General features: G+C 46.8%; 3 protein-coding genes, 1 long non-coding RNA gene and 2 pseudogenes across 4 annotated transcripts; 2 read left to right on the top strand and 4 right to left on the bottom strand.

Moving 5' to 3' along the window:
• Window positions 1–22,992: 22,992 nt before the first annotated feature.
• Window positions 22,993–25,679, top strand: LOC122689430 (annotated as a pseudogene).
• Window positions 25,680–26,576: 897 nt separating this feature from the next.
• LOC122689429 lies at window positions 26,577–32,379 on the bottom strand (annotated as a pseudogene).
• A 1,275-nt stretch (window positions 32,380–33,654) lies between these two features.
• On the bottom strand, window positions 33,655–43,376 carry LOC122689428 (DNA topoisomerase 1-like). Its single transcript, XM_043895837.1, has 2 exons — window positions 43,360–43,376; window positions 33,655–37,034 (listed from the first exon to the last, which is right to left on the bottom strand). Exons 1-2 carry the CDS (start codon window positions 43,374–43,376, stop codon window positions 34,856–34,858), a joined length of 2,196 nt encoding a protein of 731 aa, XP_043751772.1. The 3' UTR covers window positions 33,655–34,855.
• A 17,834-nt stretch (window positions 43,377–61,210) lies between these two features.
• Window positions 61,211–64,078, bottom strand: LOC122689740 (probable histone-lysine N-methyltransferase PRDM7). Its single transcript, XM_043896441.1, has 3 exons — window positions 63,813–64,078; window positions 62,875–62,939; window positions 61,211–61,749 (listed from the first exon to the last, which is right to left on the bottom strand). Exons 1-3 carry the CDS (start codon window positions 63,813–63,815, stop codon window positions 61,485–61,487), a joined length of 333 nt encoding a protein of 110 aa, XP_043752376.1. The 5' UTR covers window positions 63,816–64,078; the 3' UTR covers window positions 61,211–61,484.
• A 236-nt stretch (window positions 64,079–64,314) lies between these two features.
• Window positions 64,315–67,325, bottom strand: LOC122689741. Its single transcript, XR_006339908.1, has 3 exons — window positions 67,274–67,325; window positions 65,230–65,386; window positions 64,315–64,402 (listed from the first exon to the last, which is right to left on the bottom strand). It is a non-coding gene; the product is annotated as an uncharacterized LOC122689741 (long non-coding RNA).
• A 1,502-nt stretch (window positions 67,326–68,827) lies between these two features.
• LOC122689739 (40S ribosomal protein S3) lies at window positions 68,828–69,683 on the top strand. Its single transcript, XM_043896440.1, has one exon. It carries the CDS (start codon window positions 68,862–68,864, stop codon window positions 69,591–69,593), a length of 732 nt encoding a protein of 243 aa, XP_043752375.1. The 5' UTR covers window positions 68,828–68,861; the 3' UTR covers window positions 69,594–69,683.
• The last annotated feature ends 1,334 nt before the right edge of the window (window positions 69,684–71,017 follow it).

The following is a 71,017-nucleotide window of genomic DNA, read 5'->3' as shown; positions in this document are numbered from 1 at the left end:
AGGATCTGTTTTCACTTAGGGATTTGTTTCCTGAGTAGATTGCTCTCTCCCCTTTTGACTCTCCCTTTTCTCCCCCTAGGCACCTCTATCTCCCTCTTCCCTTTTCTCTGCTCTATGTAACTCTGTGAATCCCTTTGACTGTTTCTGGATGAGGAGAGTTGTGTCACCATTAACCTAGGGATTTTAACTTCTGTATTGTGTGGGTGTGGATTTTTTATGTTACTGTAACTTGGGGACAGAAATCCAGAGGCCAGGACGTTGATTCCAGAACTTTAGATCACCATAGAACTCCTGACCTCAGGGAACATTAAAGAACAGGCACACACCCCAGAGTTTCCATACCTACATGGAAAGCAAGCTCCACGCTTGAGGCAGCAAGTCTGGTACAAGAGACCCCACACCTATTCTTCAGCAAAACAGAAACACGACAGTGAATATGATAAAAAGGGCTGCCTGAAGCCATGTCAAACCCACAAACACCCCAAAGCACAACCCTGGATAATTTATTGCACTCCAGAGAGAAGAGATCCAGATCCACCTGGCAGTGCACACACACAAATTCCCTGAAGCCTTAAACCTTGACAAGTCTCTGGTCCAATCCCACCCACAAAGGTCAGGTCCCACAGTGAAGTGGAACCATAACCCTCCAGCCTTCAGAAAGGGGACCCAAACCACAGCAATCTAAAGAAAATGAAAAGGGAGAGAAATATTCAGCTGGTGAAGGTACATGATAAAAACCCACCAAAACAAACAAAAGAAGAGGAGACAAGAAGTCTTCCTGAAATAAATTCAGAATAATGAGAATAAAGATGACCAAAATCTTCAAAGCTAAGAGTAGTCACCAGTAAATACACTGGAGGCCCAGACTGAGAAGAAATAAGCATGTTTCCAATGGATCTAGAAGAAATAAAGAAGAGTCAAGCAGTAATAATCAGTTCAATAACTGAGATTAACAACACTCTGGAGGGAACCAACAATACAGTAAAAGAGACAGAGAAAGAACTAATTAGCTGGAGGTAGAAAGGAGGAAATAAATGAAACACAGTGGGGTATGCAAAAAAAAATAAATAAAAGGAAAAGAAACACGGAAAGCTCTGAGACATCTGGGGCAATAATAAATGCCCCACAATGAGAAAACCAAAAAATAAAAAAGGGGGTGGCGGTACATGGAAAATTCTTGAGGAGGTAAAAGTTGAAATCACCCTTAAATGAGTCAAGATGCAAGAATTGGAACCAGACATGGAACGATTAACCATTTCATAACTGGAAAAGGAGAGTGACGAACTAGTTCATAACTCTGCTTATGTGAAACATATGCGGAGAACACTATGAAAATACCAGGTGAATGAATCACAAGCTGGCATCAAGGTTGTTGGGAGAAACATGATGTTGTTGAGTAAGGTATATAGCTTTTGATTGGTTATTACATCTCTTTATTGCTAATTCAGTAAGTACATAAAATACATCATTTGGCAGGCACTAAGTCTTAACTGATGTGCAAGATACATAAGGAAACTTGGGTAGACACAAAACATATAGAAGAATCTGATATCTATGGTTAACTTGGTAGGTAGGCAAACAGGTTCTTTCCAATCCCAAGGGGGAGTTTAGGAAAAGTTTTGAAACGTGGCTTAGCATGACTGAAAATATTTAGCCTGATTGTAGCTCTAGAAGTTCAGTGAAACAGATAGATAATGAAGCTACTAAGGGAAACAGATGTCATGTCTTCCAAGAACTGGTTAACCATGCTGAGATGCTGCATTCACCACAAGGATTTAAGTCTGTCTTTCAGGAACAGGAAAGCAACATCAAAATATACATTAGGAAATATAGGGTGGTGTCTTGGTTGGATGAAATAAAAGCATGATAAAAGGAGAGCAGAACAAAAAATGACCATTTATAATACCACCTGTAAAATACCTATGTTTTGCTGACTGTGGTGCAATTTTTGACTATGTCATGTTATTGTTGGTATTCCAGTGACAGTATGATGGTTATCATGGTTACTGAGTATGCTACATCTACATTTTCAAGTACAAAACAAATTTTTGTTTAATGAAGACAATCTGCTGTCTAACCTCTTAGCTTTCCTCCTGATAACTGACATAATGTAATAAAACTGAGAAAGCACTGAAGTACACGCTCTTCATTTGCTTTTTTCTAAATTTGATTTGTATCTGTTCCTTCTCCCATACCATCCTAACTTAGACACCCAGTCAATTCAGCCTGGATGGTTTCAAAATCATTTTGTTTACATTTCATCTTTTCACTTTGCTCTAATTTTCTATTTTTTCAAATAATTCATTAGGTGTAATTTACATAGGATGCATATTGAATGTTTCCTTGGACAGAAGAGTTTACATTAAAGCACAGTAAAAAAAATAATAATAATAAAGCACAGTAAAATAGCCAGGCACTGAAATAAAAACTCATTTTGCTCTCAATTATTTCAAAATAGAAATTGACACCATGAAGATGAGCATGTAAATTTATTCTTCAAATAAGAGAATTGCAGGAATTTCTTGATATCTCCCAACATTAATTCTAATCTTCATTATCCTGCATAATCTGACACCTGTTTGGTAGATCAGTTGTATTAGGATGATTTTCAAATAATGAAGATGGTTGATGAGTTGACCTTGAAAGAGAGGCAGCAGATGTATCAGGGATCTTTGGCACTGGGAAACCTGAATTGCCTGCCTGTTGTAGTTTAGGAAAAGGACCGTCATGGGCTGATGTATTACTGTACAAGCCTGGAAAGGTAGAAGTCTCCACCATCAGTCCAAAATACCTGTTCTGTAATGGAGATACAAAGCGGTACTGAGAAATAGAAGTAGACATAGCTGCAAAATTCTCATTCAGGCCATTTGATTTAGTGGAGCTGCTATGTGATATCCCATGAAAAATGCTCAGCCTAGAGTGTGGGATAGGGAGGGAGATGGGAGGGTGTTTCAAAAGGGAGGGAATATATTTATATTTATGGCTGATTCATTTTGAGGTCTGACAGAATACAGCAAAATTCTGTAAAGCAATTACCCTTCAATTAAAAACAACAACAACAGTTGCAGGTTGATGTATCACAATATGCTTCTGTGGTCTAACTGATATTGATGATGGAGAAGAGAAAACATTTTGAGTTGGAGCAATTGTATCAGCAACTGTCTGGATGGCAGAAGGCTTTGGTAGGAATGGCATACTTAAACTTGTGCAGCCTGAAAATGCGTTCGCTCCTCTAGTTTCAAGATGAAAGTCAGAGTTATGATCATCCACATTGCCCCTTGCTTAATATGCTTCTTATAATCTCGGACTAATGAAGATACTGTAGAGACACTTTTATTCCCAACTCTTCTTTTCATTCTTACCAAATTTGGGGATAACCTCATTCAAAATTTGGATTATGATAGAGCTGCAAGTGAAACCAAAGGAGAAAATTATTTAGTAACTTTTTAAACTCAGGTAAATCAGAAAAACAAAGCTATACTATAAAAATTGATTACTTTAATCATACAAAGTTAATAGCATCAAATAATTCCCATCCATTTGTAGTTTTAAAAACTTACATATTAGTAGAATTTATGCTCCTCAAGCATAATATGTTATAAATCTACAGTAAATATCAGTTTAAATGGCTTCAGGACTTGTATCTTGTTCCAACTTTTTTGTTTTTGTTTTTGTATTTTTTGTCAAAATATTATTTATAGCATCTTCATTAAAGTGGTCAAACAATTGGCACTCCCAATAGAGTAAATGAACTATTTGTGCAACCCAAGATTTGTTAATAACTTTCTGGCTGAACAGTTTAGGTCCTCTTGCTGAAAGGCTATGCCATAATCTGGCTCATCTTCTGCTATTCTTTCTGTAATAAGAGATGGGTTTCATACATCTGATGACACCTTGAGCCAATAAAATTGCAACTGTTAGGTGCTTAAAGATATTGTTATAAGAAAGTAGCTGCTATTCTTACATTGGATAAAATTTTAAAAATTCAAGTTCCAGTAACACAGGAACATATCTGAACAATATTCCCAGTGGTCAACTAGTTGCATTTGGGACCAGAGCTACCCCACTTACTAAAAATATATTTCCCTTTAATGGGTAAAACATATGCAGAGTTCATAGTGCATAGGTTATAATCAGGCTATTCTGAATAACCTAACGTTGAAATTAAATGATGTATAAATCAGAATCTCTTCCCCATATCTCAGTAGGTAAAATTTCCCTTCATCACTAACTTTTTGTTCCAAATATTACAATAGAAAGCATTGATGAGCCAAGCTTCTGTCCCTTCATGCCATGGTAGTTCAGCTGCCTGCCCCCTCTCCATATCATATGTTCTTGGTATTGTCATCCTTTGTATTTGCCTTTGTATTTGTTTCTTGCCTTTGTCATCCTTTGTATTTGTTTTCATATTAGGGGAAAACTAACTAGATGTCTTGAACAGGCTCAAGACATTATGTTAATGTGGAAATATTTTATAAGCTGGGTATTTTATCAACATTTCACCCAGTTGTCACAGAAGCATAGCACACATGCTTCCAGCAAGAAAATTAAAACCATCAGTATTACATAGCTATAGTATGAGTATATTATGAGTAGCTATAGTCTTAGAAAACACTTAGAGAATAGTTTATTATCCTAAACACTGAGGGAAAACAAAGTTACAAGAAAACAATAATTGTCACTGTTTATAGGGAAACATTTGCTAAACAGTACATTTGAATACTCAATATTACAAAAAGTAAGATCATAGCATCTGTTCCCACCAGTTCAAGGCAAATAGAAGGGGTAAATTCAGAAAGAGTGACAGGTTTCATTTTTTGTGGCTCTAAATTCACTGCAGATTGTGATGGCACCCTTAAAATTACAAGACAATTGCTTCTTGGCAGAAAAACTATGACAAATTTAGGAAGTGTTTTAAAAAACAAATACATTACTTGGCCAATAGAGGCCTATAGAGTCACATATTTCATCTTTCCAGTAGACATGTACAGATGTGAGACCATGGAAGAATTGATGATTTTGAACTGCTCTGCTGGGGAGGACTTGTGAGAGTCCCTTGGACTGCAAGAATATCAAACCAGTGAATTCTAAAGGAAATCGGTTCAGTTCAGTCACTCAGTCGTGCCCGACTCTTTGTGAACGCATGAAACGCAGCAAGCCAGGCCTCTCTGTCCATCACCAACTCCCAGAGGCCACCCAAACCCATGTCCATCGAGTTGGTGATGCCATCCAACCATCTCATCCTCTATCGTCCCCTTCTCCTCCTGCCCTCAATCTTTCCCAGCATCAGGGTCTTTTCAAATGAGTCAGCTCTTCGCATCAGGTGGCCAAAGTATTGGAGTTTCAGCTTCAGCATCAGTCCTTCCAAAGGACACCTAGGACTGATCTCATTTAGGATGGACTGGTTGGATCTCCTTGCAGTCCAAGGGACTCTCAAGAGTCTTCTCCAACACCACAGTTCAAAAGCATCAATTCTACAGCACTCAGCTTTCCTTATAGCCCACTCTCACATCCATACATAACCACTGGAAAAACCATAGCCTTGACTAGACGGACATTTGTTGGCAAACTAATGTCTCTGCTTTTTAATATGCTGTCTAGGTTGGTCATAACTTTCCTTCCAAGGAGTTAGCATCTTTTGGTTTAATTTCTGCAGTCACCATCTGCAGTGATTTTGGAGCCCAGAAAAATAAAATCGGCCACTGTTTCCACTGTTTCCCCATCTATTTGCCATGAAGTGATGGGACCAGATGCCATAATCTTAGTTTTCTGAATGTTGAGCTTTAAGCCGACTTTTTCACTCTCCTCTTTCACTTTCATCAAGAGGCTCTTTAGTTCTTCTTCACCTTATGCCATAAAGGTGGTGTCATCTGCATATCTGAGGTTATTGATATTTCTCCCAGCAATCTTGATTCCAGCTTGTGCTTCCTCCAGCCCAGCGTTTCTCATGATGTACTCCTCATATAAGTTAAATAAGCAGGGTGACCATATACAGTCTTGACATACTTCTTTTCCTATTTGGAACCAGTCTGTTGTTCCATGTCCAGTTCTAACTGTTGCACCTTGACCTGCATATAGGTTTCTCAAGAGGCAGGTCAGGTGGTCTGGTATTCCCATCTCTTTCAGAATTTTCCGTAGTTTATTGTGATTCACACAGTCAACGGCTTTGGCATAGTCAATAAAGCAGAAATAGATGTTTTTCTGGAACTCTCTTGCTTTTTTGATGATCCAGCGGATTTTGGCAATTTGATCTCTGGTTCCTCTGCCTTTTCTAAAACCAGCTTGAACATCTGGATGTTCACGGTTCACGTCAATACTGAAGATTCATTGGAAGGACTGATTCTGAAAATAAAGCTCCAAAGCTTTGTTCAACAGAGGCAAAGAGCTGACTCATTAGAAAAGACAATGATCTTTAGGAAATCTTGAAAGCAGGAGGAGCAGAGAGTGAGAGAGGATGAAAATTTTGGATAGCATCAGTGATTCAAAGGATATGATCTCAGGGAGAGTATAGGAGGTGGTGAGGTTCAGAGAGGCCTGATGTCCTACAGTTCAAAGGGACACAAAGAGTCAAACATGGCTTAGTGGCTGAAGAACAACAACATTTCAGTTAATAAAATGGGTCTTGTAGGTTGATGGTTGGTCCCAAGATGTCAGAAGAATAGGAGGCAAAGACCACTCTCTCCCCCACAAATTCATCTAAGGATCGACTACACATAGAAGAACTTCCAGAAAACAAATTGTGAATACTGTTGACTGGCCCTAGATACACAGAAAGTCAAACAAGTCTCTTCAAAAGGAGTTAGGACAAAATAAAAGAGACATAAAGAGGGATAAAGTATTTAGGGGTTGAGACCCGTCTTGAAGAGGAAGTTGTAAAGGAGGAGATTACAGACAATAATAAACCCTCTCAGATCGGTGACAGTCGTGAACTCTGGGATCACATAGAGCAACATAACCAGGGGAAAGAAAAACAAAAACACATGTCCCTAACTGCAATTACCAGCAGAGAAGAAGCTCAGATGCTCCCAGCCACCATCAGTGATGTGAGCCTGGGAGGGTTGCTTGGGCTGTATCTTCTGCCCTATGGTAAGGATCCCAGCTTTAATGCTCTGAGGACAATCTGACAGAGCTAAGGTTATGCTAAACTTTGGGAATACCAAAGACAAAAATGCAAAAAAGGACCTTTCTTGAGAGAAGTCTCTAAGGCCACATAGTGAAAACTGGCACACTCACAGAACAAAAGATTGAACATTACAAAATATCAAAGGTGTACAAGCTAGTTGCCATTTCTGACCCTTTCCTCCATGAAGGCAGAGAGGAATCTTGGCATCATCCAGAGGCAGAAGGCAAGAAGCTGCTGTTATATCAGCCCCAGAGACGACATCTCCCACCAAGCTCTGAGCAGGCTGTCAGTTGCTAATCATGTCTTCCTGGGTTCATGCACAGTTCACATAGGCCAGGAAAGTCAAAGCCTGAGTTCAGCACCCCTCCAGAGACACACAGCACTCTTGCAAATTGCCCTTCTAGCAAAGCCAACAAACCAAGTGGCTGGGACCTGCCAGACACATAAGATCTACAGCCTGCCTGGGACAGTGCCTTGCCTACCACCTAGTTGCCTGAGCAGCTTGGACCTGGGAATGGACCAAAGCACACAGCCGACTGTGGTCAGTGCCCTTGCAGAACACCCAAGAGCCTGAGTGGTTTAGACTTCGGAAGTGCATGAAACACAGGACCCACTTTGGACAGTGCCCTCACAGATCAGCCAGGAACCTGGGCCGGGTGGACCAAGAAAGTACATGTCACCTATGGCAGTGGCAAGTTCACTGTGGTCCATCCACCTCCAGCACCCCCACATATCCCAGTGGTATTGGTTTTCAGTGTCCCCACCCTCACCACTGCACCCCTGAGCAAGTAAGGTTGAATAAAGGCCCACTGTCCACTCGTGTTAAGGTGCAAACTAGTCAGGTGTGAACTAGTCATGGAAGAAAATTGCAAACTGAGGAAGTAAAAATAAGCAAAGAAGGGCGAACTGGCCAAGAAGTGACAGGTACAACAAATCGAAACTCTGAAGTTAATGCAGAAACTTCAATTCGGGGACAGCAATAGCATTTGACAACAAGTAGCAGGTGCAGGAGGGCCAAGAGGAGCTACTCCATGTTCAAGGTCAGGAGGGACCGCCATGAGGAGATACCCCTCATCCAAGATAAGGAGCAGCGGCTGTGCCTTGCTGGAGGAGCTGTGAAGAGATACCACATGTCCAAGGTAAGAGAAACCCAAGTAAGATGGTAGGTGTTGCGAGAAGGCATCAGAGGGCAGACACACTGAAACCACAATCAGAGAAAACTAGCCAATCTGATCACATGGAATACAGCCTTGTCTAACTCAATGAAACTAAGTCATGCTGTGTGGGGCCACCCAAGAGGCACTAATCATGGTGGAGAGGCCTGACAGAATGTGGTCCACTGGGGAAGGGAATGGCAAACCACTTCAGTATTCTTGCCTTGAAATCCCCACGAACAGTATGAAAAGGCAAAAATGGTAGGATACTGAAAGAGGAACTCCCCAGGTCGGTAGGTGCCCAATATGCTACTGGAGATCATTGGAGAAATAACTCCAAAAATAATGAAGGGATGGAGCCAGAGCTAAAATAATACCCAGTTGTGGATGTGACTGGAGATAGATGCAAGGTCCGATGCTGTAAAGAACAATATTGCATAGGAACCTGGAATGTTAGGTCCATGAATCAAGGCAAATTGGAAGTGGTCAAACAGGAGATGGCAAGAGTTAATGTTGACATTCTAGGAATCAGCGAACTAAAATGGACTGGAAAGGGTGAATTTAACTCAGATATAATTATCTACAACTGTGGGGAGGAATCCTTTAGAACATATGGAGTAGCCATCATGGTCAACAAAAGGGTCCAAAATGCAGTACTTGGATGCAATCTCAAAAAAGACAGAATGATCACTGTTCGTTTCCAAGGCAAACCATTTAAAATCACGGTACTCAAAGTCTATGTCTCGACCAGTAATGTTGAAGAAGCTGAAGTTGAATGATTCTATGAAGACCTAGAAGACCTTCTAGAACTAACACCCAAAAAAGATGTCCTTTTCATTATAGGGGACTGGAATGCAAAAGTAGGAAGTCAACAAACACCTGGAGTAAAAGGAAAATTTGGCCTTGGAGTACAGAATGAAGCAGGGCAAAGGCTAATAGAGTTTTGCCAAGAAAATGCACTGGTTATAGGAAACACCCTCTTCCACCAACACAAGAGAAAACTCTACACATAGACATCACCACATGGTCAACACTAAAATCAGATTGATTATATTCTTTGCAGCCAATGATGGAGAAGCTCTATACAGTCAGCAAAATCAAGACTGGGAGCTGACTGTGGCTCAGATCATGAACTCCTTATTGCCAAATTCAGACTTAAATTGAAAAAAGCAGGGAAAACCACTAGACCATTCAGGTATGACCTAAATAAAATCCTTTATGACTATACAGTGAAAGTGAGAAATAGATTTAAGGCACTAGATCTGATAGACAGAGTGCCTGATGAACTATGGACAGAGGTCCATGACACTATACAGGAGATAAGGATCAAGACCATCCCCATGGAAAAGAAATCCAAAAAGGCAAAATGGTTGTCTGAGGAGGCCTTACATATAGCTGTCAAAAGCAAAGGAGAAAAGGAAAGATTCCCATTTGAATGCAGAGTTCCAAAGAATAACAAGGAGAGAAAAGAAAGCCTTCCTCAGTGATCAATGCAAAGAAATAGAGGACAACAACAGAATGGGAAAGACTAGAGATCTCTTCAAGAAAATTAGAGATACCAAGGGAATGTTTCATGCAAAGATGGGTTCGGTAAAAGAAGGAAATGGCATGGACCTAACAGAAGCAGAAGATATTAAGAAGAGATGGCAAGAATACACAGAAGAACTGTACAAAAAAGATTTTTACAACCCAGATAATCACAATGGTGTGATCACTCACCAAGAGCCAGACATCCTGGAATGTGAAGTCAAGTGGGCCTTAGAAAGCATCACTATGAACAAAGCTAGTGGAGGTGATGGAATTCTGGTTGAGCTATTTCAAATCCTGAAATTGATGCTGTGAAAGTGCTGCACTCAATATGTCAGCAAATTTGGAAAACTCAGCAATGGCCACAGGACTGGAAAAGGTCAGTTTTCATTACAATCCCAAAGAAAGGCAATCCCATAGAATGTTCAAACTACCGCACAATTGCACTCATCTCACATGCTAGTAAAGTAATGTTCAAAATTCTCCAAGCCAGGGTTCAGTCATACGTGAATCGTGAACTTCCAGATGTTCAAGCTGGTTTTAGAAAAGGCAGAGAAACCAGAGATCAAATTGCCAACATCCACTGGATCATCAAAAAAGCAAGAGAGTTCCAGAAAAACATCTATTCCTGTTTTATTGACTATGCCAAAGCCATTGACTGTGCAGATCACAGTAAACTACGGAAAATTCTGAAAGAGATGGGAATACCAGACCACCTGACCTGCCTCTTGAGAAACCTATATGCAGGTCAGGATACAACAGTTAGAACTGGATGTGGAACAACAGACTGGTTCCAAATAGGAAAAGGAATACATCAAGGCTGTATATTGTCACCCTGCTTATTTAACTTATATGCAGAGTACATCATGAGAAACGCTGGACTGGAAGAAGCACAAGCTGGAATCAAGATTGCTGGGAAAAATATCAATAACCTCAGATATGCAGATGATACCACCCTTATGACAGAAAGTGAAGAGGAACTAAAAAATTCTCTTGATGAAAGTGAAAGAGGAGAGTGAAAAAGTCGGCTTAAAGCTCAACATTCAGAAAACTAAAATCATGGCATCTGATCCCATCACTTCATGGCAAATAGATGGGGAAACAGTGGAAACAGTGTCAGACTTTATTGTTTGGGGCTCCAAAATCACTGAAGATGGTGATTGCAGCCATGAAATTAAAAGATGCTTACTCCTTGAAAGAAAAGTTATGACCAACCTAGATAGCATATTAAAAAGTAGAGACATTACTTTGCCTACAGTGGTCCGTCTAGTCAAGGCTACGGTTTTTCCAGTGGTCATGTATGGATTTGAGAGTTGGACTGTGAAGAAACCCAAGCACCGAAAAGTTGATGCTTTTGAACTGTGGTGTTGGAGAAGACTTGAGAGTCACTTGGACTGCAGGGAGATCCAAGCAGTCCATCCTAAAGGAGATCAGTCCTGGGTGTTCATTGAAAGGACTGATGTTGAAGTTGAAACTCCATACTTTGGCCTCCTGATGTGAGGAACTGACTCATTTGAAAAGACCCTGATGCTGGGAGGGATTGGGTGCAGGAGAAGGGGATGACAGAGGATTAGATAGCTGGATGGCATCACCGACTCGATGGACATGAGTTTGAGTCAACTCCGGGAGTTGGTGATGGACAGGGAAGCCTGGCGTGCTGTGATTCATTGGTTCGCAAACAGCCGGACTCGACTGAAGGACTGAACTAAACTGAACTGAGAAGCAGATAAAAGAGACTATCTGACACTGATCTGACACCACTAAACTCACAGCAACTCTATAGAAATTGTTAGATTATTCTTTATCATTTTCACATTTTTTAAAAAATTTAAACAGTTTTGTTCCTTATCAATTCCTTTACTTTCATTTCTGTATCTACATTATAAGTCTGAGAGCTATTTTGTCTTCTATCTTTTTTTCTAGTATTTATAGTAGTTTAAATTCTATTCTAGGTTCTTAATGTTTGCTTTTTGAAACTTATTTTTTTTATCAATGTATTTACCTTTAAAGATTCAATCTTTAGAATCTATTTTTACTTACAGATTTATTTCCTGAGTTAGCTGTGCTCTCCCCCTTTTGAATCTCCCTTTTTATTTCCCTCCTAGAAACGTCTATCTCCCTCCTCACATTTCTCTGCTCTGTATAATTCTGTGAATCCTTTGGCTGTTTCTGGCCACAGAGGATTGCTTCACCATTAACCTTAGGTTTTACCTTCTGTTCTGTGGATGCAGAATTCTTGATGCTACTGTCACTCAGGAGCCGAAACCCAGAGGCCACGAGGTCAATTCCAGATCTTTAGATCATTGTTGAACTCCTGGCACCAGTGAACATTAAAAGAGAAACACAAAAGTTTCCATGCCTACATGGAAATCAAGCCCCAAGCTGAAGCCAGCAATTTCAGTGCAAGACACCCACACCTATTCTCCAGCAAAGCAGGAACTCAGAAATGAATATTACAAAAGGCACTGCCCAAGGCCATACCAAACCCACAGACACCACAAAGTGCGTTACAGGACAATTCATTGCACTTCATAAGAGAAGTGATCCAGCTCCACCCAACAGAGCACAAGCACAAGATATCCCAAGCATTAAACCTTGACAGCTTACTGGTCCAGTCCCACACACAAAGATCAGGTTCCACAGCTGGTGGAGCCATAACCCTCCAGCCTGCAGAAAGCAGACCCAAACCACAGCAATCTAAACAAAATGAAAAGGGAGAAAAATATGCAGCTGGTGAAGGTACATGAAAAAACCCCACCAAAACAAACAATAGAAAAGGAGATAGGAAGTCTTCCTGAAAAAGAATTCAGAATAATGATAGTAAAGATGACCAAAATCTTGAAAGCTAAGTGGAATCACCTGTAAATACACTGCAGGCCCAGACTGAGAAGAAATAAACATGTTTACCATGGATCTAGAAGAAATAAAGAAGAGTCAAACAGTAATGATCAGTGCAATAACTGAGATTAACAACACTCTGGAAGGAACCAATAGTAGAATAACAGACAGAGAAAGAACTAATTAGGTGGAGGTGGAAAGGAGGAAATAAATGAAACACAGTGGGGTGTGCAAAAAAAAAAAAAAGGAAAACAGGAAAAGCTCTGAGAATTCTGGGACAATATTAAATGCCCTACCATGAGAATCATAGGTGTCCAAATGGAGAAGACTGAAAAAGAAAAAAAGGGCGGGCCTTGAGAAAATTCTTGAAGAGATAAAAGTTGAGAACCTCCATTAAATGGGGAAGGAAATAGCTACCTGAATCCCAACACACTGGAGAGTCCCAAACAGGATGAATCCAACATGAAATACCCCCAAAACACATATTAATCAAACACTGAAAATTTAAGCACAAAAAGCAAACATTAAGTTTGGCAAGAGGAAAGACAAATAATATACAGTTGGATCCCCATAAGAAAAGCAGCTGGTCTTTCAATAGAAACTCTTCAGGCCAGTAGAGATGGTAGCACATTCACAAAATGATGAATGAGCCAGACCTAAAACCACCAAGGATCTCATTCAGATATGAAGGAGAAAGCAAATGTTTTAAGCAACAACTGTGAGCATTCATTAACATGAAACTGCTAAATTGTTAGTGATGCTGTTAAACTCAGGCAGTGTGTTCACATGTCATCAAATTTGGAAAACTCATCAGCGGCTATGAGATTGGAAAAGGTCAGTTTTCATTCCAACACCAAAGGAGGGTAATGCCAAAGAACGTACAAACAAGCATGCACTTTGGCTCCTTTCACATGCTAGTTAGGAAATACTCAAAATTCTTCAGCAGTACATAAACCAAGAATTTCCAGATGTGAAAACTAGACTTGGAAACAACAGAGGAACCAGAGAACAATTTGGAAACATTCATTGGATCCTAGAGAAAACAAGGGAATTCCAGAAAAGAATTTACTTCTGCTTCAGTGACTCCACTAAAGACATTGGCTGTGTGTATCACAGTAAACCATGGACAGCTTGAAAGAGACAGGAGTAACAGACCTTCTTACCTGTCACCTGAGAAATGTGTATGCAGGTCAAGATGCATGAGTTGGAACAAGACATGGAACAACTGACCAGTTCAAAACTGGGAAAGGAGAGTGACAAGACTGCAGATTATCACTCTACTTATGTGAAATATATGCAGAGTATACTATTCAAAATGCCTCATTGGGTGTAATAAGCTGGAACAAAGGTTTCTGGGAGAAACTTCAACAACCTTAGATGTGCAGCTGGTAACACTGTAAAAAGAGAAAGTGAAGAGGAACTCAAGAGTGTCTTGATGAGGATGAATGAGGAGAGTGAAAAACCTTGCTGAGAACTCAACATTCAAAAAACCAAGACCAGGGCATCTTGTCCCATCACTACTTGTCAGATAGAAGGGGAAAGCGTGGAATCAGTGACATACTTCATTTTCTTGGGCTCAAAAATTACTGTGAATGGTGACTGCAGTCATCATATTAAAAGACACTTGCTTTTTGGAGGAAAAGCTAAGACAAACCTAGACCTTGTATTAAAAAGAAGACATCAGCTTATTAACAAAGGTCCCCTCAGTCACAAACCCATATGGTTTATCCAGTAGTCACATATAGATGTGAAAATTGGAACATAAATAAGGCTGAGAGCTTAAGAACTGGTGTCTTCAAACTGTGATGCTGGGGAAAACTCTTAAGGGTCCCTTGGACTGCAAGGAGATCAAGCCAATCAATCCTCAAGGAAATCAACCCTGAATATATTTTTGAAGTATTAATGCTGAAGCTGAAATTCCAGGATTTTGCCAACCTGATGCAAAGAGCCAACTCTTTGGAAAACACCATGATGTTGGGAAAGATTGAGGATAGGAGGGGAAGGGGGTGACAGAAGATGAGATGGTTGGATGGCATCACCAATTCAATGGACATGTGTTTGAGCAAACTATGGGAGACAATGAAAGAGAGGGACGCCTGTTGTGCTGCAGTCCAGGGAGTCACAAAAGAGTTGGACGTGACTAAATGAGTGAACAACAGTAATCAAAATATCAAAATGTCAACAGCAATCAAAATATTTTAAGAGCTACTTCCTAAAATCACTCTAAAATCTATTTAGTAAAAGAAATAACAAAAAACCCCAACACAATAAGGTGGTATACTAGAAGATGGGATAAAGGATTTTTTTTAATATGGAAACTATAGACTGTCAAAGGGACAAATCTTACACTTGAATAGATTTTCAACATTTCATTGTAAGGAAAATTTTATGCAATAATAAGCAATAAAGAGCCATAGTTACTATACTAATAGTAGAGAAAACAGACTTTAAATAAAAAATGATATGAAACAAATGACATTAAATATATTCAGTTCAGTCACACAGTCATATCTGATTCTTTGCCACCCCATGGACTATAGCACACCAGCCCTCCCTGTCCATCACAAACTCCCAGAGTTTACTCAAACTCTTGTCCATTCAGTCGGTGATGCCATTCAACCATTTATCCTCTGTTGTCCCCTTCTCCTCTTGCCTTCAATTTTTCACTGCAACAGAGTCATCCCAAATGAGTCAGTTCTTCACATCAAGGGGCCAAAATATTGGAGTTGCAGTTTCAGCATCGGTCATTCTAATGATTATATTAATTATATATTTTGTCATATTTTATATTAATGATATATGTGTTTATCACACACACACACACACAAGTTCACATCATCAAAGAGTTAGAGTTACCTAATATTTGAATTGTTTCTCTACCTTTAGGCTAACACGACATGTAAAAACTGCAAAACATGAGCAAGAAGCATAGTTCAACAATAAATATCCAAATAATTTAAGGAGAACATAAGACCACTGAGGAAAGAGAAAACCTAAATGACAATACAAACCCATGGACCAAACACAGATGTGCAGAACATTCCACCCAAAAAGAATGGAAGAATACACATCTGTCTCAACTGCACTTGGAATATTCTCCAGAATATTCTCGAGAATTGGGTTTATATTAAGCCATGAGACAACCATTAATAATTTAACTTATACCAAATATGGTCTCTGGCATGTAAAATATGTAAATTGAAATCAACAATGGAGGAAAATTTGAAAAATGCAATGTGTGGAAAATTAAACAATACATTCCAAAGGGCCTGATGAGGCAAAGAATAACTCACAGGGGAAATGAAAACATATTCTGAGGTGAATCAAAATGAAAACACAATGTAGCAGGTCATCAGATACAGCAAAAGAAGAACCCATATAAATTTAAGCTTACAAAAAAGAAAGCTCTCCAATCCTGTGAAGAAGCTAATGTCTTCCTCAGAAGCTTAAAAAAAATCTAAATTCACAGCAAGGAGAAAGAGGAAATCAACAAATATTTGTATGGGTATATAATAATATATATAATAAAAGAATAGAGAAGATTGAACAAAAATACAAAATTAGTAAAAAGAATATTAGGTAAATTAAACAAACAAAAAGAAGATTTAGTTACTGAAATGAGAATAAATAAGATGCCATTGCTATTAGACATACTAAATAAAGAGGAATTGTAGGTATTTAGGACAGATATTTCTGTCAACAAAAGTCTCAAGCTATGTGAAGCAGTCAAATTGCTAGAATAATAGAGAGACTAAAACAATTTTAAAAACTGGATAAAATGAATAGACTCATAAAAAAAGGTTGAATTGGTAATCACATTGTCCATAAATAAGCACATAGAACTGGATATGTTTTTATGCTGTAGTGTATCAACTGTTTTGCTGAGCATGTTAATGGCAGTATATGAAAGTGACAGGTGTACTATACATATTAGCAATCTGTTAAAGTGATATTTCATGTGTTAAGTCATTACACTCCTGCCTGACACTCTGCATCACACAGACTGTGGCCCGTCATGTATTCTCGACCCATGGGTTTCTCAAGGTGAAGAAACAGGAACGGGTTGCCATGCCTAGTTCCAGGAGATCTTCCTGACTGATGGATCGAACCTGCATCTCTTATGACTTCTGCATTAGAAGTCAGGTTCCTTACTATTATTACCACCTGGGAAACCATTAGTTATATATACACACAGAAAAAGAGGGGGATACTCGCCCTACTCATGAACTGGAGAATCTTCTCACCTCTGGTGGCGCCTCATGGGCGGCCTCTGCTCCTGACTCCTCACACCATCTCTGTGCTTGGCCAAGTTACCACGGTGGGCACACAAGTTCTCACAGGGTAGCCGGACGGGGCTCCTGCCCAGTACATGAGAGTCCACTCACTGAAGTCCTCTCACTGAGAGGGTAACAGGCAGGAAGGCCAGGGGTCTCCAAACAGAGGAAATAGGCTGCAAGTGCCAGACATTTTTATCTCTCTTAAGCGGCAGGAGGAAACAAACCAGCGATATGTTTTTCCTTCTCTATACAAATTTAAAAGGAGGTTTCTCTTAAAATGCTGTGTTGCCATGACACCGGGTTTCATCTGAAGCTAACTATTCTCAAACCTTGAGTTAACCAATGCATTTTTTTATGGAAATGTTTATCATAAAGCTATGTTAATTTACCCCAGACTCTGTAAGTTCCGCCAAATGGCCCAACCTACTTACTCAGATATTGTTCCCTAATCTATGTAAACAAAACTATTTGTTTGGTAATCTGCCCTTCTACAAGATTCAGGTAGATCATTTTATGGCCAGGGATGAATTATCTGGTGCCATTCTAAATTCTAAGACATTCCTTTCTTTTCATTAACAGACTGTGAGTGACTATATAACTTACAGCTAAAGACTGGGGGGGGGGTATTCTTTCTGCCCCCTTCTGACGCCTATGTCAGAAGCTTTCTCGATCTCCTTTATACTTTAATAAAACTTTATTACACAAAAGCTCTGAGCGATCCAGCCTCGTCTCTGGCCTCGGATTGAATTCGTCTCCTCCGGAGGCCAAGAATCCCGGTGTCTTATCGTTCAACAACAACCTTTCATCACCATGAGTATGGGATGGCAATGCACACTCCAGTCCACCCTCCCTGCTCCTCATTCTCGCAAACTAAACAGCTGGATCCATTTTGTGGGCTGCAGCCTGGTGTCCAGAAGACACCTCCAGTCCTGGGGGTTGTGGCACCTGGGTTGTGGCCAACCTGCCGAGATGGAGGACAGTGAAGGGCATGTAGACCCCAGAGCTTCGGAGTGATGGACACGTGGAAACCAGCATCTCCCACTCCCTGGTCAGAGGTGATATAAAGGCCTGTGATGTGAAAGCGAGCAGGGCACCATCAGAGGCTCACAGAAGATCTCCCAGTCCCCCTGGGTGGTGCCCCATCCCTTGGGCAGTCAGCACCCTGAGGAGTGGCAGCAGAATGGCCACCCATGTCCGCAGGTCCCATGTGTGCCACGTCCTCTGGAAGAATTGCAGCAGAGCTGAGATGAAATCAGAATCACATCCAGCTCTCAGGCTGGACCCTCCATCTGGGCCATATGGAGAGGGGTGCGGTCAACAGGAGCTGCCCTGGGGACAGAGGAGAAGTAGGTCTGGCTGACATCCCAGAGCTACATGGCTGCCCCTGGGCTTGTCCTGCATGTGGGGTCTAAGGCCCAGAACCAAAGCTAGGCAGGTACCGAGGGACCGACATGGATGTAAAGGAGCCCTCTCTCACGGGCGGAGTGTTGGACACCAGGGCAGCGTCTCCTCAGGGACTGCTCACCCCAGGTGCCAAGCCTGGGGTTGGACGGTGGCCCCCAGTGGGAGGGCCTGACAGACACAGGCTGACCTGTGGGGTACTTATGGCTCCGAGACACCAGGTAAATACTGAGTCCATAGCTAGCTTGCAAGGAGAAGATGACGAATCTGCAATACAAACATCAGGGCAGGATGAGCACCCAGACCCCACAAGAAGTGCCCACAACTCGGCACAGAAAGGACACACAGCTCAGCGGAGAGATGGGAAACAGGCATTTCAGAGAGGAAACCACATTGCCCAAGGAGTACACGAGGGAAACCGAGAACCTGGGTTGAGCCTGTCCCAGGTCAGTGCTGCCTGCAAACGTACAGCAGGAACAAAGTGCATCAAGCTTCAGAGACCCAGGTGGGGTGGGAGGCAGCACTCTCCATGGCTCAGTCCTCACATCTTGGCATGTGAGGAGAGCTGGGGTCAGCAGCAGGGAAGGGACAGGTGCAGAGAAATGCCACGGAGCAGGGCCTCACAGCTGCCCCCATCAGTAGCCACACTTCATAGGTGTCCAGTTCACTAGGCAAGGTCTAGTTCAAAACCAGGATGCGGGAGGAACAGCAGCAGCCCACCCACTGTTCATAGGGCCCTTCCTCATGATCTGAAACCATTACTGGTTTCAGATGTGCCTGGTGTGTCTGGAGGCAGCTGGTAACCAGTCTTCAGGAAAGGAGTGGGGCGCCAGCATGAGTGAGTTGGGTGTGGTTATCACTTGGGTCCCCGCAGTGCTGAGGCCTCCAATTCAGGTGGCAGCCCCTGACCCTCAACTTGTGGCTGGGAGGCTTCTGCAAGGAGACAGCAGGCTGCCTGCTGGAAGGGAAAGCACTGCCCCATCTCAACATTCCCGCAGCAGCAGTTGTGTGGGTACCCAGCTAACAGGAACGAGGGAGACACTGACCTTGCCTTCCTGGGTCTTGGCGACCCTCTGGGGGTCCAGACTTGTGCACAGCAGCCACAGTCTGGGAGGAAGAGGGGGGCAAAGGCTGGCAGCAGGAAGATGTAGGGAGCCCCAGAACTCCCAGATGAGAATGCCTGACACTCAGGCAGATGGAGAAAGGGGTGTTACAGTTGTGCCTGGAAGGAGGACAGTAGGTGGTCAGGACAAGAGGAGCCAGAGGTCCAGGGGCAGGGCAAGAGGAATGAGCAGTCCAGGGGAAGAACTGCATGAGAAAGTGTGGGGTCCTGGATGAGCTCTGCACAGAGCGCAGGACCAGCACAGCCCCCAGAGTGCTGGGCGACAAGGAAGGAGACCTGGGACCACTGGAAGCCCCCCAGGGTACCACGGATGGGTTGGGGTTTAAATAGGAGAGGGCTCCGCTGTGCTTTCCATCTGGAGTTGAGGACAGATGTGCTTGCGGTGTGACACAGAATCAATGGTGTGTGCAATAGTGGCTGGAGGAGGAGAGACAAGAGGGGTCCAGACCAGTAGGGGGCCGTAGGCTGACAGCACCAGCCCCAGGCCATGGGGCCTGAGCTCAGCTAGTAGCAGTGGGGACAGGAAAAGGAGCATTTACTCTGATCAGGCACTTGGGAGGCAGGGACACAGCAGGCAGGGCGGCATTCAGGAGCAGAGTCAGGTGGCTGCTCTGGGTGGGCTGAGCCCCCAGAAGAGAGGAAGAGGACAGGAAACGGTTTTGAAGGTGAAACTGCCTTTCTCTGAGACATCTCAGGTCCCAGGGGCAGCAGGAAACACAGTGAGGATTTTCTTTCACACCTGCAAAAACAAAACAAAACAAAATAAAAACAGATAGACTGTTGCTCAGCACTGGGCCGGCAGTCCCAGGGTGCCTTGGAGGGGAGCCAGCATGGGCTTTCAGCCCAGAGATGGGAAACTGCGCCCAGAGGCTGCGCCTCTAACCTGCTTCACTGGCCCCTGGGTTCCACTCTGAAGCTCAGATGCAGTTGCTGAAGACCCTGGGTCGTGGTTACTTTGACTCTCGCCATCTCACGGACTGGACGCCTATGGCAAAGACTCAAAAGGGCACAGTCTGGCCTCCGCCATGAAGCTGGACAGGCCCACTCTCCATGGGTTCCCTGGGCCCACAACTTCAATCCTGTCAGCCCCACCCCACCTCCAGTGGCTCCACCCGCCCCAGCCCCGCCCCACCCTGCCTCCTTCTTCAGAAGCTCCTCCTCATCCAGGTCTTTCCCACACTTCAGCCCCAGACTCCTTGCCCTGTTCCTCCTGCCTCTGCCCCTCTCTTCTGCCCGGCCGCTCATTTCCTGGTCCTCCTCTGGGTCCTGCTCCCGGCCGCCAGGCTGGAGGCTCCTCCTGGCCTGACCTTCCAGGTGCCTCAGAGTGTGGCGGATCCTGTTTTGTCTCCTAGCATACAGGGCCAGTGAGGGAATGCACCTTTGTTCATACGTGCGTGTCTGCGTACGTACGTGACTATGAAAATGCGTGTATGCATACCTGTATGTGTACGGGCAGCCGTGCACACCGGAAATGACAGGTGTCAGTGTTTGTGGGCACGATACAACTGAGGCCAGCCGACGCTGTCAGCAGTCTCGGTCCCAGTGGTGGACCACTGTCCTGCCTAGTCGCCGCAGCCCAGCCATCCTAAAGCACCTGCGACTCGCTGTGTTTGCAGGAAGGGGGGACCTGCTTCATGCACGGAGGGTACCTCCAGGCAGGGGTTTCCAGGCTCTGGGACCAGGAGCGACTGCCAGGTGGCCAAGCAGCACCTCCAGGTCCCCTCTATGGCCACAGTCCCCACCTGCTTTCTTTCCTCCTGTGTGTCCTGGTAATGCCCTGGGACACATGTGAAGGTGTCCTCGACCTCCTTCCAGGCTCCTACTCCACCCCTGGACTGTGACCTCATGCGAGCCCCACCCACCCCCTACGAGCCACCCCCGCCCAGGCCTGACCCTGCAGGGCTCAGCTGCTTGCTCACGGTTCCCCTCCTGGTGGGGCCCAACCAGGAGTCCATGGAGGGCAGCTGACTGACTACGGCGACCCCTGGATCCTTCCAGAGTGGCAGTGACAGGAGAGGAGTCATTTTCTCTGGTTCCTTGTGGGGGTCTCCTGGGCTGTAAATCACCATCACTCCTGGGGGATGGGTTTCTGTGCTGTGGGCTGAGGCATCATGGGGTCCCTGCCCAGCCATGTGAGGACAGGCCAGATGCTGTGATGAGCAGAACCAACCCTGAGGGAACCTGCATGTGTGTTTCACATCAGTTGGGCCCTCCTGTGTCCCTATGGTATGAGTCCTCTGCTGAGGAGAAGACCGTGGTGGCTTGTCCAAGATTGGTGTTTTGTCACGTAATTTTCTTCTTGTTCCTCTGGTCCTTGTGCAGGTGAAGGTGCCCAGTCAAGCAGGCGGAAGTGTGTTTTCTCCTCTGGCCACCAAGCAGTAACCCTCTGCTTCGAGTGGTAGAAGCACTTGAGCCCCTTCTTGCTCAGGGATTCCACCCACACTGGTGAGATTTGGAGGCACCCAGGAGGGGATGGGTTGGTTGAGAAACTGAATGGTGGAAACTGGGCAAGCCTGGGATCCAGTCACATACCCCAGTAGAAGACATAGCACTGGTCAAGCCCCAGGGGCCAGCCAGGCTCCCTGGGAACCAAGTCAGACCCAGTGAAAAGTGTGACCCTTTGTCACCCAGCAGGTGGGCAAAGGTTCAACCAAATGATGCCCAGGGCCAGCCATGGCATGAGGACATGACACCCTTGCCTGTGGTTGGTGGAGTGGAAACGGGATGCCTTTGCAGAAGGCCATTTGCTGGTGTGTGTCAGCACCTCGGGTGTGTGTCCTTTGCCCTGGGCCTCCTCCTGCATGGCTCTTCAGTGAGTGTGTGGTCATGATGAGTGGCTGTATTGGCACAATGAGTTTTCACTTCCCTTCCATCAGGGGGAAGCATCAGTAACTTGTTGGATCCCTGAAACTGTGAGATGAAAACAGACACCGTGTAAGGTGAAAACATACACATGAAGTTGTACAGACAAAGAGGAATGTGCCCAAGGTCCTGGGAGTGAAGAAGACATCCCCCCACTCCCCCCTTGCCCCAGCGGAGAGATGTCCAGACAGGACTGACCTTCTGTATTCATTTGCCAGCAGTCACATCAGGATTGCACCCGGTGGCTCAAACTATGAACCTTGTTGGTTCAGGAGGCCGGCAGCCGAGGTCGAGGCTGATGTTGGCTGTCATGAGGGCTGTGGAGAGCGTCTGTCCCATCTCTTCCCCTCTCTCTTCCCGGGCGTGGCTGGCCATGGTGAGAGTGTCTGGGCTTGGAGAGCTCCGCCTTCCTCTTCACCCCAGTTCTCCTGTGTGCCTGTCTGTCTCTAAATGTGTCCTTTGTATGAAGACAGCTGTCCTATTAGGGGAGGGTCCCTCCTATTGAGCTCACTTGACCCCCCTCAGCTCTGTGAAGAACTTTCCTTTGTCTGTAAGGTCACACTGAGGTACTTGGGATTGAGACTCCAGCACCTGAATTTTAGGGGACATGATGTGACTCCTCACACCCCACAAAGGCTCAGAGGTAGGAACAGACTGGAATGTTCCAAGGATGGAAGGACGGCCTTCATGGCTGCCAGGGGTGAATCCAGGGGCAAGGAGAGCAGCCTGCCAGGGCAGGAGTGAGACTACGTGGGGCCTCGTGGGCCTGTGAGAACCGTGGCTTTGCTGTGCTCAGAGAAGGAAAGGCTTGGGAGGCTCTGGGCTGGGTGCCTCTGGGACCGTGTCCCCATCCTCACAGCCACGTGGAAACAGAGGCTTCCAGCCAGGTGCTGAGACCCTGATGAGGTTCAGGCCTACGGCTCTGCTCCTCTGCCTCCAGCCCCCTCCAGTGAACAGGGACCCCCCTCCAGGTACAAGGAAAGAAGTGAGGATGGAGGTGTGTGTGGTCAGCTCCCCTACAGTCATGGGGTATCTCTCTATCCCTTGGTGCCTCCTCAGGTATCAAACGAGGTGACAGTAACCTAGTGGGTTATTTGAGGTTTGAATTCTGGGATCCCTGCGTGGTCCTGTCCCAGGGCCTGGCACAAGGAGCGCACCCATCCCAGAGGTTCCTTCTCTTCTTTGTTCTTTCTCTAGGCTCTGGGCAAGGGGCCAGGACAACTGATGACAGTGGAGGCCATGGTGTGGGAAGGGCTGGGAGGAAGGTGGCTCCCAAAGGCATGGGAAAGATACCTGGCAGGGCCGTCTGAGGTCCAGGGCAGCCCCAGGACCGAGGCCAGGTTGGTTAGCACAGATCTGCCCTCATCAGCCCTGGTCTAAGATGGGGTATATGCAGAGCATGGGCAGGGATGGGCCCGGGAGCTGACGGATGGGGTAGGGCCTTGGGGTGGGTGAAGCCAAGGCCAGGACAGTGCCTGTCTGTGCTGGGAGTGGACCAGAACCTGGTCACTGCACTGTGAAGCCAGGGAACCCACCCTCCCTCCTCAGTGCTCCCAGGGTTTTGGTGCCCTCTGTCTTGAAACTCACCATGTGCCTCTCTCCCGCTGTCCTGCCCTCCTTGCTGACCTCCCCACAGATTGCGTGTGATGGATGGGTCCTCTGGGTCGCCACTCCCCTATTAGTGGACTGCATGGAGACAGATAGAAAGAGTCAGACCTTTCTGACCACCCCCCACATTCTGTGTCAGCGGGTTTGGAGGATGCTCAGGCACATGGGGCTGAGGTCTGGCCCAGGGCTGTGAGCTTGGAAGCTGCTGTGTCAGGCTCCTGACCTTTGTGGTTCTGTGTATCTGCAGCCACGTGAGGCCCTGGAAGCCCTGGGAGGTGAAGTTCAGCTGTCTGTTCTTCTGACAGCCTTATGCAGGTTTCATCTTAAATGGTGTCAAGCCCCTGGAGAGGCAGTGGTGGCCTGTGCTATGTGACCACTGGCACTGAACCCTGGCCGTCCACACGCACACTGGGACTGGGTGGATGTGGCCTGAAAGGAGCTGCTGGAGCAGAGGCTGGGGATTAGCCCCACCCAGATCCAGGCCTTGCTGCAGGACAGGGACAAGTTCGGCCTTAGAGTGATCACAGGCAAGTGAGGCCCTGCCCCACGCTGCCTGCATGCCCCCCGGTGCTGCCCTGGATCTCAGCTTGCTTTCCCAAACGATCGTTTGTTTTCTGTTGAACCAGTTGGTGGGGGAGGGGCTGAGATTTCTTCAGAGGGACAGTGAGGGTCCCTTGGCTGGGAGACAATGGCATGAGGTGCCTAACCACCTCCCTGGCCTCAGTCCCCGTTTATGCTTTGAGCAGAGGCGGATCCAGGTCTGCACATGGCACTTTGTGTGTGTGTGTGTGTGTTTGTGTGTGTGTGTATGTGTCCCCACGTGTGTCTGTGTGCCCGGCAGAGACCATGAGAGTCAGTAAAGCACCCAGCCTGGGTTTAATACCCACACTGCCAGCAGCCAGGCCTGAGCAAGCCCCCTGACTCCCCAGGGGTAAGGCCCCAAAGCAGCACTTCTCTGCTGGTAAATCCCTTGGGGACCTGATGTCTGCTGGTTCCCACCAGAGCCCTCCTGCTCTGTCCCTGTGGCCTGCAGTGGTCAGACTGAGAGTTGCCCGTGGCCTGGTGGGTTTGTGGAGCACCAGGCCTCTCCCTTTTGTTTCGCTCCCTCACTAGCTTGGCTTCACACCTAATTCCCTTCACCAAGGTGAGCCCATCTGAAAATGCTCATCCAGAAGACCCAGTTCACCTCGGGCTTCCTCCATGATATGGTCTTAGTCTCCAGCAGGCATGACTTTGAATCACCTTGTCCTCCTTCTGTGTCCTGTCTTTGCACATAGGTCTTGTGGAAATTGGGGACACTTTGCTGTGCCCAGAAAATCTAGATCCCGATGCAGTAGAGGAGCTGGAGGATCAAGCCCTGCTACCCAACCTTCTCCAGAAATACCTGACTGTGTTTGCCAAGCCCCACCGGCTGCAGCAGCCCGTCCCTGGGAGGGGCGGGAAGGACATCTTTCAGGTGGACATCACCTAGCACTTGATCCCCTTTGGGCAGGAGACCTGTCCAGGCTGGTCTCTTGAGAGGAAGGTGACCAAGAGACCTGCACATGGTGACACTGTCCAGTCACCACTGCGCCCTGGACGTGCCCGTCTAGTTCCATCTGAATTGGCCCCACTCTTGGGTGTGCTGCCAACTTGGTGCAGGTTGGGGGTCTGGGACACTCCTCGTGCGGTGCTGCTCGGAACTCAGCATGAGTCTCCAGGACGTTGACCTTCACGATAAGATGGCATCGCCACTCGTTTTGGCCCTGCTGTGTCTGGATGGTTGAGAGAAATGTGTTGTTAGGAAACCGCTTAGTGTTTTTCCCTTTCTGTTCTGGTCCAAACTCCCCGATGTTGGAACAGTGACCAGAGGGTGATGGGGAAGGCTGGGGGATTGGCTGAGTGTTGACAGGCAGAGATGCCCGCAGGCCCAGAAACAGGCTGTGGTTTGTCCTTGCAGGTGACCCTTGCCCTTTTCTAATGTGTCCCTTGGCTCACAAAGCATGTGTGTTGGATGCGGTGCCTGGCTACCTCACATCCAAAGACAGGCTCCTAAATATACCTGTGAGGGCAGAGCAACAAGGGCTGGTGATCACCTTGTGGAAACCTTGTACTTGTCTTTGGGTTTGGGGTCATGTGTTTGCAAGGCCCTTGGCAGGTTGGGTGACCCTGCTTTCTGGTCAGCCTATTTGGGGGAGGCCCCTGGATCAACAGCTGGAGATGCTCAGCTGCTGAGCAGAAACTTGTGGCATCTTTGGGGACCCAGGAAGAGTCCCTTCTGCTTCAGGGTGCATGACTCATGAAAGGTGACACCCCCAAGGTCAGGAGCCCAGCTGAGCCATCTGCTGAGCAGCAGGCAAGGCCCAGTGACCAGCCCATCCTGGGCTGGCCTCAGCACTCGGCTAGTGAGCCAAACCCTTGGTCGAGCATATGAAATGCTGCTACTTCTGTTGAGAAGGGACCACGTGGACCAGACTGAAGCCCACATCGGGCATGGGCTTCCAGCCTCATCTGGCTCACCCTGTGCCGTTTGAATAGCGTGAACAGACAGAAAGAACACAGGCTGGTCATTCTCATTCGATTCTTTATTTACTCCTGTGTAGTTTTGCACCTCTTTATTAGAGCCAAAAATCAATTTTTGATTACAAGAGAGTACTTTGGAGTGTCCCTAGGAACCTGGGAGGTCAGGGATGGGGCTTGTCCTTGACCTGTTCACAGAGGACCTCTGAGAGCTCTCCCTGCTCCTACTCTGCCTCAGGGGCCTCATTTGGGGCTGTGCTGGAAAGGGCTGCCGTCAGGATGGAGTAACAGGTGTTGTACAGAACCATCACTGAATCATAATCTGGGTACTCCGGGGGGCTCTCGGGCATTTGCCCTGTACTCTCCCTCCCAGAAGTAGCTGAGGGTATAGACATGGCACTGTCGGACGTACCCTTTCCACTGGGGCCACCCTGCTCGCTGGGGAGATGCTTTACCCCGGCCTGCCCAGCTACACTGCACATAGAGCAAATGCGAGAGAGCCCAGATGATCATTGCCTGGGGGTTCTGCGAGCAGGTGGGGTTCCCTTCTGGACTTTCTTGCCCACCTCTTGGGTGCACTGTTTGTGATGGAGTTGAGGAGAGTGTCTGGTCACCATCAGTCGCTTCTTTCTCTTTGGGATGTTCTGCAGGAGGAGAGGTTTGTCCCTCTGAAAATTGGAGTTGCGATAGATCTGAAAGAAAATGAATCACTTTAGACAGCAAGGGGGAGAAGAAGCCTTCCTCTCCGCCCTCTTCCCCATGACCATCCTGGCCATGCCTATGTATAGAGACAAGGTCTCTTCATTCTGGCAGGTTATGAGGCCTTAGCATGTTGTTCCCTAGAGCTCCCCCGGGGCCATCCTCCCTTGAGGTGTTACTGGCGGTCCCTGACATTCAGTGGTCCCTCAGGGTCTTGAGTCACCCCTGTGGATCCTGTCTAAGGGGGGTGGTGGAACAAGACAGACCTTGTGTTCTCCTCTTTCCTTAACCACCCTCTCACGAGAACAACGTTCCCCTGGGAAATGAAACCCATCCAGCACTCAGCTTATCTAGTCTAGCCTCCCCAGAAGGACTCTCTACATTACCATCATCTTCTTCTTCCCTGCAGAGTGACACGAAGGGAGGATTTTACTGAAACCGTACATGTTCAGTTCACGGATGAAGCTCTTGATGCTTTCTGTCTCGAAGATCTGGTCTGCACCTCTGCGCTGGAGGACCTCTGTCTGGAAGAGATCTGCCTCGATGATCACCATGTCTCCCTCATCATTCCAGCGCACAGAGGTGAAGGCCGCATCCTCCACGATCCTCCAGAGCTTCCTGGGGAAGGACAGCCCAAGGACGGCATTGTTCTCTTCCTTGTTGGCCATTTCTGGCTTCGGGCCCTGTGGAGGCAGACTGTCATGGAGGCCTGGATCTGGGCTCTCGGGTTGGTCACCCTGTTTCTCCAAAGCCTCCCCTGAATCAACATTTGGATCTGAGGAGGAATCACAGGGGTCTCCTGTTGTGGGCTCCCCATAAGTTAATGGGGCCAGCAGGGCCGTGTGTGACTCGTGGGAACTCTGACTAGCCGTGGAACCAGTCTAGCTCAGGAGCATTCTCTACCCCAGCAGTGAATGCTCAGGGCAGAAGGGGCTCAGGCCAGGGTTCGGGTGGCCCATAAATACTCTCTGGACATTCTAGAATCTGGGTCATGGGCCAGGCAGCTAATTAAGTGGTCAGCTTCCTTAACTGTTTCATGATGTCACAGAGGTGATGTGGAGAGGCAACCCTGTCTCAGTGTGGGTGAGGGGATCTGGTGACAGAGATGGGATCCCCGGCTGATCTCTTGTCTGAAAGTACAGAAAAGTATGTTTCAGGTTGCCTGCAAAGGCTCCTATCTGCTGCCAGGTGCTTTGTTTCAGGGGGCCAGGCCCTGGATGGGTTGACAAAAGTGCCCCTGGCCCCACCCCCCTCCCTACCAATGGGCAGGCCTGTGGCTGGCTTTTGCTTAAGGGCCAGGCCTTGGCGAGTCCTGGCTTGGCCACCACGGAGAGAGATCCCAGGGGTCAGATGGGCCCCTGGCAGCTGTCCCTCCCAGAAGATGGGATCCATAGCAGGCTGGTTAGCCTAGCCTGTGTTGGTGGTCCCACCTCTGCACCCCACCGGCCATGGCCTTGCCCCTCTTCTGGCTTTGTTGTCTTCTGGCTGGTGCTGCCGGTTGTTAGGTCCCGCTCAGATGGCCCCAAAGTCAGAGTCCTGTTGTCCTGCCACCCAAGCTGAGCTCTCCCCAGAGTAGGGCTGCGCTGGAGCACAGTAGAGGGACCTCACGTTCCACTTGACTGTTCCCCAAGCACCTGAGACACAGACTCCCCAGGATGCCCTGTAGGAGGGCACAGCCAGGTGCTCTGCTGAGCTTGCGGCTTCCCGAGCTCTGCCCACCCCCAGATACCATCCCACTGCAGATCACAGGCTGCTGTCTTCAGTTTCCATTTCTTCCCATAAAGACTGCTCTCCTGGCCCTAGAGTCCTCACTTTGGGAAGACCTGTGTGTGTGCTCCTCCTATCCCCTGCCCAGAGCCTCAAATTCAGTCTCCTTGGAGGCTGCCTCAAAATTACTGTTTCCTTCATCAATGGGTTGCCTGGGCTTCTGCTACCCCTGATCCTGGCCTCCCATGTCCAACTTGGGTGTCCATGGACACCTGCCCCTTGAAGGACTTGAGTGGGGGCTCAAGGTACAGCCTGTCCTGTTGAAAGCAAGCATTTCACTGGTCCTCTCCAAAGCCAGCTCTGATTTCTCCGCCCCTGCCCCTGTCTCCACCACCACTGTGGACCTGTTCTCCCTTACCCAGATGGCAGGTACATCGAATGATTTTGTTGGCACTGGTTAGGTGCCTTTCAAGGGGCGTCCTTTGCAGACACTCACTCCCAGAGACATGTCTGATTGTTGAGCTAGATGTGACCAGAGGAAGCCCCCGTCTACCTGTATTTGAAAATAGATGAGAGCCCAGGTGTGGGAGTGGACAAAACTCCAGTGAGAGTCACCTGTTTTCACTGCACATGGGCGATAGGGCAGTGGGTTTGGAAATGTGTGTTCTCTGACCTTGGTGGGACACTGTTCTTCAAAATCACTGTGCAGGGAACAGACCGGCACCTTGGAGAGGCCCGTGTGTGAGGACCCTATGGTACTGTCCCCCTAGAGACAGTGTTCTCCCAGTTCTGCTGCTCAGCAGGGTCGTTTGCCCAGTGTGAGGGCCACTGCCTGGTGTCTGAAAGGGGAGAGCTAAGAGGGTGTGTAAGAGGCTCGCCCAGGGGCCTTTCAGCCTGAGGACTGGAGATCAGAATGGAGCTTGCAGGCCTCGACTGGTGCTTGCTCCCTTGCCTTTGCGCTGCTAAACAGGTTGACAAAGCATTCCTTCAGGTCAGTTCATCTGACTGGGATACGACCCTAAAGGCTGTGATCATCAGTGGGGAACCCTGGCTCCTCTGAAGGAGACCGAAGACCATGGTATCTGTTGCAGCCTGGCTAGATGGCCTTTCTTGCCCCCACTTCCCCCAACTTGGGGCCCCTCCTCACTCCCTGGGTCCAGAGGAAGCTGCCTTTTCTGGTCCCCCTCCTCCAGGCACCATTTGGGCCCTGGCAGTGGGTTTGTGTGGCACCAAGTAGTTTTGTCAGCTGTGGCTCAGACACATGCTTTGTGCACACACAAGCCCTCATGACGTCAAAGGCCTGCCCTTCTCAGCCTCGCTCTACTGCCCCTGCCCTTGGCGTCCCCACTCTGATGTCCCCAGCCCAGAGGCCCTCCAGCTGCTCCCCACCCTCACCACAGCTGGTGTGAGGAGCCCCATGTGTTGGGCTGCAGGGTACGCCTGAGGGACGCAGTGCAGCTGGCAGGGCCTGGCCTTTGTTGGCACTGTGATGGTGGGGCACGAATCTCTCACACTGTTGCCTGCAGACACTCCTCCACTCCCCACTGTGGGAAGTGGTTGATTGCTTTGCGGTCCAGGCCATGTCAGAGAATATGCACTTCAATAGGATGTGGAATAGCTAATCAGCCAAACATCATGATTCATAAATAAAACTAGTTAACTTTTCCAGTTAGACCATAGTGGACCATCGTGTTATTAGCTCAGTTGTGTTCAATTCTTTGAGACTCCATGGACTGTGTAGACCACCAGTGTCCTCTGTCCTTGCAATTCTCCAGGCAGGAATACTGGAGTGGGTTGCCATGCCCTTCTCCAGGCGATCTTCCTGATCCAGGGCTTGAACCCAGGTCTCCCTCAATGCAAGCAGATTTTTATCCTTTTAGCTACCCCAGCAGCCCCATTTCCAGTTAGAGGGCCTGTTAGATTTGGTTGTTGAGGAGTGTTCCAGCAGGAGAAAGCTGCTCCAGGAAAAGCAAGAGCCACTCTTTGCCTCTGTCCCAGCCTGTCCTCCATCCAAACCATTAAATTCCTTCATTGCAGCCCCAACAAAGATCAAGTTGTTGATTAATGGCCAATTACAAAAAGAGATCATTTAAAGCTCAATAACACCTTAGGTTCTGGATCCTCGGTACCAGGAAAGAGAGGGCAGTTCCATGGATTTTTTGGGGCATCACTTCAAGGGAGTGTGACCAAAGTTCTGCAGGATTCCTTGCAGATATGGGGTGGAAAACACATCCTTTGCCCCTGTGGTCAACAGCAATGTGACAAGAGCCAGGGCCCCTTCCTTCCTGCCCCAGAAAGAGATCTCTCTGGGCTTTATCCAAGATGCAAAAGGACACCTCACAGCAATGATCCATTTCAGACATTCCCATCACCCCCAAGACACAATGCAGTACTGAGGGGTGCCACCACCCAACCTCATCACAATCACATCCCACAGAAGAACCCAGCTTCCCAAAGCCCCAGACCACCCTGGCTCAAGCACAAACCCCAGGGTGTCCCTCCTGTAGCCCCACCGCCCTGCCCTGTGTTGCCTTGTTCTATGGGACTAGGGGATGTCTCTCCAACTTCCCCGTGTGACTCTGGCTCCTAGACCATTGCTGTAGGAGTGGGGGGTGTCCTGCTTCTCCTAGTGTCCCCACTGCTAACAAGGCCTTTCAGGGAGCAGAGGCTCAGCAAAAGTCTTCGGAATAAATGAGCCAGTGGGCACAGGGCTCAGATTAATTGTCTGCTATGCCCTTAAATAACCCAGACAAATCCAAAGAAACAGAGATAACTTAGTTTTTGAGACTGATACCCAAAAAGGACAGTAACATGAATTCACTATGATCACCTTTATTAGTATCTAAATCTCTCCCCATCAATATTGCTGCTAAGTAAGCACACGTTCTAATTCTAATTCCAATGTACCCCTTTCAGGGTCACAAATCAAAATGGAAGAGTGCCCAGTCTCTTTTACAAAAGAGCAAAACTCTTGTACTTGAACTGGGTAACCACAAACACATTTTGATCCTCATCATTCACAAACTAGGACAGTAAAGGTTATTTAGCCTTCTGTTAAACTATCAAAGTTTGGAAATTTTTTAAAGAAAGCAGAGACGAATCTCCATGTCATCGTAGAGAACAGGAACCCAAAGATGCTACACAGTGGTTCTGCCAACTGGCCCAGGCCCTCGCTTCTGAGGAGGCTATCCATTCAGTCTTCAGTCACAGAGGGAAGGATTGCCTGGCTGCTGCTCTGACTCAGGCCCCCTTTTCCTCCTCCCTTGTCACCACTGCAGACAGGGGTGGGAAGGCCCCCAAAGCACTTTGTTTGACTCTGAGCAGAAACACCATGACTTGCCAGTTGCTGGTCTCTGCCTAGGCTTGCGGACCCCACAGGAACTCACAGCAGGCAGAGTGGCTGCCCTCCCCAGGGGCAGAGGAGGCTGAGGGGGATGCAGCCTCCACCGCCTCAGACCCCAAGAGCTACACCTCCACAGGGCCCTGGGCCTCGCCTGGGTCCTGAAGGTCTTCCTTGGCCTTGCTTGGCTTACTCGGGTCACTCATCTTGACCACAAGCATGATGCCTGGGATCAAACCACAGACAGGAGTGACACAGGGGAACAGATCAGGACCATGGGCCTTGGCCAAGAAAGGTCAGACCCAGGATGGTTTGACACAGGCAACTTAAAAGTCTCCTCTTGAGGGGTCCCCTAAGTTCTCCATCCGGGTCCTCACCTAAACTGCTTCAGAACCTAAGAATCTCCTCTCCAGTCTCTGAGGCCCTGCCCCTTACATCAAGTCTCCAGTGTCCTTGAGACGTTGTGCTCATGCAGCCACCAGAGTTGCCCTGGGATGACAGCAGGTTCTGGGACCTTGGGATGCCCTGTGTCCTCTCTCAAGGTCCTCTTCTTGAGCCCTGGCACTTCCAGGGATGCCTGGAATGGCAGGGATGGGCACGGGAGCTGAGGGGTGGGGCGGGGGCTGGGGGTGGGGGAAGCCAAGGCCAGGACAGTGCCCATCTATACTGGGAGAGAACCAGAGCCTAGTCACTGCACTGTGAAGCCAGGGAACCCACCCTCCCTCCTCGGTGCTTACAGGGTTTTGGTGCCCTGTGACTTGGAACTCACCACGTGCCTCTCTCCCACTGTCCTGCCCTCCTCCTTGCTGACCTCCCCACAGACTGCGTGTGATGGACGGGTCCTCTGGGTCGCCACCCCCCTATCAATGGACTGCGTGGAGACAGATGGAAAGAACCGGACCTCTCTGACCCCCCCTCCACATTCTGTGTCAGCAGGCTTGGAGGATGCTCGGCCATGTGGGGCTGAGGTCTGGCACAGGCTGTGAGCTTGGAGGCTGCTGTGTCAGGCTCCTGACCTTTGTGGTTCTGTGTATCCACAGCCACATGAGGCCCTGGAAGCCCTGGGAGGTGAAGTTCAGCTGTCTGTCCTTCTGACAGCCACTGTCTTCTGGCATGGCTGGAATCCAGAATTTTGTCCTTGAAATTTGCCTTCTTGCTCCAACTCCCCCTTTGTCCTTTGCCAGCCTGCGTCCCCTAGAGAACCAAAATGTCACTGGTTGGTTGATATCACCACAACTGGAGGAAAGTGGTCCTCCAATGACCAGGCCTGAGCCACAGGCACACTTCTGGAATCAAATGTGAAGTCAACTCTCTCAGAATCACAATGGCCTAGAGAAAAGGAAAGCGGCAATTTTCCAGAGTGACAGTATATCAGTACAAAGAGAAGGAAAATGGACACTGGGTTACAAAACCCATACAAGTCCTCGACAGTGGTATAGACTTTTCATCAAATTCATAATCAAATTCCAATGTTTAAAGGAAAAAGACTGGAAAGATTATTTCTTTTTTTTTTTTTTCCGTTAAGTTGTAGGAATTTATTTTAAATAACCTACAGTTGATTAAAAGGGAATTCATGATAAAAATAGAAGATACTTGAAGAAAGATGTGGGAAATGGACTCTGCACACACGCTAAACTAACAATGCCTCTAAAACTAATGATTATAGCAAAAAATGTCTTCACATTAAAATTCTGCTTTTTATGTGGTTTTTTTTTTCCCATTTTTTACACAATTACAAAAGAAAAAATAAAAGCCCTAAAATCTTGATTATTTTTCCTTTTTTTTTTTTTGGACCAAATACTCATTTTCCTCTAAATTTTTTACCTGTGGAACTTTTATACAATAAAATCTTTCAAGTGAAAGACTGGGGTTTTAAATGAAAAAGATGGGTATCTGAAAGGGCATAGAGAATGCTCAGAACAAAGGATGATGGGAAAATGGTTTCAGTCACTGATTATTTATTATCCTTAGACTCGCTCACCCCTCATCCCTCCCCAGCCCCAATCTACACGATCTTTAAGATCAAGAAAAAGGTTTAAATATTTTAAAATAATTAAAAAGAAATAAAAATTCACATTTAAAAAGGAACACTCAAGTCAGGAAATATTTTCCCATCATGCTTTTCTGTGAACAGGTGTCTGAACCAAAACACTGCCGATGTCACGACTGCTTCAAGTTTAATGAAAATTGATTCCCATGACAATAGATAGTGACAACTCTAACAGGTGCGTTGGGTTTTTGTTCTACTTAATTTTAAATTCCTGAAATGGGGAACAGGGGAGTTTAGGAATTCATTTCTATTAAAATATAGAAGTTATTGCAAAACCCTAACTGTAAAAACGCACCAATATAATCAGACTTCGTATACAGTAGCTAAGAGAATCCAAATGTTTCAGTGAAACAGTGAATTTGCCTGGCAGAACTCTTGACAAATTCCCATCCACTTGACCCCTTGAAAATAAAAACAAAATTCAAAACAAATCATACAGCTAGAATTTTGATATCTGAAATATTTTTAAATAAGTTGTCCATAGGACAACTGGCTCAGCTCTCCCTTATAATATCTTTTCTCAAAGATGTTGGTTAAGACTTGCTGCCTCTCTCCCTCAGGTGTGAGGGCAAGCGAGGCTCACAGTTTATCCATCTTTCCCAAACCACACTGTTCCTTTTCACAGAACTCTTGCCCCTCAAGACTGGCTAGAACTCGTAGTCCTCGTCAGCCATGTCGATGGCCCAGGCAAACTTCTCCCGCTGGGTTTTGTTGTAAATTTTCTCAATGGGGACCCCCCACTTCTTGCACCAAGCCACGGTGATCCTTGGGTCCAAATAATTGAGTTTGGAGGTTCCCAAAGCAATCTGTTTATTCTCCTCTCGGTCTGTGGCCTGAACTTCAAGCTTCATGAGCTGCTCCTCCAGTCTCTGGACAGCCTTCTTCTTTGACTCTACAACCTTCTTGGTCTTTGCATCCTTCAGGACTTTAGCATCAGCCTTAGCACTTTTCAGGTCTCTCCGGGCATCTGCTAGCTGCTCCTTCTTCGCATCAATCTTAGACTGCAAGTTCATCATGGACTTCTCAAAGGTTTTTGGTGGAGCCCTCTGATGGTTACAAAGAATTGCAACAGCTCGGTTGGCACGGTTATAAGACAGTATCTTTGCGGGGATGTTCTCATCAGGAGCTGTGAGTTCCTTTAGCTGCTGCTGTAGCGTGATGGAGGCATTGTATGTACGGAACACCTTGGCTGTCAAGCCCTCCATGAGATCCTGAAGATGTTTATTTAGAATACCAGTATTGAGTCTATCAAAAAGATCATCCTCAGGCTGTTTGTTTTCCATAAATAGTTGTAAGTTCTTAAAAACTCGTTTCTCAACGGGGACTTTGTTATAGTATCTGATTGAGTCCTTTCCCAGGAAGTCAAACTCCACCACGTATTCCTGACCATCCAACTCTGGGTGCAGATTGATGTGCTCCACACGAAGCGAGCAGCAACCTACAGTGTCCGCTGTTTCTCCTTCCTCCTTCTCATTGCCTGCTCGCAGAGCAAGCTTATCGATGAAGTACAGGGCTACAGCTCTCTGCCGGACTTTCATCTCTTTGGACTTCCAGTCTTCCCTATACTGGTTCCGGATCTTGTCCACACACTTCTTCAGCCTCCGAGCAGTCTCATATTTCTGCCAGTCTTTCTCACCCTTGATTCGTGAGCTGGGGTTTAGCATGATGTATTTAATAGAACCTTGGATGTTCTCTGTCCAGGAGACTAGCCAAGTAACCTTGTTATCATGTCGGACCTCTTTCCACTTATGACCTGGAGGAGGAGAAGGAACCTTGGCATCTTTGCTACAGTTGATGATTATATCCTCAGGCATGATTCGTCTCTTCAGCATGCCCATCTTGGGGTGGTTGCCGCGGCCACGGAAGAGCCCAGGAGGTTCTATCTTGAAGTTGGCGATCCTCTCTCTGTGGTTATCCATAACACAAAAGCCATATTCTTTCAGTAATTTTTCATTCTCCTCTTTGATTTTCAGTTTCTCTTCCTTGCTCATCTGTTTCCGAGCTTCTGTCTGGGCTTTGAAATACTGGCTCATCTGGGTAAAATCACATTTGCTGAGGCTGGTGATAATATTCTTCTCTTCATTGGTCATTTCCTTTCTCCAGTCTTTAAAGAAATTTTTCCTAAATATTTCCTTAGTAGTATATTCATGGTCGAGCATTTTTGCAAAGAACGTAGCTACTTCTTCCGCTTTGGGGCTCAGCTTCATGACTTTACCATCATAGTAAAACTTGACGTTCTCTGGAAGAGGTTCATATGGTGGAGCGAATACAGGGCCTTTATGTTCTAGGAATTTCCATTTGATGCCTTCAGGATAGCGTTCTTCTTCCCACCATTTCCATTTCTGCTCCTCTTCCTTCTTCGGCTTCTTTTTCTCGCTATCTGGCTCAGGAACTTTTTTATCTTTATCTTTATCCTTATTCTTGGTTTTTTTCAATTTACCATCCTCTTCTTCCTCTAGTTTTCGTTTCTTCTCTTTCTTGTTATCTTCTGTTTTAATTTTCTGAGGTTTATAATCAGCATCATCCTCATCCCGAGGTCTCTTTAATGGCTTTATATCCTCTTTAGGAGGAGCAAAATAGCCATCATCTTCAGGTTCATCTTTAATCCGTGGTGGACTAGAAAAGCCATTTTCCTTCTCCTTTTTTATTTTTGCATCCCCAGAAGCTTTAATCTTTTCTTCCTTTCGTTTTTCCTTGTCTCTGTCTTTGTGTTTGTCTTTATGCTTCTCTGAACTTCCATCTTTGTGTTTGGTTTTCTCCTTCTCTTTGTGTTTCTTTTCAGAATCTTTATGTTCACTGTTGCTGTGCGAAAGATTATTTCTTAACCTAACAGTGCGTGCATACTCAGTCACTCAGTCATTTTCAACTCTTTGAGACCCCATAGACTATAGCCCAGCAGGCTCCTCTGTCCATGGAATTTTCCAGGCATGAATACTGGAGCGGGTTGCCATTTCCTTCTCCAAGGGATCTTCTCCACCCAGGGACAGAACCTGCATCTCTTTCATCTCCTGCCTGAGCAGGCAGACTCTTTAGCATTGTGCCACCCGGAAAGCCCATTAATCTAATAGTGCAGACTATTTATTTTCCAAAATAAAGAAAATACTTATGTCAGGGACTTCCCTGGTGGTCCAGTGGTTAAGACTCCACACTCCCAGTGCAGGGGGCCCAGGTTAAATTCCTGGTGAGCCAACTAGATGCCACATGCTGCAACTAATAAATAAGAGCCCACATGCTTCACTGAAGATCTTGCATGCTGCAACTAAGACCCACACAGTCAAATTTTTTAAATGTCAAAAGTAATACCCACAATCACATGGTGTGAACATACTCTTAAGAACAGGAATGTATCATATCCTCACACGGATTATCAACGTGTATGATTTCTTTTATTGCTTTGTTGTTTAGTTGCTCAGTTGTGTTCTACCCCACAACACTATGGATTGTAGCTCACCAGAATCCTGTCCATGGGATTCCCAGGCAAGAATACTGGAGTGGATTGCCATTACCTACTCCAGGGGATCTTCCAGAATCAGAGATGGAACCCGAGTTTTCTGCATCAGCAAGTGGGTTCTTTACCCCTGAGTCAACAAAGGATGTGCTTACTCTGATTTACTGAACCTTTAATCAGTGAAGATGCACATTTACTTTCTTTCAATTTTAACACTGCACCACTTCCCAGGTGGCACAGTGGTAAAGAATCCGCCTGCCAATGCAGGGAACACAAGCTTGATCCCTAGGTCAGGAAGATGCCCTGGAGGTAAAAATGGCAACCCACTCGAGTATTCTTACTTGGAAAATTCCATGGACAGAGGAGCCAGGAAGGCTATAATCCTTGGGGTTATATAGAGTCTAACACAACTGAGTGAGCACACCTTATCTGCAGATAACCTGATCATCTCGGTTTAGTTCAGTCATTTCAGAATTGTCCAAGAGGCCTCCTTATCCATCACCAACTCCTGGAGTTTACCCAAACTCATGTCCATTGAATCAGTGATGCCATCCAACCAGCTCATCCTCTGCCATCCCCTTCTCCTCCTGCCCTCATTCTTTCCCAGCATCAGGGCCTTTTCAAATGAATCAGCCCTTCACATCAGGTGGCCAAAGTATTGGAGTTTCAGCTTCAGCATCAGTCCTTTCAATGAATATTCAGGACTGATTTCCTTTAGCATGGACTGGTTGGATCTCCTTGCAGTCTAAGCAATTCTCAGGAGTCTTCTCCATCACCACAGTTCAAAAGCATCAATTCTTTGGTGCTCAACTTTCTTTATAATCCAACTCTCACATCAGTACATGACTACTGGAAAAACCATAGCTTTGACTAGATGGACCTTTGTCAGCAAAGTAATGTCTCTGCTTTTTAATATGCTATCTAAGTTGGTCATAACTTTCCTTCCAAGGAGTAAGTGTCATTTAATTTCATGGCTGCAGTCACCATCTGCAGTGATTTGGGAGCCCCGAGAAATAAAGTCTGCCACTGTTTCCCCATTTATTTGGCATGAAGTGATGGGACCAGATGCCATGATCTTAGTTTTCTGAACGCTGAGCTTTAAGTCAGCTTTTTCACTCTCCACTTTCACTTTCATCAAGAGGATCTTTAGTTCTTCTTCACTTTCTGCCATAAGGGTGGTGTCATCTGCATATCTGAGGTTATTGATATTTGTCCCAGCAATCTTGATTCAGGCTTGTGCTTCATCCAGCCCAATGTTTCTCATGATGTACTCTGCATTTAAGTTAAATAAACAGGGTGACAATATACAGCCTTGAAGTACTCTTTTCCCGATTTGGAACCAGTCAGTTGTTCCATGTCCAGTTCTAACTATTGCTTCCTGACCTGCATACAAATTTTTCAAGAGGCAGGTCAAATATTCTGGTATTCCCATCTATTTCAGAATTTTCCACAGTTAATTGTGATCCACACAGTCAAAGGCTTTGGCATAGCCAATAAAGCAGAAGTAGATGTTTTTCTGGAATTTTATTACTTTTTCAATGATCCAGTGGATGTTGGCAATTTGATCTCTGGTTCCTCTGCCTTTTCTAAAACCAGCTTGAACATCTGGAAGTTCACGGTTCACATATTGCTGAAGCCTGGTTTGCAGAATTTTGAGCATTACTTTAGTAGTATGTGAGATGACTGCAATTGTGTGGTAACTTAAGCATTTTTTGGCATTGCCTCTCTTTGGGATGGGAATGAAATCTGACCTTTTCCAGTCCTGTGGCCACTGTTGAGTTTTCCAGATTTGCTGGCATACTGAGTGCATCACTTGCACAGCATCATCTTTTAGGATTTGAAATAGCTCAACTGGAATTCCATCACCTCCACTAGCTTTGTTCTGTGTGATGCTTCCTAAGGTCCCCTTGACTTCACATTCCAGGATGTCTGGCTCAAGTTGAGTGATAACACCATCGTGATTATCTGAGTCTTGAAGATCTTTTTTGTACAGTTATTCTATATATTCTTGCCACCTCTTCTTAATATCATCTGCTTCTGGTAGGTCCATGTTCTCTCCTTATTATCCAATTTCTCTCCTTTATTGAGCCCATCTTTGCATGAAATGTTCCCTTGCTATCTCTAATTTTCTTGAAGAGATCTCTAGTCTTTCCCATTCTGTTTTTTTCCTCATTTCTTCACACTGATCACTGAAGAAGGCTTTCTTATCTCTCCTTGATATTCTTTGGAACTCTGCATTCAAATGGGTATATCTTTCCTTTACTCCTTTGCTTTTCACTTCTCTTCTTTTCACAGCTATTTGTACTGCCTCCTCAGACAGCCATTTTGCTTTTTTGCATTTCTTTTCTTGGGGATGGTCTTGATCCCTGTCTCCTCTACAATGTCACAGAATTCTGTCCATAGTTTATCAGGCACTCTATCAGATCTAATCCCTTAAATCTATTTGTCAGTTCCACTGTTTTATCATAAGGAATTTTATTTAGGTCATACCTGAATGGTCTAGTGGTTTTCCCCACTTTCTTCAGTTTAAGTCTGAATTTGGCAATAAGGAGTTCATGATCTGAGCCACAGTCAGCTCCCGGTCTTGTTTTTGTCGACTGAATAGAGTGTCTCCATCTTTGGCTGCAAAGAATATAATCAATTTGATTTTGATGTTGGCCATCTGGTGATGTTCATGTGTATAGTCTTCTCTTGTGTTCTTGTAAGAGAGTGTTTGTTATGACAAGTGTGTTCTCTTGGCAAAACTCTGTTAGCCTCTGCCCTGCTTCATTCTGTACTCCAAGGCCAAATTTGCCTGTTACCCCAGGTGTTTCTTGACTTCCTATTTTTGCATTCCAGTCCCCTATAATGAAAAGGACACCTTTTTTGGGTGTTAGGTCTAGAAAGTTTTGTAGGTCTTCATAGAACCGTTCAAATTCAGCTTCTTCAGGATTAGTGGTCGGGACATAGACTTGGATTACTGTGATACTGAATGGTTAGCCTAGGAAACAAGCAGAGATCATTCTGTCATTTTTGAGATTGCATCCAAGTACTGCATTTTGGACTCTTTTGTTGACTATGAGGGCTACTCCATTTCTTCTAAGGGAGCCTTGCCCACGGTAGTAGATACAATGGTCATCTGCATTAAATTCACCCATTCCAGTTCATTTTAGTTCGCTGATTCCTAAAATGTTGACATTCACTCTTGCCATCTCCTTTTGACCACTTCCAATTTGCCTTGATTCATGGACCTAACATTCCAGGTTCCTATGCAATATTGCTCTTTACAGCATCGGGCCTTGCTTCCATCCCCAGTCACATCCACAACTGGGTGTTGTTTTTGCTTTGGCCCCTTCTCTTCATTCTTTCTGGAGTTATTTCTCCACTGATCTCCAGTAGCATATTAGGTACCTACCCACCTGGGGACTTCATCTTTCAGTGTCCTAGCTTTATACATTTTAATGCTATTCTTTACAACCCCGTGGACTATACAGTCAATGTAATTCTCCAGGCAAGAATACTAGAGTGGGTAGCCTTTCCCCCTTCTTCAGGGGATAACTTGATCATATCTGTAGATAATATGATGTAGCTCACAGAACTACTAAAATTATCAGCAAATTTGGTGAGGTAGCAGGAAACAGTTAACATTGGTGGGAGTTAAATCCTCCCCCAAAGACTTAACTAATTGTCCCCAAACTTTTCTACATTGATCTAAAACAAGATCAGTAGGTCATAAAGTTACAGCTCTAGTGTTTCTGAGTTGTTTGACCTTCTGCAAGTTAAGATTTTTACTTTGGGAGGAATCAGACCTACTGGTAAATGGTGGTGGGCAAACTAGAATTTTGGTGGGAGGGCACACTTTTGAGTAGCAACCACCTACTCTAGACCAATAGACTTTTAAAAAAGCAATAGAAAAGTGAATTTTTAACTAAGTTATTCTACCCTTTGCAGTCTATCTTGAGGACATAACCAGTCAGGCAGAGGATTATACAGAAGAATTGCACTGAATCATTAATAGGGAAAAATGGAAACATTAACCGTTTAACTCTTAAATTATGAAACTTCTTTTATGCACTCAAGTACTTGTTTTTGAAGAAATTTTAGAAAAAGCTTATATGTTAAATAAAAATAATTCATGAAAAAGTTCATCCTGAACTTGCAAAAATTAATTATTGTTACATATAAATGCCACAAAGAAAATGTTCCAAAATACTGACAGCAATTAATACTGAATGACAGGACATAGTACATTTTAATTTTCTCCCATTTCTTAAGTTGTCTTCAATTACAGTGTACTACTAGACTATCTGAAACCCAGAACCTTCCCTTGAAACCAAGGAAAAAGGCAGCAAACTGTGGAGGTGCAGTATTCGAAAATATATTCAGACACAGAATGATAGTTCAGCTTTATTTTTTGCTATAAGAAATACTGAAACACCCTCCTCCTCCAGCCAGAGGAAAACAGCAGGGCCAAGAGTGACCAAAAGCCAATATAAGCAAACAGTTAGGCCCCCATAATAAATCAGCAACCAGTGTAGGAATCAATGCCCTGGGGAAGGATGCACTGCCTAGGTTAATCTTAGGTGCTCTTTCTTGGCCTAGGCTTAGGGATAACCAGGGGCACAAAGTGCCCTGTAATTGGTTGGTTGATCCCAAGCAACAGGAAAAGCTGCTTGAGACAGGAAATGATGGAAATTCAGAGCTGGCCATCATCTTCAGCAGTCAGTCGGTAGAAAGGTACATGCACATGGGTGTGCACCGGGATCCAGCCCTGGAGTCCTGAGACCAGGGATGCAGAGCAGGCTGTGCCTGCCCACCTGGGGAGGGAAGCAGGGACTGCTGTTGGGCCCACTGAGGATGGCATGGGGCAGGGCCTCCTGGGGTTCTGGGCACACAGACTGCAAGGACTCCAGGCTGTGGGCATGCCCCGAGCCCCTCAGAAGCACCGGAGGAACTGGCTAGACTCCAGGGCTGAGGGAAGGGCCCCCCTAAACACTGCCCAATCTCTTGCCCTCTGCTTGCACAATGCCTATGGGCTTTCCCTGTCCAGGAATAGACTTGAGGCTCTCCAGAGGGCTGGAGGTGCCAGGGGCCCTCAACTGGGAGGTGACCCTGTTTCTGTTGGCCTGCTGGGTGCTGGTCTGCCTCTGGGTCTGGAAGGGGGTCAAGTCAACAGGCAAGGTACAGCCAGGAGTGACGATGAGGCTGGGGCAGCACTGCCTGGGCATGGGGTACATCTGCCAGGAACCACTGGTGCCACGGGAGGTGACTGCATCAGGGGCTGTACTTCAATCTGGCCCTGGAGCCCTACTCCCTGGCTGGAGAGTCCTCTCGGCCCTCCAAATCCAAGGCCAGCAGCCTTCCCCAACCCCCAGTGGAAGGGGAGAGGCATCAGCAGTGGCTGACCCTTCCCTGTGGGTGGGGCATCCCTGTCCCACCTTCCCACCCTCCCAGTTTTTGTCGATTTTGAGTCCCAGTCAGTTTTAGGATGTGCGAAGACCTGGTCTACTGCCTGTGTCTGTCCCCTGCTCTGTGGTCACGAGGACTCCAGCAGGGGGCCTGGACACATCTCTCCCTCAGGGGCCCCACTGCCAGGCTGGGGGGACATTTGTAAGGATAGCCGTGCTGTAGAAGGGAGTTCACTAGACTACAGTGGGGTAGAGGGCAAGAGGCCAAGACAAACAACCCACTAGTGTCCTCCTTCTGCCTACTCCACATCTGTACCTGTGCTCTTCATCCATAGTGATAGCTCACACTTGCTACAGTCCATGCATGTGCTCTCCATGTGTTCATCCATCAAGTCAATTTTCAGACAGTATTGCCATGTTGGTATGCAACTCTCTTCCACACGAATCACACACACCCTCTCATTCACCAACACCAGTGGCTCAAAGTCTTGTGCATTTTGGCTTCTCCATTTCTCAAAACTGATGACTGCAGTGCTCCATTAGGCATGGGACTTAAGTTGTGTCTGAATTGTGAGATCTGCAAAGGAAAATGATAATGCCAATGACAAATAATATGTGTGACAAGAGAGTGAAATAAGTATGAAGGAAAGACAGTGTATGATAGAATGACTTTCTCAGGGAGTTTACCACGGTGACAGGTGAATGGTTTTGAGTGAGTGTGACAGGGGATGTATGATTGGGACAGGAATTTCAAAGGACAGAGTATGATGGGAAGCGACTAAGATGCAGATGATAGTGATAGTGGTAGCGAGCCCCCAAGATGATAGATGATAACTTATCGTGTACAGTGAATGGTGAACGCTGCCACCAGATTTGTGGTCTCCAAAGGAGAATATTTAATTCCGGAACCAAGAGACACAATTTAATTCCCAGACAAAGAGACACAATTTCAGTCACTCAGAGCTTTGTGTAGTAGAAATTTTATTAGTGATAATGATAGGAAAAGCTTCTGACATAGATATCAGAACGGGACAGAAATAGTACCTATGGTTCAGGTGGTCCAATTTGAAAAGCCACACACTTTCTTGCAGGCTTTCAAAGGACAGGTGGCACTGATGGTAAAGAATCTGCCTGCCAATGCAAGAGACACAACAGACACAGGTTCAGTCCCTGGGTGGGGAAGATCCCTGGGAGAAGGAAATAGGAACCCACTCCAGTATTCTCTAGTTTAAGCAGAGCATTATATACTTTTCTACTAGCTGCTGAGAACAGATGAAATAATGTCTTAAGGATATGAAAATTTTGCCCAGACCCTTTTCTGTAACATACATCCTGGGATGACACTTGCAGGATATTAACCAGAAGAAATGGGTTAACCCAGAGCTCAAGGCCATGGAAGTTTTACCCAGACCTCCCATAACATACATTCAGAGCTCAAAAGAGCATGTCCTTGAGCAAGAGATTCTGCTGCCTACCACGCCTCCGTGTCTAAGGAAAAAGAATGTGAAAAACAAAGAATGTTCATATTCACCTCCTCCTTAAAGAGCCTTGGTCTCCCTAGCAACCTAAGTTAACCCTCTCACAGATACCATGACAGCATGAGTGTGTGGCACACAGAGTGTCAGAATCTAGGAGAGATTCGGGTGTGAGAGAGAATAAATGTGATGGAAAAAGCATTATAGAGTGACACGGGAATATGACAGAAAGGGTGCATGTGACAGATAATCTGACTCAGTACGAGAAAGCAAATCTGAGAGATAATATGTATGGAAAAAAAATGGGTCTGGCACACATGTCAGAGTGTGACAGGGAATGAAGCTGACCATGGGAGGCAGCAGCCTGGAAAGGTGGATCAATCCTCAGGGCCCATGTTTCCCTGAGGGCAGCCATCCCCAGGTCTCAGCCAGTCTGGAGGAAGTCAGAAACTTGACTTGGCTCAGAAGTCCAAGCCACGTTCTTCCCAATCAGTTTCATCAGTAATAAAGCTGATATTTAGGTTGAAATACATGTCAAGTGGGATGTGTCAAAGGCTGCAGATGCTTAGCTGGACCGCTTTGAAAGGAGTGGGAAAGGACTTACAGCTGGTGTGAGTGGATGGTTTCAGTAAACTTGTAGAGGAAATGATTCAGGTTGTCCAATTTATAAAGCCACACACTTTATTTCAGGCTTTCGAAAGACAGGTGGCGCTAGTGGTAAAGAATCTGCCTGCCAACACAAGAAATGCAACAGACACAGGTTCAGTCCCTGGGTGGGCAAGATCCCCTGGAGAAGGAAATGGGAACCCACTCCAATATTCTTGTCTGGAAAATCCCATGGACGGAGGAGCCAGGTGGGCTCCAGTCCATGGGTCGCAAAGGGTCAGACACGATTGAGTCCATACACACATATACTTTTAATTTAGGAGAAAGCAGAGGTTAGAGAAGTGGTTACAGTTCATGACAGAGCAAGATAAAACATGAGGAGGACTTCCCTGGGGTTTAAGTGAATGGGAATCCACCTGCCAGTGCAAGGACATGGTTCAATGCCTAGTCTGGGAAGATCCAACATGCCACAGAGCAACTGAGCCCATGTCCCACAACTACTGAGCCTGTGCTCTAGAGCCCATGTTCTGCAGTAAGAGAAGGCACCACAATGAGAGGCCTGTGCTCAGCAGCTAGAGTGTAGGTGCCCCTGGCAACAACTAGAAAAAGGCCATGTGCATCAACAAACACTAAGCACAGACAAAAATATATAAATAAAGTCAACATGATGAGCAGAGAGCAGGCCAGCTTCTCCATGTTAAGGGCAGTGTGGCGCTGGGCTAAGGATCCTATATGAAAGGCAAGTGGGAAGTAAAGCCTTGCAGTTGCTTACAGATGACTAAATGAGCTCTCTGTCCCAGGTTCTCCTGTGGGTGCTACAAAGGGGGAACCATGAGCACACATTGTTAATGGTTTTAGTTGTAGATTTAGCAAATATTAATAGATTTTCACCATCATCCCTGGAGAAACACCATGTCAAGGCAAAACCACAGTCACATGGGTACATAGAGTAGGTGTGGACATTCTGGTCAGACATGTGCGAGGAAAGCCCAAAGAAAGTACCGAGCAAGGCTCTAGCATGTTGACTTCTGCTGTCATCCATACATAAATGGAAACTCATGAATTGAGCAGACTCACCTGAGGGTCAGATATTAGGGCAGAAGGACAGTCAGTGGAACGTCTAGGTGGCTCTGACTCGCGCCTTTACAGGTGACACCGTGAGGACACCCTCATACACCCCCACTGAGGGGACTGGTCACAGTTTCCCAGGAGCAGAACTGCTGGAGTTCAGGGATGTGCAGGCTTTACTGGATTCAGTTGTGCCAGGCTGCTCCCTGGCATGCTGCACCCATCTGAACTCCTACCATATCCTGCGACCTTTGGGGATTTTATCTTCTATAACTAGCCTATTTGTATCCTTTTTTCATTTCCAAAGCTAAGAATTGTAGTTATCTTCTTGATGATCAGCAGATTATTAAAAATATTGGTATATTCTTGATATTAATCTGTTATGAGCTTGAAACAATATTTAGGAAGTATTTCCCCACTCCTAACTTACAAAGATATTTTACTACATTTTGTATAGTAGTTCTATTTATTTGGTAACTCAAGGAACATTTTTTGCTGGACACCATTCCATTCTCCCATGGAGGTTCCAATCCAACTGGGAGAGACTGTCAAGAAACAAAAAAACAACTACACTAGGTAGCCTATGGGAAGGTGGTGAGAAATCTGGTTGGAAGTGCAGCAGGAGAAAAGAGAGGGAGCACGGGGAGGAGAGGTTTTCCATTTTCAACCGGGTGGTTGGGGTCGGCTTCATTGTGAAGCAGAGACTGAGTGAAGACTTGAAGGAGGTTTGGGAGTGTGAGGAGACCAGTGTGGCTGGAGCAGAGTGGGTGAAGAAGAGAGCAGCAGTACAGGGCCTGAGGGCTGACAGGGACTGAATGTGTAGGGCCTCGGGACATGCTGAGGGCTTGTGTTCAGAGTGAAGTGGGAGGTGGTGGAGGGTTGCTGTGGTTTGGATTGTGTCCCCCCAAAACAGATGTTGAAGTCCCAACCCCTGGAGCCTGTGGATATGACTTAATTTTGAATTAGGGTTTTGCAGATATAATTAGTTAAGATGAGGTCACACTGTTTTACAGTGACTATAATCCAATGACTGGTGTGTTTATAAGAAAGCCATGTGAACACACAGAGAGAGAGAGGCCATGTGAAGACTGTGGAAATGGAGCAGTCTGGCCTCATCCACCTTTGTGCCCTGTGTCCCTGAGGTCCTTCTGCTGATACTCTGGACCCAGAAAGTAAAGGTGGCCCAGATCACCGCCTGCCAACCAGGGTCCTTTTCTCTAATTGAAAATGGCCCAAAGCTTCCTGTAGTTACTTCAGACAAGATGTAGAGAATGAACAGATAATTCATCCAGGTGATTGATCAGTAATGACCAAAAATTGTAAACATTTCCTAACAGTCTGTGTAGGGATCGTCATGATTCATGGTATAGTGTGACTTGTAGAATCAGGCACTGCTGTGTGATTTTTAGCCAGGCTGTTTATTAGCTTTGTGGAAGCTGGGGAACCATTTGACTCTGACCATCAGTGTCCTCCTGTGAAGTACAAATAACCCTTGGCTCCAGGGGCGGCTACAGGAAATGGATGAGAAGACACGGTCACATGGTTGGCACGGGGCCTGGCACAGGGCCTGGTGGGTGGCAGATGTCAGTGTTACTGTTGTCATTCCTGTCAATCATAGACACTGCAGCCTCTAATGAAACCGATGCTACATGTTTCCATGTAAGCAGTGAAATGCCTCTGCTACTGCTGGTTCTAGAGAGAGAGGATAAAACCTTGCTCCCTCCTTGTATCCAGTCTTAACGCACCATCAGCATAGCATCAGGCAACTTGAATGAGGCCAGTGTGCTAAAGCTTGTTTGCCTGCAAGAGGTGAAGAGTGCTAGTGGCAGCAGCAGATGCTGGCACTGTGTTTCTGCTGCCCCCTCCCTGGCGGTGTGGGAAGTGGCCCAGTGCGGGGGCCTCACCTGCTGCGACTCCGTGTTTGGAGAACCCAGAAGTGACATCACATTGAAGTGTCTATTTCAGATAGAAGGTGATGTGAGCAGAGCGTCCCTGGCCTTCACTTCTGGTGATGACTGGGCTGAGTAACCTTGGATTTGCCTAGAATTTGGCTTTGACTTACAGATGAGCCACCAGCACAGGGTGGAGTTTTGGCCAGGGGCTCGCTCCCCTCCTTGAAGCTTGTCGGGTAGAAGGTTGAAAAGAAAGAGTGACCAGATGGCCACAAGTCAGCAGAAACCTTCCTTCAGAACCTTTTTGTGTTGATCACTCAAAAAATAAGGCACCTTTGCTGGAGGGCAGCCCCACAGAATCTTGTAAACTTTAATATGTCTTTCAATCCAGCTGTCCCAGTTCTGAAAACTTAGATTGTGGGACTGTTTACACACAGTGTGCACAGAGAAGTACACAGAAAAGTCCATTGTGGTTTTATCTGTCATGGAAGAGAATCTGGAGATTGGCACATTCTAGGCCATCCTCCTGTGTTGTTAGAAGAAAGCGGTGGATCCACGTGTGTTGTCATAGAAAGATGTCGGGGATTGAGTAAAACACAAGTTACTGAGGTGTATGGGTGGTGTTACTATGCTGATGTGTGTAGAAAGAATCTACTTGAGTTTCTCTCTGGAGGATGAGATGGTGACACATTCTGTGTTGTATGTGTTTATTTTTACCTTGAGCATATATTTTTTTTTCATAAACCAAAAGAAGGTTAAAAAAAAGTCTCCTGTTTCAGAGTGGTCAGCCCCTGAGGAGCTGTGAACCCTTGATCAGGAGGGAGAGTCTGGGGCCCTTCCACCCACTGTTATAGCCGCCCTCATGGGAGATCCTCCTTCACTTTGTTGTTCACCCATTTGCTGTTCACAGTGAGCTTTCAGTCTTTGCAGGCAGAGGGCTCTGCAGGAAGGCAAAAGACTGGTAGTCCTGTTAGGGGTTGGTGAGCAGACCTCACATGTTGTCCAGTTTCTCATTCTCTTGGCCAGCCTAGTAGTCTGCTGGGGGGAGGCATTTTTATCCGCCAAAGGAGGTTGGAATGTGGAGGGACCCTGAGGCCATGGCCTGTCTGATCCTCACGTGTGTCCTGCCTTTGACCAGTTCCAGTGTGATGGCCTCTCAGCCACTGGAGTTGCTGTCACAGCCAGGTTTGCAGAAATCTGTCTCCAATTTGCAGAAGCCGACACAGTCGATCAGTCAGGAGGTAGGTGCTGGGGACCCCATCACTGAGAAGGATGGCTCCATGTGAGGTGCCCATTCTAGAGGCCAACCTGAAGAATGACTTTCAAGAAGGACCCCAGATTCAGGATAGAATGTAGATGTCTAGTTTGACTCCTGTTGGCATAGCTCAAGGTGAGTAACCTGGGCAGCTGCATGCTAAATCGGGGCCCTCAGTGTCTCCCTGGGAGCGAGAACCATAAGGAGATAGCCAGCATTAGGCCACAGGAGGTTCAACAGTCTGGTGAGTCTGGAAAATGAAACAAAGCAGGCACCTTCACTGGGTTTTCTTAGTGTCAGACTTTCTCTCTGTGTCTTCAGTATGCTGGTATGTCCTGTGGGTCTCCAGGGGAAGGACATTGTGGACTGCAGTCCCCAAATTTACTTGTCATTGGAAATACCTTTTAACAGACTATCTCTGGGGACTAGTGTTTCTCAGAACAAGCTTTGTGGACTATTGAGCTCTAATCCTTCATTTCTCCATGCATTTCAGACACCTCTCTAAACAGAAAGGCATGGTTTAATCAAGAGCTCGTATTGTACTCGGTCTGTTAGCATCTGTGGGTTACAGAGGCCAGCAGGTGATAGCTAGAAATCTGGACAGATACCGGGCACTCACTGGCTTTCTAGAAAAGAACCACTCTGGGGGGATCATTCATGGCTTTGCCAGAGGGACACCCTCCTCCAGCCAACGCTGAACTGTGCTTTCCAGTCAAAGGAAAAGAAGAAGAAAAACATCCACATGTGTGTGAGACTCCATGTTCACTGGCCTAAGTCCACTGGGGCCTGTGAATTAGTGGGTAGCGTGGAGTTTGTGTTTCTTGCCCAGATTTGAAACCTAGTGCGGTTAAGGGGCCTTGGTTGTTTCTGCAGCCCTGGCTCTACATCAGAGCTGGCTCTGTGAGTCTGTTAGAGATGAGCTCACTGTGTCCCCATCACACAGGGCCTGGCCTCCTGTGGAGAACGGGTTCTATGGGACTGTCAGGAGTTGGATCAGGCCCTGTCCTGGAGTCAATCCATGGCCCCTAGACTGGTGCTTCCTGGTTTTCCTGGCCTGCAGAGATGGTGACGGAAAGAGACCCCCATTGTTTTCTAGCTTTGAAACCTCATCTCAGAGGCAGTTCGACTCTGGGCATAGTAATTAAGCCTTCCTTGGCTGGCCCTATAGGCCTTCTCTTCCACTTTAGTGCCCTTGGTGGGTGAGGGCCAGGGGTCCTGTGACTGCAGACCCCAAGGGGTGGGTGTGGGATAACAGTGACCCGGGGCCTCTGCCTCCTGGTCTGGGGGCCCACCCTTGCACTCCCAGCTCTTCATCCCCACCAGGGCCTGTGGGCATTCCAGGCTACTCAGGGCAAGTCTATGTTAAATGTGTTGTTGCTCCTGGTCAGCTCTGCCTTGAAGGCTGGAGAGACCGCTGTCTGCCCTGAGTGTGGGTGGAGGTGGCAGTGGGGGGAGGATGGGAGGAGGGAATTATTTCATCTGGGATGCAATCCAGTGAGTGATGAGACGTCTTGCTGCATCAGCTCGGTTTTGTGTGTCTTTACCTTCAGTTGTTAAGGCATGTTGCTGGGAAAGGCAGCTGAGCTCAGTGGTTAGGGACATGAAGGGGCTTTGGACCCAGGCAGGGTGGGAACAAGTCCTGGTCCTCCCTCCCTAGCTAGGTGTCTAACCCAGGTGACCCCAGTGTGCCTGGAAACTGGCCTGCATGTAGGGAGCTTTCAGCAAAGGTGCACCAAGCTGGCGAGCCCAGATGAAGGGGGAGCGGAAGGCTGGGCTTGCAGAGTTGGGCCTTGGAGGATGACAGTAGCTGTGGGAAGTGGTGCCGGGCTGGCCAGCAACACAGCAGGAATGTTAGCTTTCCCACACGTGTTCTCTTTGCAGCAGCACAGTTTTTAAAGCATGCAGTAGAATTGGGGTCTGGTCCTGTCCCTGGAACAAGATAGAAGAGCTCTGTGGGGGCACTTGTTCCAGGGTGTGACCCTGGGCTGGCTGCTTGCCCTCTGGCCTGCTCTACATCTGTCATGTGGCCAGTGCTTCCTGAGCCTGGGCTGCTTCCTGAGTGGAAGGATATGTGGCAACCATGTGTGGTTGGGTCCTGCCTGGCTGGTGTTAGTGGGTACAGCAGTGTAGCCTTGGGGCACCTTGCTCTGACATGGTCGGGGCGTGGAGAGCAGGCTGCTGGGCTGGCCCTGTTCTCATTCCCTTCCTTCTTTCAGAATACAAATTCAGCTCCAGGTGGGCCAAAGCCATGGGCACAGCCGAATGGAAAGCCAGCAGGCCATGAAGTTGGGAAGTGTGCATGTGGTATCGCGGTAGGTCGTGGGAGGGATGGGTACTTTTTTTGGACTGTCTTAGTTCAGTCCAGGCAGTCTTCAGCCTGAAGCTCTGCTCACTGAGTGAGGCACTGCCTTTGCTCATTGTGGAGGTGCTGATTTTGCGGACCACATCAGCTCTCTGGTCTCATTGAACATTATCAATTATCACTAAAGACAGTCCCCCAGGTGTGTGGAGGAGACCCCAGTGCTGGCCCTGCACACCCTGGTTGACTGAGCTGCTAATGGAACAAGTCCTCGCTGAGCAAACACCTGCCTCCTACCTCGTGGGTCAAGGTGTCATGTGCGGGGCACTGGCTTGTGGCCCAGGTTTGTAAATCAACAGCCCTGGGAGCTGAGCTGCTTGCTTTTGGATGGTGGCATCAGAGCAGGCAGAGGTTACATGGGGTTTGTTTCCATGGTGCCCAACCTGACACAGGGAGACACTCAGATAACTGCTGTGGTTCAGCCCAGAGATGACAGAGGGCGTGTGGGAAGAGGAAGTGTCCAGAGCCTTAGGTCAGTGCCTAGCAGCATGCTGAGATGGCTCCAAGGCAGGCTGGGGTACAGTGGCTGTGTGGTGAGGCCAGAGGGTGGTGGGGTCAGGCAACCCAGGTTGCCTTGGGTCTGTGGGCCCAGGGTCAGCAGGTGTTTTTGCAAGGAACCAAACAGCCAGATTTCTCTCTGAACTCTCCTGGTTTTCCAGTGTTGGGGGCATATTTCTAGCACGATGCATATACGGCGCCAGGCAGTGCCCCGAGCTGGAAGGAGAGGGATGAAGGCGTGAGCAACTAGGCCACAGCTGCCCTTTTTACCGTGACCAGCATAGGCCACCGTCTTTACCCTCAGCCCTGTCCTGGTGTTGCCTCTGTCTTCTGCACATCCTTGATGGCTGAGGCCTTGCCAGGCCTCACGTGTCAGGGTTGAGAGTAGACACCAGCCCCACGCGCCAGTTGCCCTGCACACTTGGCTGCTCTGATGCCCTGAGCACGGGCCCTTCTGCGTAGGGTTGCTGTTGAGATGAAGACTCACCCTTTCCTCCAACTCCAGTGGGGATATCAGTCAGTCAGTGTGGCGGGGGACACGCAGCTCCAGCCTGGAGGGTGAGGTGGAGGGAACCAGACAAGCAGAGAGGGGTAGGTGGGGATAATGTGAAAAGGCCTTTCAGACCTAAACAAGGTCCCTCCAGAGGCGTTATGGAGACCGTACAGAGTGGTTCTTCGCCCTCTGTTGTCTCTGTTTCTGTGAAGTTGAAATTTTCTTAAGGAAACCCAATGTATTTGTTTTTAATTAATAGGAAAGGCAGAGGTTATTTAAATTAAAGTTGGCACAGCCCTTATGGAGGACAGCCTGGCACTGCCTATCAGTACCAGCCTGATACCCTCTGACCTGGCAGTTCCACTGTGGGGCAATCACCCTGCAAGTGATACCCATTACAGCTGTGTGACACAAGATGACTCACTGCCACATTATAATGGCAAAAGTTTGGAAGCAGCCATTTGAAATGTACAGCAAACGATGGTACTGTAATGAAATGTTTGGCTAAAAGGAAAAAATGCAGTTTTCTACTGATCTGGAAAGCTCTCCAGGACATATCCTTAAGTGAAAAAGTATAAAATAGTACATAGAGTATTTTACCATTTGTGCAAAAACTTGGGACTAAAGAAAATACGTTTCTATAAAATGTTGTATGTGCACTCAAAAAAAAAATCTCTGGAGGGAAACATAAGAGGAAGGAAGGGAGGGATGAAATACAAAGGTACATATTTTGTGAGGACATTTGATGCAGATCTGGGCTTCCCTGGTGGCTCAGACAGTAAAGAATCTGCCTGGAATACAGGAGACCACGGGTTGGATCCCTGGGTTGGAAAGATCCCCTGGAGAAGGAAATGGCAACCCACTCCAGTATTCTTCCCTGGAAAATCCCATGGATGGAGGAGCCTGGTGGGCTGTAGCCCATGGGGTCACAAAGAGTCCCACATGACTGAGCAACTAACACTTTCACTTTTCTTTGATGTGGAAAGATGGGGCACCTGGGTGGGAGGAGGGCTTCTGTTAATTCTTCTTTAAGGCTTTCTACCTTTGAGACTTTTGATTTATTTATGGAAGTAAAACTTGGTTTAGAAAATAATTCTAAAACACAGTAAAATATCCTGTCAACATGTGGTAGCTTGTCTGGGAGGCAGAAGAACCCAGTAGCCCAAGAGGAAATAACAGACGTGTGATGACTCTGACCCCTCCTGATGGGGGTTACAGCCTGCCCCCCCATATTGTCCTCAAATTTGCATAGTATCCATCCTACATTTAGATCTTTATCTTCTTTGACATTTACTTTTGTGTATGGTTTGAGGGATATTCTAATTTCACTCTCATTTTCATTGTTGATGCACGTCCATGCTCTTCTCCATAGTGGCTTTCACCTATTTTAATTTCCAGCAACGAAGGTGGAGGGTTCCCTTTTCTTCATGGCATCTGGCGGATTTAACCTTCATAGAGTGCTTGACAGTCACCATTTTGATTGGTGGTGTGATGTGAGACTGAACGCCCTTCCCTAATATTTAGCAGTGTTGACATCTTTTCATGTGATTTTTCTTTTTTAATGTGTGAGTTAAAGGTACCTGTTAAAATTGGTTTTGTGGTGGTCTACCCAGTTATGAATTCTTTTTGATGACTCCCCAGGAGACTCCAGGAGATCAGTTGTTTACTTAGAAACCCTTGGACCTTGTGAATATTGAATGCCCATCAACATGGTTTTCTGTTGATGGTTGGGGCTATGGCTCTCCCTGTTGTTTGACCTGAGACCAAACTATGGTGAAGGTAATGAAGACAATGGCGACCTCCTTCAAAAGATCCCATGCACGCACTGCTGCACTCAGTGCCTCAGGCCACTGCCGACACACGCCTCTGCAAGAGACTGCTAGACACTCACAGGCAAGTCTGGGTCAGTCTCTTTTGGGGACACTGCTCCTTTGCCCTGGGTCCTAGTACACACAAGATTCTGTTTGTACCCTCCAAGTGTCTGTTTCCCCAGTCCTGTGGAAGTTCTGTAATCAAATCCCACTGGCCTCCAAACTCAAATTCCCTGGGGATTCTGTCACTTTGCCCAATCCCCAGGTTGGGAAATCTGCTGTGGGTCATAGACTTTCTTAACACTGCAAGAATTTTTTTGGTGTAATTGTTCTGCAGTTTTTGGGTCATCTGCTTGGCATCTCTATGGTGGGGTTAACGGTGACCTCCTCCAAGAGAGCTTATGCCACACCCAGGACTGCTGCACCCAGAGCCCCTGCCACTGCAGCAGGCCACTGCTGACCTGTACCTCCATAGGAGACACTCAGACATTCAAAGGTAGGTCTGGCCAGTCTCTGTGGGGTCTCCTGATTGCACAAGGTTTTGTTTGAGCACTCTGAGTTTCTCTGGTAGGTATAGGGTTTGATTCTAAACACTATTTCACCCTTCCTACCGTCTTGCTGGGGCTTCTCCCTTGCACTTGGATGTGGGGTATCTTTTTTTGGTGGGACCCAATATTCTCCTGTTGATGGTTGTACAGCAGTGAGTTGTATTTTGGAGTTCCCACAGGAGAAGTTGGGCACATGCCCTTCTACTCTGCCATTTTGTCACTTTGGATTAGATTTACTAAGCATAGCCCCACCTATCAAAACAAGACCCTGTTTCCCCTACAGTGAGTCTCTCCCATGAGGAAGCTTCTATAAGCCTCTTATCATTATCAGTCAGAGGGATAGCGGTGCTGTCATCTGTGAGCTGACCTTGCTGGATGGACGTGGGGTGGTCTGAGTGCTGACCTGGCATGGATGGAGGTCGGGTGGTCTGTAAGCTGACCTTGCTGGATGGACGTGGGGTGGTCTGTGTGCTGACCTGGCATGGATGGAGTTGGGGTGGTCTTAGTGGTGACCTGGCATGGATGGAGGTTCGGTGGTCTGTGTACTGACCTGGCACGGATGGACATTGGGTCGTCTGTGTGAAGACCTGGTATGAATAGAGGTCGGATGTTGGTGTGCTGACCTGGCATGGACAAAGCTGGTGTGGTTTTAGTGTTGACCTGAGTGGGGTTGGACAAATGCCTTGTGAAGGTTTCCTGGGTGGAGGAATTTTTATTTGTGTTCTGGTGGGTAGAGCTAGATTTTGTCTTTCTGCAGGGCAGTGGCTGGGTCCAGTGGTGTGGTTTGGGGTGTCTATGGGTTCAGTATGGCTTTGGGCAGCCTGTCTGCTGATGTGCAAGGTTGTGCCCCTATTTGGCTGAAGGATAGGCGAGGGGTGTTTGGCACTACAGCTTGCTGGCTTTTGGGTGTGGCTTAGTATTAGTGTTGAGATGGAGGCCTTTGGGAGGGTGCTCGCCTATTAATATTCTGTGGGGTTGGCAGTTCTCTAGTGATCAGAAGTCCTAGAGTCATTAACCTTTGGCTATTTCTTTCTCCAGGGGATCTTCCCCACCAAGGGACTGAAGTCAGGTCCCTTGCATTGCAGGCAGATTCTTTACTGTCTGAGCCCCCCAGGGAAGCCCCTAGAGAATGCCTAACACTGATTATATCCAACAAATACATGTTGAAAATGAAGAGTATAGTCATGAATAGCAGAGATTGATTATCATGACGATTATTGTTCTTATTTCACAAGTCTTTGCTGTCAAGATTATAGCAGGAATGTGTATGGTAGGATGTAGGAACACAGTACACTTTCCAACTGTGTGTTCATCTGAGCGTTTCTACGGTTGATGGCAGGTCCTAAATTACTTACTAAAGATAGTGACAGGATTTTTCATTGCTTTGTATTCTCTCTCTTTTTAACCTTCCTTCGCTTTCTCATCTACTCGTTGTTGTAGAGTAGTGGCTAAGTCATGTCAGCCTCTTTGTGAACCTATGGACTGTGGCCCACCAGGCTCCTCTATCCATGAGATTTCCAAGCGCCACCCCCCCCCCCCCGCCACACACAAAAAAAAGCCAGGTTTGGGGAAACAGTACATGGACAGAGACCTCTGAGGACAGAGGGATGGGAAGGCCCATGAGGATGGGATGAGGGTCAGAAAGCTTCAGGTTTACATGAGGTCTTGGCAGGAACCACAGTCCCCAGGCCTGGCTGTGGACACTGCCCAGCACCCCTTCTCCCTGCCGTCTGTCTGCCCTGCTCCACATTTTCCAGGAGTGCTGGGGTCTAGACTGTGGTACTTGCTTGGCTCTAGACACAGCTGTCTGCTTGCAGGTGTGTGTGAGGTGTGGAGTGCTCTTAATGACTGGTTACAACTCTGGAAAGTGGACTGAAAGGCTGGGGTTAATCTGGCTCCGAGGAGCTGAGGCCATCGGTCCCAGGGCCAGAGGCCAGACCAGAGCTTCTGAAGAAGGAGCGCAGAGGATTTCTTGAAAAACCTCTGAAATTGGTTATTAGGAAGCAGCACTGAAAAGACTACAAACAAAAACCTGATGTAAACTAAAGTGTGAAACAAATGTAAAGCATTGTTGTCACTGGTGTTTCATAGAAAGCTGGATTAAGTGTGTTCCATAATCAGCACATTTATCACAGAATTTTCAGTTATATTTCCAACACACAGCATCACAACTTCATGGAAGGTATTTTTCATTTTCAAAAAAATGAGGGGTGACAGTTTTCTGGGAAGGAGGCTTGAGCTGGAATGCCCAGCACCAAGGCACGTGGTGGCTTAGTAGTATTTTTTCCCAAGTCCCTGGAGGCCTGGATCCCACTGGGGAGGCTGGTCCAAGCCAGAACAAAGCAGAAAGTAAATGTTTAAAAAGGGTTCAAAGCTGGGTACCCTGCCAGCCTCTCCCGAACCCACCCTAGTCAAGCAGTGGGATCCAAGCCTGGTTACGCTCCAGGGATGGGGTAGCAGCCCCAGTTCAGGAAGCCAGGGGGAATAAAGTAGGGACTGGTTTTCTTTCCTTCTCTTTAATATCACGCCTATGCTGTTACAGTATAGTCGATTTGCAATGATGTGACTGTTGTCAGCATACAGCCACTTGATTCAGGTATAATGAATCTATGGGAGATCTATATCCTTTCCTAGATTTTTGGCCCTAGAAGTCAAGCAGATGGCTGAGTATCAGGTCCTTGTGGATTATGCATGTGAGATTCAGGTTTTGTGTGTACAATGAAACATTATTTCTGTAGATGCTTTCCTAGAGTTACACATTTCTGGGTTAGAGATATGGATTTCTGTGTTTATGTAGAAGGAAGGAAGAAAGGGTCCCTGGATGTTCACTGTGGGCATCCTGGAGGTTCAACAGAAGGGAGGCCTAAGGACCTCATCCTGGAGCTCAAGATCTAGGTACGGGCCCCCGCCCTTTCGAAGGAGGAGGTGCAGTTCAGCAAGGTGCTGGCGGCCTCCAACCTGGACCCCTCAGTCCTGACACTCATGTCCCATAAGCTGGAGGTAGGCCTTGAGGGCTGCAGTTGGGGCTCCATCCCTGTAGTGCAGACCTTCAGTCAGCCTCGGGGAGGGGCAGTGGTGGTTTCCTGGCTAGAGCACCCAGGCCTGTGTGTGCCGTGGTCTCCTGGCTCTAGTGTCTTCAAGGTCTCCCCAGCCCCTCCCTGGCCTTCCAGCCGTCCTAGCCTGAGCCCACTGCAGCTTGGCCTCTTAGCCAAGGCCACAGCCGCTGTCTGCCTGGACACTAAGATGACCTGGAAGAGGCCACAGCAGGAGAGGAAGGCCCACAGTGGCCTGTGTGGTGGGTGCTGGGAAGGCTTCCTTGGGAGGCACTTCTGGTCACAGGCTGAGCATCTGTTCCCTGGTGTGTCCATGGTGGTGTGTGGCATTCCCCTGGGCTGGGGTGTCCCAGTCACTGGGCACTGCTGGGAAGGGACAGATGAGGCCTCAGTGCCCAGGAGCTGGAAGGCCGGACCACACTTGGCAGAGACCCTGCCTGGAGCCAGACCTCGTCTCTCTGCCCTCTGACCTGGGAGATGTCACAGAAAGAGTGGGTGATGTGGACAGGGGTCTCTGGTGTGGTCAGGCCTGGCTCTGGGGTCCTGGCCAGCTAGGTGACCTGAGGCAGCCAGCCCCAAGGCTAAGTCCCCTCGGGCTCTGGGGGTGGACACACACCAGTATCTCCCTCCAAAGCCTTCATACGGCAGTCCCTCCTGTGTGGATGTCCCTGTGGTGGAGCCAGGCCACATCTTCCTCTTCTCATTCTGGAATAGAAGAACAGCACCATAAAGGATCTGCAGTACAAGCTGGCCCAGGTCTGAAAGGTGCTGGGAGACCCCACCCTTCCCTCACGCAGGAGCCCCCTGATCTTAAAGTCAGGGTGCTGACACAGTCTGAAGCCATCTATGCCTGCCCAGGGTCACTAGGCCTGCCTGTGGCTGGAGTCTCTGCTACCACTGCCCAGTGCACATCCTGCCTGGTGTCCTGGGCGACCCTTGTTCTGGCAGTGTGCTGCTAGCTTGTCCTCTGGGGCCATTGTCAGAGGTGTGGGGTCCTCTCTGGTCTCTCAGGTGAACATCCATGTCCTCCAAGCAGGGGCAGGTGGGGCTCTGGCCTTTCTCAACCACTCACAGAGACTTCCTGTGCAGTGCTCTGACCTTGGTACCGTCTGTTCTGTACTGAGCATCCCCAGCTTCCCGGCCAAGCCCACAGCTCTGTCAGAGCTTGGCCTGTGGGGACATAGATACAGTGCAGCCTGCAGACAGCAGACACCGCACAAGTGTGACTCAGACAAGAGCCCTGGGTCTTCGAGCCCCAGGTTAAGGCAGTGCTTCTCATGGGCCCTCACTCTGTGGTGACTAAATCTTCTGGGATTCCCTACCCCATTGGCCACTCGCTGGTACTCTGAGAACCCCCATATGTCCTTGCACAGAATTAGAGCCATGAACTGGGTGCATGTGGCTCTCAGGGGATCTTACATAACCCACATCTGATTGTTGGGAGGGCTGAAACCAAGAGAAGGAGGAGGGCCAGGGTCCAGCCCCTGAGTTCTCCTGGAGCCTGGCCCTTGCTCTCCCTTTCCTCTCAGCTCCAAGCACTTTGTCTTGACTGTGTTGGGGACAAGGGGTCGCTCTGAGTTTTCTTCTTGAGTCAGGCCAGACTCTCAGCATGTAACATTCTCTGCTCTTGAAAGCCTTACTAGCACCTTGTGAAACATGCCCTTTGAAAGAGTTGGGGGACAGAGCTCCTGCATGCATGGGTCCTGCTAGCACTGTTACCCAGATCTCAGCTTTTCTCAGACAGGGACAGTGAGTCTGAGTGACAAATGCCGGAGGGGACCAGAAACTCTGAGTGCACCCCCTCTTCAGACTCCCCTGCCATAAATCAGGGACATTACCTGTGGTCCCACACATGAAGTGATTTGGTAGCCCCCTGTGAAGTTCTTAGACTTGGGCCAAACTTCTTCTGGGCAGTAGGGACACCACTGGCTACCATCCAGATGAGCTGGGTAGTCTGTCACCTACTCACCTGGACCCACACTCCTGAGGGTGGAGACTCAATGACTTTGATCCACTTGGCTTCAACGGGTGGCTCTTTCCACGGGGTCTTTCTTTGATGGATATTATCTTGAGGACGCCAATCACTGAGGTGTGTCCTGCTTACTTTAATTATCCCCTGGCATGCCATGTGCTCTAAAAAGCTGTACATGCCTGTTTGTACCACTAACCACTGGGCAAACTCTCTCCTTAAGGCTGGGATATTAAGAAGATGGGTGACTGCAGCCTTGTGGTCACTCTTACCTGTCACAGACCTCTCAGAGACCATTCACTAGGTGAATGCAGAATAATGGTCGCTTTGGTCTATCATAGACCTCTCAGAGGCCATCTGCTGTGGGAATGCAGCCTCGTGGTTACTCTGGTCTGTCAAAGACCTCTCAGAGGCAGTCTGCTGGGTGACTGTGGGCTCGTGGGCACTCTGGTCTGTCATAGACATCTTAGAGGCCATGTGCTGGGTGACTGCTGGGTGAAGGCTCATTTATTTGATTCAGTCTTAGTCCATTTAACATGCACTAGGAAGCCCTGGTTAAATATACATCTCCAGCCAGACTCCTCACACCCTCAGTCCCATACATCTTCAGCCAGCCCACTCTCCCCTCATGTCTGGTGATGAACTGACCTCTGAGGGGACTCCCCGCTGCTGTCTCTTCCCAAAAATGAACTGAATCATCATCTTAGCACAAAGAATATACTGCTTGCAGTTGAAAGCCACATGGTTGTTCTGTGCCACCCAGGAACACCCCTGGGGCCTGCACATGGACACGGGCACTGAGGCTTTGGTGTTCTCTCCAGCCTCCTTTCTCTCCCTCTGTATTCTTCCTATGACCACTGCCATGGCCTCTCTTCCCAGCCCTGGGGTTGCAGCACTGGCTGCTCCCCTGCATGAAGTCCTTTCCCAGAGGTGTTATCTCTGCAGAGATCCTGCTCCACCATTCTCCTCCACACCCCACCCTCTGCTCATGCTAATCTGAGGCACTTTTCCTGCACCAGTTTTGCTCAGAGCACCAGCTCCTGTCTGGTATGAACCCATGCTGCCCCAAGACAGTGGTTCTGTCCGTTTCAGTGCGTGAAGCCTTGTCTGGCACAGAGTATGAACTCACATGACAACAACTTGAAAAAGTAACTGAATACAAACTACTGTACACGTCACTTAGAAATGTGGAGGAAATGAGGAAGAAACAGGTAAAGGTGAGAGAGCTGGTAGGTGCTAGAAAACTTGCTTTTAGCTTCTAAGCCTTCCAGCAGAAGGTGATGTTACATATTTTTTGCATGAAATATTGAAAATTAGAACATTTTTAATATAAATATTTTTCATAACAGTCATATGAAATGAATCAAACCTGACGCATTCAATTGCGACTTCACTGACTTTAAACTGGTTTGTACTATGCTTCAGAATTGGACCAGGTAAGCTCCCCAGGATGGGGTGGGGTGCTGGAAGAGGGGTGGCCCTCACCTCTCCTGGCTGCGAGCATGCTCTTCCCCCTGCTTTCACGCTTGATGCCAAGTTCTTCGCCATATTCATCCCCGTACCAGACCAGCAGCTCACAGCCAGGCCTGACCACCTGGCAGGTTCTATAGAAGATCTGCCCGTGATACTGGAAGGCCACCAGGTTCTGCTCCTCATAGTGTCGGGCACAGTTCACATACCTGTGGTCGAGGCCGGGAAAGGGAAAGAAACCACAGGTGATGAGTCCCCTCCACTGCCAGACCATGCCCAGCTCCTTGCCTTCAGGCTCTGAGGCCACCATGGCTCCTACTGCCCCTCATGGAGACCATCTATTCACACCTTTGACCATGGCGTGTGAATTCTTATGTCCAGATCCTGTTTCTGGTCCTCTTCCTGGCTGGAATGCTTTTCTCTCCTTACCTAATTAGCCATTGTACAGAGCCCAGTTCCAGACTTGTGTCCACCTGGACTATCTGTAAGACTGGTGACCTCCAGCTCCTCTATACTCTGAATTAAGTTCTCTTTCATTCCACAGGACTTGGTGCTCTTAGGCTAGCATGCACCCCTCAGCACTCACCCCAACCTGCTTTTTCTCCCAAGGCTTTTCTCCAATCTCCCCATGTGTATCCAGGGTCCTATTCACTTGCCCACCCCCTCCCATGGAAACTTGGAGAGTGTTCTGACATAGCTTGAGACACACAACAGTAAAAGTTTATTCACTTTCTGCCTGCCCTGATGAAAGGAGAGGCCCTCAGAGAAGGAGCATGCTCACAGCCATCCTGCCCGACATTCCTTCCCAGGTCTCAGGGCCCACTTCTCACTGGAACCGAGCCTAGGGAGGTTGTTGCCCACATGGACTCAAAGTCTCCCATGTTATGTTATCCTGGTGCTGTGCAGTTATTCAAAAATAGAAAAATTAAGGAAACTATCCCTAAAATCAACTGGTTCATGCCTGTCTTCAGTATTTTCTCCAAAAGGACATGGGTTGTGTGATCTGCTTCAATAATGAAGTTCACTGTCTAACCTGGGACATAAGGTGCTAGGTAAGTGTCAACTAAGTGAGTTAAAGTGTCCCTGGTGAATCTAGACTCCACAAGTTGTTTTCAAGCACCTCAGTTTTGTTGAGCATATAGACTTATATTTTGAGGGCACATGCTATATTTTCCTTTCTTTCTTTCTAATGTATTTTGAAATGAAAGAGCATGATATGGAGGGAAAAGAGAAAAGAAGATGTGAAGGCTATTTGAGGAGACGGGTTCAGAAGGAAAAGAGTGTGGGCTTGAGGGAGGAGTAATGTCTAGAAACTGCAGACTCACTGCACTCACCTCATCCAATTGGCCAAAGACGTGTCCTTTCCATCCACATACTCGTAGTTTCTTCCTTTGGTGATCTGAGTGTCAGAAAAGAGATACAAGCTTTCGTCTCTCATTTATTTATTTATTTATTTATTTAGTAGAAGTAATAGAAGAACTATTTCCCTCTGCTGTCATTCTGTTCCTCAGGGATTCAGCTGCCAGTCATACCACATGGTAAGCTCCTTAATCATAATTTTAAGTCTGAGTCTATTGGCACATTGAAGGCAAGGGCTCCACAAGGGAGGAGTCACTTCTGTATGCCTGTACCACTGTCTCCCAGTTCTCCTCTGATCTTTAGATAGAAATCCTGTGTTCATGTAGTCCAGTAGTCATGTATGGATGTGAGAGTTGGACTATACAGAAAGCTGAGTACCGAAGAATTCATGCTTTTGAACTGTGGTGTTGGAGAAGACTCTTGAGAATCCACTGGACTGCAAGGAGATCCAACCAGTCCATCCTAAAGGAGATCAGTCCTGGGTGTTCATTGGAAAGACTGATGTTGAAGCTGAAACTCCAATATTTTGACCACCTGATGCGAAGAGCTGACTCTTTTAGAAAGACCCTGATGCTGGGAAAGATTGAGGGCAGGAGGAGAAGGGACAACAGAGGATGAGATTGTTGGATTGCATCACCGACTCAATGGACATGGGTTTGGGTAGACTCTGGCAGTTGGTGATGGACAGGGAGGCCTGGCGTGCTGTGGTTCATGGGGTCGCAGAGTCGGACATGACTAGCAACTAAACTGAACTGAATCTGTGTTCATGCCCAGTGCACACAGTACACAGGGCTGACTGTGTCACTGCTGACCATGTCATCACCATCCACGTCCTTGCATGTAGATATGAAGTACCCCCACCACACACAAGCAATTAGTGGCCAGAGGACAGGGAAAGAGGGTTATTTCTCACCATCCAGGAATATCCACTGTGGGCGGCCGCTTCATCATCTGTGATCTGGCCTTCATAGGGACCAAAGTGCAGGCCCAGAGGCAGATTGGATGCCTCATTCCATACTCCAAGCCCAGCCTCAGGGATGCCTGACAGTCTGATACTTAACCCAGGGGGCAAAGTAAGGGCTGAGCGATTGGCATGCCCCTTTTCCACTGCAGAATCTTTAACAAAAGTTGGGGGGCCGTGGGCAGCACAGCTGTCAATGAAGAAGTCCTCACATTCCTGACAATCTGGAGATAAGAGCAACAGGGATGAGGGGAGGTATAGTGATGTTGGTGGTCTTAAAGACCTTCAGAAAGAATGGGGGCACTCACGGAATTTGGCCTCGATCCTGTACCCCAAGTCATAGAAGAAGGGAATGATTGGGGAACCAAATGGTGAAGTAAGTTTATTGGATCAAGGCCTCATAACCCCTTCTACGTGAGTGGGCCAGCGGGGTCACTCACAGAGGTAGTCATCATCCTCAGGCTCGCTGACCTCTTGGTACACATGGTCCTTTCTTTCCCGTAAACTGTACCTCTTCACTCCAGTCTCCTTTTTTCTGAGTTCTAAGATGGAGAACAGAAGCTAAGCAAGGCTGGTGGGGTATGGAGAGTTAGTCATGGTTTTATCAGAAACTATGAGATCTCATACTTGTCCATTTATACACTTTGTCAAAACCTTTTTTTTCCATTTATTTTTCAAACTTTTACTTTTGTATTTTTTTGTTTGATGTTACATTATTTATTTATTGGCCACACTGCATGACTTGTGGGACCTTAGTTCCCTGACGAGGAATGGAACCCACACCTCCTGCAGTGGAAGCATGGAGTCTTAACCACTTAACCACCAGGAAATCCCTTCTCTATACTTTGTTTGTTCTGTCTTTAAATACTGGTTCAGGAGACTGAGGCTACACAGATGCCCAGTTCAGTGTTAGCTTCCTGTACTTCCTGTTAGTAGCTTTTAATTGCCAAACTTCTTACTTAGGAAATAGCTCACTGACACATCTACTCAGAAGATAAATGGTAAGGGCACATGACACATGAGGCATTGAGCAGAGGTCTGGGCATAAACACTAACAAAGCATGGTACCTATTATCACAGCTGGATTTATTGAACCACTTGTATGTGTCAGCAGTTTTGCATTTAATGTAATGCTTTCAAACACTGTATGAGTTATGTATCCTTATCTTCACTTTACAGATGGACAATCAGGACCTCAGAAAATGTATAACATTTTCCTCAGGCCCCACTGCTAACTTCATGTCTCAGATCAATCCACCTTAAACCCATGCCTACCCAAAGTCCACACCATACACCTAGGCTATACTTGTTACCTTTTCTACAGGGATTAGAGGAACTAATTAGAGCAACTCCCCAAATTTTCTCTTACCGACTTTTTGTCTGGAGTGCTGTCCAGGGGTCCTTGTTTCTTGGAGAGTGTACACTGGTTTCTGAGCCCACTTGGAGCCACTTTTCTTCAACAATTTTGCCGCTCCCGGCAATTTCTTCAAACTGGACACCTTACTTAATGGTCCCCGGGACATTCCCTTCCGTGTGAGTAAAAGACAACACGCATTTCTTTAGTTCTTTAGGACTGTATGAAGTGTTTTCACATGCATGACTTTAGTTAATACTTTGACAATTCTTGGAAATACCTGGTGGAGGGGAGGTCTGAACACTGGAGTGTAAAACAAGGACCTAAGTGGGTAATGAATCAAAACTAGAATTCATATCTTAAGGTTCTTCCCCTTCAACATTCTGTGTAAAAGTAAGAGCAAGGCAGGGAGCATAGCTGGAGGTCAGGGAAAGAAGAGAGTAAGGGCTCATAGAGAAATCCTGGGTTTTTTCTATTAATTAGTGGATCTTTGATGGTCAAAGAAGTATGAAAAATTACAGAGGGGACAAAACACATCTGGAAAGTAAGGTAACAAAGCAGTGAGATTGAGAAGAGAAAAGACGATCGGCAGAAGCACATTTAGACAATAAAGAAAATGAGCTGAATGTTGCAGGTTGCCATGTCTTAGAAACAATGTTTGAATTAAAATAGCTGGCCTCATCAATCCTGCTTGAAGAAGGCTGTACGACCAGCTGGTTCTCCTCAGTTTCCTGATCCATAAATAGGTATACATTCTAATTCTCAATGTTACAGTGGACATGAAATTTAATAACTTTCAACAAATCATTGTGTGTGCTATTTAATAGAGTATGAATTTGAGCGTACACCCTTGCCATCAATATATCCCCTCAACTGCCTCTATAATTGAAGTCTAGCTCACAAATACTATCTTCAGCATTCCTTGACCTTCTTATTCCTAGATTAATGTTTAAATGTGGAGTCAGTCATTCACAAAACATTCACGGGGCCCTCAGGGGCTTTGAGCTGAGCCTCGACTTCTGAGAATTAACGGGTATGGGGTAGACTCTCAAAGCTCACAACACAGGGGCAAGCTAAACAAATGATTCCAAACGAGAGAGTTGCCCAATCAAAGCTCAGAGGAATGCCTTGTTACTTCCTCCTACAAGAATGAGTGTTTGAAATCATGTCCAGATGATGAGTTTCTACTCAAAATCAGGTAACCTATGTGAAGTCCCTCAGTTATTTTTTTTATTTATTGTTTTTGAGTCATAAACCTGAGGTTTGTCATGGCTGCGAGTTGCTTCCTCTTATTGGAGTGGGAGGCTCTGAGATAGGGATCATGTCTGTCACCTTCTTCATCTTGGACCATCTACTCTACAAACTGTCCAACATGTCCTTCACCTTCTCCATCTTGGACCGCCCACTCTACAAACTGCCCAACATGTCCTAAGGCTTCCCTTAGTCAGATGTCTTAGCATATCCCTCACTCAGTTCAGTCGCTCAGTCGTGTCTGACTCTTTGCGATCCCATGAACCTCAGCACACCAGGCCTCCCTGTCCATCACCAACTGCCGGAGTCCACCCTCACTAGCACAGAACAAAAAAACTGAGGTTGAAAACATCTTTCAGATGAATTATATAAAGATGTATGAATAAACTTTATTAAGCTATGAAAGTTTTAACCAGATTATAAGGGTTTTAGAGAAGGTCCTTTGGACTAGATTGCACTACCAATGATACATAATCAAACATTTTTTTTTACCTCAGTTTCTTGATCTATAATGGTGATAGCTATGTACCTACTTATAGGTACTGTAGGATTGTTTTAAGGTTTCAGTAAGTTTATTCACATAAAATGCTTAAAGTCTGAAATATTGTGAAAATAATGTAACAAATAGAACAGCCTACTGTTGTTGCTATTCTTACTAACTATAAAGATGGTGATGATATCAGACATTGTGCTAAAGATTCAGGACAGGAAGGCAGTAGTCTCCAGGATCTCTGTTTTCTGCTATTCTCACCTGTGACTGGATCCATGAGAAGGATTTTTTTGTCAACAGTATTTGGGAAATACTCACTTTCTGGTGTTTACTGTGCCACACTCTGAAGGCCATCCTAGAAGATTTACCTAGAAAATGGTGAGAAACAGTGTTTTGGTTGGTAAATGTTTCCAACCTCTGGGCATTCTAATTAAGGACACAGAATTCTGAGCCAGAGAGTGACAAGGACAAGGATTTAGCAAAGGAGAAATGGAAACTGATTTCTGTATCATCAACTCCTATGCTTCCACTGGGAGCATTACAAAATTTTCTTAAAATTAAAAAAAAAGAAACTCCATTTGTGCTTCATCTGAGGTCCATAAAGTATCTAATAAATTTACTAGCCTTTCATGACAAATATATTCCACAAAGTAGAAATAGAAGGAAGTGACTGCAGTATAATAAAAGTCATATGAAACGTCAATCTCTAACATCACAGTAATCAGTGAAAATCTGAAAACTTCTAAGATCAAGGAAAAGAAGGCAAGGATGCCCATTCTCAACACTTCTATTCAACATAATATTTAAAGGAAACCAAGGACTTCCATTTGGAAAGAAAGAAGTAAAATTATGTCTGTTCACAGAGGACATGATTTTACGTGCAGAAAATCTTTATGATTCCACAGGCAAAAAAAACCTGCACAGAAAGTTGCACAGTACAGAATCAATATTCAAATACCTTTCCATGCATGAACAACGAGTTCCAGAAAGGATAATAAGAAAACAATCCTATTTATTTTTTAAAGCTGTAGTCAAGAGCTAAGTTTGAATTTTTAAAAAATTATTTTTATATATTTATTTGTGCCAGGTCTTTGTTGTGGCATGTGGGATCTTGTTCCTTGACATGGAATTGACCCCAAGTTCTCCACATTGCGAGTGTGGAGTCTTAGCAAGTGGACCACCAGAGAAGTCCCAATACTCTTATTTATAATAGGATCAAAGAGAGTGCAATAATTGGGAGTAAACATAAGGAGATGAAAGACTTATACATTGAAAACTATAAAGTAGGGGGCGGTCCTAAGATGGCAGAGGAATAGGACGTGGAGACCACTTTCTCCACCACAAATTCATCGAAAGAACATTTGAACGCCGAGCAAATTCCACAGAACAACTTTTGATTGCTGGCAGAGGACATCAGGCACCCAGAAAGGCAGCCCATTGTCTTCGAAAGGAGATAGGACAAAATATAAAAGATAAAAAGAGAGACAAAAGAGATAGGGAAGGAGATCCATCCTGGGAAGGCAGTCTTAAAAAAGAGACAAGTTGGGGGGAGGAGCTAAGATGGCGGAGGAATAGGACGGGGAACCACTTTCTCCCCCACAAATTCATCAAAAGATCATTTGAACGCTGAGCAAACTCCACAAAACAATTTCTAATCACCAGCAAAGGGCATCAGGCACCCAGAAAAGCAGTCCATTGTCTTTAAAAGGAGGTAGGACAAAATATAAAAGATAAAAAGAGAGACAAAAACCACTACAATATTGTAAAGTAATTGGCCTCCAACTAATAAAAATAAATGAAAAAAATAAATAAATTTTAAAAATTTTTTAAAAGTTACTTGCAAAAAAAAAAAAAAAAGATAAAAAGAGAGACAAAAGCTTTCCTTTCGGCGGCTCGCGGCGGCAAGATGGCCGTGCAAATTTCCAAGAAGAGGAAGTTTGTCGCTGATGGCATCTTCAAAGCTGAACTGAATGAGTTTCTCACTCGGGAGCTGGCTGAAGATGGGTACTCCGGAGTTGAGGTCCGAGTTACACCAACCAGGACAGAAATCATTATCTTGGCCACCAGGACACAGAATGTACTTGGTGAGAAGGGCCGGCGGATCCGGGAGTTGACTGCTGTGGTTCAGAAGAGATTTGGCTTCCCTGAAGGCAGTGTAGAGCTTTACGCTGAAAAGGTAGCCACAAGAGGACTGTGTGCCATTGCCCAGGCAGAATCTCTGCGTTACAAGCTCCTAGGAGGTCTTGCTGTGCGGAGGGCCTGCTACGGTGTGCTGCGGTTCATCATGGAGAGTGGGGCCAAAGGCTGCGAGGTCGTGGTGTCTGGGAAACTTCGAGGACAGAGGGCTAAATCCATGAAGTTTGTGGATGGCCTCATGATCCACAGTGGGGACCCTGTTAACTACTATGTTGACACTGCCGTGCGCCATGTGCTGCTCAGACAGGGTGTGCTGGGCATCAAGGTAAAGATCATGCTGCCTTGGGACCCAACTGGTAAGATTGGCCCTAAGAAGCCTCTGCCTGATCACGTGAGCATTGTGGAACCCAAAGATGAAATACTGCCCACCACCCCCATCTCTGAACAGAAGGGTGGGAAGCCAGAGCCGCCTGCCATGCCCCAGCCGGTACCCACAGCATAATAGGTCTCCTTGGCTGCTGGTTCTGGAATCTGAATGTTGCTCTGCAAAGACCTTTAATAAAATCTTTTTAAAAGACAAAAAAAAAAAAAAGAGAGACAAAAGAGTTAGGGATGGAGATCTCTCCTGGGAAGGGAGTCTTAATAGAGGAAGTTTCCAAACACCAAGAAACCCTCTCACTGGCAGGTCTGGGGGAAGTTTTTGAATCTCAGAGGGCAACCTAACCAGGAGGAAAAATAAATAAAACCCACAGATTACATGCCTAAAAGCAACTCCCAGCAGAAAGGTACCCCAGGCACTCACATCTACCACCAGCAAGTGGGGGCTGAACGGAGAGAAGGAGGCAGCATTGCTTAGGGTAAGAACCGGGCCTGAAAGCCCTGAGGGCAATCGGAGGCAGCTAACGTGAGATAGCAACTTAAACTGTGGGATAGCAAGAGAGAGAGAACTAACCTGCAAAAAGCCCTAAACTAAGGCACTACCCACCAGTTCCCAGAACAAAGGACGGAGCAAATACCAGAGAAGAGCTAGACAGCTGAGGACCGGCCCATCTCCCGCCAGAGGCAGGAGGCAGTGGGGAGGGGAAAGGGGCAAACTTGGCCCCAGAGACGGCATCCCCTACCAAACTGCAAACAGGCCTCCAGTCTCTAACCAAAGACTTCCTGAGATTCTGGATGGTTAACATCTGCCAGGAGGGTCACAGTCAGAGATCAGCTCCCCAGAAGAGACACAACATGCACCGGACCAGCGCACCAGAAACTGAGGCTGGGACCACGGAAGGGATAAGGCGCACTGCACGTGGAGAGAGGGTGTTCATCAAGCTGCTGGTTGCCTGAGCTGCTCTGGCCGGGGAAGGCACAAAACACAGACCCAACGGAGCCTGTGCCTTTGTGGAATACCTGAAAACCTGAACCTGAGCGTCTTAGACTTGGGAAGTGCACACAACTCAGGGCCCGCTCATGTGGAGCAGCCTGGAGCCTGAGCAGTGTAGACAGGAAAAGCACACATGCTGTGAGTAGGGGCAAACCCAGTGTGGCCGAAACACTGCGAGTGCTCCCCACACACGCCAGAGATATTTGTCTACACTGCCCCTCCCTCCCCACAGCACGACTGAACAAGCAAAACTAAACAAGAGACCACCTCCGCCCCCTTGTATCAGGGCGGAAATTAGACACTGTAGAGACCTGCAAACAGAAGCCAAATAAACAAAAGGAATCGCTTTAGAAGTGACAGGTGCAACAGATTAAAATCCCTGTAGTTAACAACGACTGCACTGGAAGGAGCCTATAGATATTGAGAAGTATAAGCTAGAAAAAGGAACTATCTGAAACTGAACCGAACACACACTGCCCACAACAGCTCCAGAGAAATTCCTAGATATTTTCACTATTATTATTTTTTTAATAAAAAAATTTTTCTCTTTTCTT

The sequence above is a fragment of the Cervus elaphus genome, chromosome X (genome assembly GCF_910594005.1).
Source record: "Cervus elaphus chromosome X, mCerEla1.1, whole genome shotgun sequence".
NCBI classification, from domain to species: domain Eukaryota; kingdom Metazoa; phylum Chordata; class Mammalia; order Artiodactyla; family Cervidae; genus Cervus; species Cervus elaphus.
This window is presented reverse-complemented; position numbering and strand designations above follow the sequence as displayed.

Excerpts from the sequence above, each read along its gene's own strand:
- LOC122689739 (XM_043896440.1), top strand. The coding sequence starts at position 68,862 with ATGGCCGTGCAAATTTCCAAGAAGAGGAAGTTTGTCGCTGATGGCATC.
- LOC122689740 (XM_043896441.1), bottom strand. Across the intron at positions 61,750-62,874 it reads TCTTTGGCCAATTGGATGAG|GTATGTGAACTGTGCCCGAC; the intron begins GTGAGTGCAGTG and ends CCTCGACCACAG.